Source organism: Diaphorina citri, unplaced genomic scaffold, assembly GCF_000475195.1.
Source record: "Diaphorina citri unplaced genomic scaffold, Diaci psyllid genome assembly version 1.1 scaffold399, whole genome shotgun sequence".
NCBI classification, from domain to species: domain Eukaryota; kingdom Metazoa; phylum Arthropoda; class Insecta; order Hemiptera; family Psyllidae; genus Diaphorina; species Diaphorina citri.
This window is the reverse complement of record NW_007377834.1, coordinates 91,084-163,172: the sequence shown is the minus strand read 5'-3', so window position 1 is coordinate 163,172 and position 72,089 is coordinate 91,084. Positions and strand designations below refer to the sequence as shown.

At 36.8% G+C, this 72,089-nt stretch overlaps 5 protein-coding genes and 2 long non-coding RNA genes across 10 annotated transcripts; 2 read left to right on the top strand and 5 right to left on the bottom strand.

Moving 5' to 3' along the window:
* Positions 1-649: 649 nt before the first annotated feature.
* Positions 650-1,821, bottom strand: LOC103508443 (transcription factor SOX-5-like; the record flags this gene model as incomplete). Its single annotated transcript, XM_026823042.1, has 2 exons — positions 650-1,227; positions 1,665-1,821. Coding segments are annotated over 2 exons (504 nt in total), but the record flags the coding sequence as incomplete, so codon positions are not given.
* Positions 1,822-2,271: 450 nt separating this feature from the next.
* Positions 2,272-4,781, top strand: LOC103508442. The gene is made up of 4 exons (XM_026823049.1): positions 2,272-2,581; positions 3,380-3,567; positions 3,978-4,135; positions 4,370-4,781. Exons 1-3 carry the CDS (start codon positions 2,556-2,558, stop codon positions 4,106-4,108), a joined length of 345 nt encoding a protein of 114 aa, XP_026678850.1. The 5' UTR covers positions 2,272-2,555; the 3' UTR covers positions 4,109-4,135; positions 4,370-4,781.
* A 1,386-nt stretch (positions 4,782-6,167) lies between these two features.
* LOC103508441 (NAD-dependent histone deacetylase sirtuin-1-like) lies at positions 6,168-11,162 on the bottom strand. The gene is made up of 4 exons (XM_008472983.3): positions 11,051-11,162; positions 8,910-9,239; positions 8,193-8,350; positions 6,168-6,176 (listed from the first exon to the last, which is right to left on the bottom strand). Exons 1-4 carry the CDS (start codon positions 11,145-11,147, stop codon positions 6,168-6,170), a joined length of 594 nt encoding a protein of 197 aa, XP_008471205.2. The 5' UTR covers positions 11,148-11,162.
* An 8,331-nt stretch (positions 11,163-19,493) lies between these two features.
* Positions 19,494-23,522, bottom strand: LOC103508440 (bromodomain-containing protein 8). Its single transcript, XM_026823041.1, has 7 exons — positions 23,277-23,522; positions 22,807-23,012; positions 22,367-22,520; positions 21,937-22,151; positions 21,278-21,571; positions 20,245-20,471; positions 19,494-19,808 (listed from the first exon to the last, which is right to left on the bottom strand). Exons 2-7 carry the CDS (start codon positions 22,988-22,990, stop codon positions 19,494-19,496), a joined length of 1,389 nt encoding a protein of 462 aa, XP_026678842.1. The 5' UTR covers positions 22,991-23,012; positions 23,277-23,522.
* A 2,296-nt stretch (positions 23,523-25,818) lies between these two features.
* Positions 25,819-26,904, bottom strand: LOC113467081. The gene is made up of 2 exons (XR_003391284.1): positions 26,609-26,904; positions 25,819-26,081 (listed from the first exon to the last, which is right to left on the bottom strand). It is a non-coding gene; the product is annotated as an uncharacterized LOC113467081 (long non-coding RNA).
* A 1,277-nt stretch (positions 26,905-28,181) lies between these two features.
* LOC103508439 (protein spitz-like) lies at positions 28,182-52,736 on the bottom strand. Of its 4 annotated transcripts, none has more exons than XM_026823045.1 (6): positions 52,301-52,736; positions 40,057-40,228; positions 34,696-34,757; positions 30,234-30,472; positions 29,324-29,587; positions 28,182-29,198 (listed from the first exon to the last, which is right to left on the bottom strand). In XM_026823045.1, the coding sequence occupies exons 1-5, from the start codon at positions 52,377-52,379 to the stop codon at positions 29,369-29,371; spliced, it is 771 nt and encodes a 256-aa protein (XP_026678846.1). In that variant the 5' UTR covers positions 52,380-52,736; the 3' UTR covers positions 28,182-29,198; positions 29,324-29,368. The 4 variants fall into 4 exon arrangements, with proteins under 4 accessions (XP_026678846.1, XP_026678845.1, XP_026678848.1 ...); XM_026823044.1 differs by lacking the exon at positions 34,696-34,757 and adding an exon at positions 31,158-31,219; XM_026823047.1 differs by lacking the exons at positions 34,696-34,757; positions 52,301-52,736 and adding exons at positions 31,158-31,219; positions 49,475-49,570.
* Positions 52,737-68,006: 15,270 nt separating this feature from the next.
* Positions 68,007-68,621, top strand: LOC113467080. Its single transcript, XR_003391282.1, has 2 exons — positions 68,007-68,051; positions 68,253-68,621. It is a non-coding gene; the product is annotated as an uncharacterized LOC113467080 (long non-coding RNA).
* The last annotated feature ends 3,468 nt before the right edge of the window (positions 68,622-72,089 follow it).

Here is a 72,089-nt window from a genome sequence, read left to right as displayed (position 1 = left end):
TGAATCATATCAGCACTTGGTTGCTCAAAATCGCTGTAAAATCTCGTTTGGTCCTTTTCTTTACGTTGGATTCCGGGCCAACTTGATAGGACAGTAATATCATTTCTATGTAATGATCATAATAATATTATTGTGCGTTTACCTACTTCTCCAATCTCCATGGTCTCTACTATCAGTAATAGGTGCTTAACGTGATTTTGAGACAGAATATTTACAAATAAAACAATAACTTTACAACAAAAAATAACAAAATGGCACATTACAATGTTTAGAAAATAAACCGCGGAAATATTTACAAATAAAACAATAACTTTACAACAAAAAATAACAAAATGGCACATTACAATGTTTAGAAAATAAACCGCGGAAAAAAAAAATATGCTTTTCCTTAAAAGTATTTCAATATTTTTTATTTTCGTTTTCCAGAGAATACCTTTCTTCATGATTCCTAAACCAGACAGCAAATATTCCCTGAGGGATTGAAGGACATTGAGCCTTTTCAAGCTGATGTATGAAGAAACAGATGACCGAAAGAAAAAGCGGAAAAGTAAAGAATGAGTCTGCAACTTCATTATATTTCTTGTAGGCACAGTTCTATAGTTTCTTCTGCTCGCAGGCTTTTTCCAACCAAAAGGATTTCCTGCACCTATGCCAATCAAAAATGGTCTTTAAAGTTGTATATACTTGGAAGGATTTATTCTTCCATTGGTCTTTAAAGGTGCATATACCTGGAAGGATTTGGTCTTCCATTGGTCTTTAAAGGTGCATAATGTGCATATACTTGGAAGGATTTGGTCTTCCATAATAACACCCACACCCCAGTTTGGGGGGTAGAAAATCCATCACAAATCGTTCAACTTTTGACGAGTCTCTATTCCCCTTAATCCTCATCATGGGAGTCCATGGATCCGGGGGACCCGGGGGAAAACGGCATCATATCTGACGGTGAGAGTGACCCATCTCCCGGGAAGGGGAAAGCTGGGCCTCCTGACCCACTTGGTCCTGCTTCCCCGCGACACCATAGCTGACGCATCTCATTACGTCTCTGCCGCATGAGAGTTTTGTACTCCGAGATTCGCATCTTCTTCCCGTCCACGATACATGTACGCTTGGGACGGGGTCGATACCGGTAGTCAGGGTGTTTCTCCATATGAAGTTTGCTCAGGCGGGATTGCTCCTCGTAGTAAGGTTGCTTCTCGGCGTTGGACATGGCTTTCCAGCGGGCACCTGAGGAACACGGAGAGAACGAGGATGTTAGTTATAATAGTTGTTGTTTTCAAATGTCGGAAACTTGGCCATTAGGTCATTCTCCGACGTGCATTCCAATACTTTACATTTACCTACATGATATGTACTTTCTTGCAGATCAGTTAGCAATTTTAGTATTGGGGGCCTCAACCCAAACCGTTGGGCTGTATGTTACTTGAATACAGTCATAGCGAACATTCATTATTATAATTTCAGATTATTAACCTTCACCCATCATTGCTTTCAACTGTGTTGAATTCAAACCTTGTTTTATTTGGTAAGCAATCAAAATCAATCAAATAATGTACTCTTTGTGAGAAAGCTTTTTTACAACTTTTGTGGGTGTCAGTCAGGTTGCCCACATATTTGGTAAGCATTTTGACCTATCTATTTCACAGAGCTTGCAGCGGACTCACCTAGAATTTTGCTAATGTTGGAGTTGTGCATATCGGGACATGCTTTCAGGATTTTCCTCCGTTCGTCTTTGGCCCACACCATGAAAGCATTCATGGGTCTCTTGATATGAGGCTTGTTATCTCCGTCTCTTTTCTGAGATCGCACTAGTTTGGCTGAAAATTAAACAAAAATTGGGGATTATGTTTTCGTTTTATCACTCTTGGCTATATTGAATAAATATTTTTATCAACATTCTGGTATCTCTTTTTTTTGTCAATAAAATTGTTGTTGTTGTTGTTGTAGTAGCCAAAGTCCCATCAGGTTCTTCCATCCCCATCTGTTACTGGTAGGCCCAGGTGTATGCTGCTGTATACTTCAACCAAGGATCATCAACCTCCAAAACCCACCCACTCTTCCCACCCCCACCTGTCTCCTGGTTTGAAGAGGATATGTCAATTGTTCAAAGCATTCGGTGTTACTGTCCTATTTTCATTATGTCTATTATTGCTTTTATACTTTTAGATTGTTATATTTAATAGGTTCCTGGTTTATATTCTCTACTTTTCCACTTTTAGAGACCTAGGTGATTTGTTCTATTTTGGGCTGGATTAAATCATTACACCATCTCTTCCTTTGCAGGCTGTGAAGAGCGACCAGCCGAGAGTGCCAGTGTTGCCGAGTGTTGCTCCGCACTTCACACGACCAGCACTCCTTCCACCTCGAATACCAGGAGTGAGTCTGCTGGCAACCCTGCATCTAGCAATATCCCTCTCCCCTCTACCAGCAATTGTAGTGCTCCCCCTACGTGCACGGTTCACAACACTCCCTCGGCATCCTCCAGTAGTCATAATCATCATCATCATGCTCACAGCGTGGAGAGGATCAGCTTCGATTCCGGTTGTGAAACCACCATGCCAAGCCCTTGTCATGAGTCACGGTAAGATGCTTGGATCACTTAAATTGCCAGCCTAGTTAGCTTGGTTGGTAGCTTAATTCCATACACAAAAAGCCCAATCTGAGGCTTAGGTGTAGGGGCAAAACAGCCCTAAAAGATGGGCTAGTTAGCTTGGTTGGTAGCTTAATTCCATACACAAAAAGCCCAATCTGAGGCTTAGGTGTAGGGGCAAAACAGCCCTAAAAGATGGTTTAAGCTTCTAACTTGGTTGGTAGCGCGTGTGCCTTGTAAGCACTAGGCTGGGTTTTCGGTTCCCGCCCGAGGCGGATTTTATCCTGAACACATAATGTTCGTTCTCAGATTGGCTGGCTTTATCCTATCCTGTCTTCCTTTTTTCTTAGATATCGGGAGGATAAGACCTTAGCAGATCTGCTTGGAAGGCTGGACAGGAATTTAGGTGTGCTTGGTTCATGAGAGAGTTGAGGGAATATAAAGGACAGTTAGGAGAGTTTTTGATACCTATTCTATGGAGATGTTCGGATAGATGCTTTATCCTATCCTGTCTTCCTTTTTTCTTAGATATCGGGAGGATAAGACCTTAGCAGATCTGCTTGGAAGGCTGGACAGGAATTTAAGTGTGCTTGGTTCATGAGAGAGTTGAGGGAATATAAAGGACAGTTAGGAGAGTTTTTGATACCTATTCTACGGAGATGTTCGGATAGATAGAAGAACATTTATTAACACAGTAGAACATTTATTAACACAGTAACAAGAAGAAGAACACAGTAAAAAAAAAAAAAAAAAGTTAAAAATAATAACTTCCTTTTTCCTCCTCTTCAGGCTGGACTGTGAGAACTCAGTGAACAACATCGTTGTGGAGGAGGGGAGATGTAATCGACACATGTCTATTGATTCGACACGGGACAGCGGCATTGGCGAAGGTAGCAACAGTTCCAACGAGCGCCATATGAGCGTGGATTCGAACAGTCCGACTGTACATAGAATGAGTCTGGCTACCAGACTACCAGGTGAGTCCGTTTTGGACACGTTTCCCCCGGCTGAAAGTTGTTCTGAAGATGTCTTCAGGAGATGACGAAACATGTCATTATTATCTTCTTCTTTGCCTTTTTCCGAAGTGTGGTTGACATAAATTCTGTCAATTTTATAAATGAACGTTTTACCAAAGACCTTGGTTGATTATAAAAGAAAGCTTGCCCAGCTTAGTTAGCTTGTTTGGTAGCGTGTCTGCCTTGTAAGCGCTAGGCCGCGGGTTCGATTCCTGACCGGATAATATTCGTTCTCAGAACGGCTGGCTTTCTCCTATCCTGTCTTCCTGCTCTCTTCGATTTCGGGACGGTGAGACCTTAGCAGTTACAGTTTCCTCTATCAAACTTTTTTCTCCTTCTCTTCTAACATATTATTGGTTTGTCTTCCACAGAGAACAGCTACTACATGGTATCGCGAGGTTGTTACATATTCCCCGGCGCCGAGGTGTACTCTTCTCCCGACGAGGACTCACTGGGTTCTGACTCGGAAGATGAGGAACCTCTGCCCCCGCCCCTGGTATGATTCGGTCCCTCATCCATCTGACCTTATGTGAGTACAAAAGTGTATTTTATTTATTTAGTTATTTGATTATTATTTTGCTTTACAAATTGTTAATTTTTACAGACTGATAAAGTACACACAAAAATAATTACTCAAAAATAAATACTCATCCAAGTCGAAAATAATGTGTATTTTTTTATATATATATATTCCAAGAGTGTTCAGTTTTCTCTGAACCATTATTACTTAAACTAACGTACGATTTACTTTTATTTCTTTCAGAGATTAAATCGCGTGTAATAAACAAAGGATGAGATGCGAAATAGTGGGGAGGTTGGCGTAAATGTTCTCTTAAAGGGATATCTTAATGCTGGAATTTGAATTCAAGATGCTCCCTGCTCCTGATTACTCTTGTAGAAATCGGGATACACATAGGTACGTCGGATCAGAGATTTTATCACCAAATAGAAAAGAAAACTGCAATAGTGTATTTTCCATTTTTACTTTCTGTTTCAAAGGATACTTTAGATTCTAAAGATTATGGGATGAATTAGGCGCGTTTCGCACTGAGGTAACACGTCGCAAGTAGCAAGTCGCTACTGCTTACGTCCGGAATCTTGTTCAAAGAAACATGAACTTTTACATTGGAGTAACAACAGCACAAGAAATTGATTCATAAAATAATTTTTCCCACAAACAATCACAAGTAGCAACTAACAAAACTCCAGACTGTTGGTGTTGAAGTAACACTGTTACTTGTTTCCAGGGTTCAAGTAGCAACATGTATCCTCAGTGAGGAAGGTTTCATTTGAAATAATGGTCTGGTCTTTGAAGATGCATGCTACGTAGCATCTTGCGACTTGCTACGTGTTACCTCAGTTCTCGAGACCGGGTCAACACAAACACGTAAAAACAAGAAGCACGTATACTCGGAAACAAAACAGAAAAAGGAATATTTCAATGCACAAAATAAAGACGACAAACAGTCTACCAGTTTAACACACAAAACAAAAACGACCTCCCCAGGAGATAATTTGCTTTCTCGATAAAAACAGCGATAGGTACGAAGGGGAGCACTGTTTGTGCGATACGCACTTCGCGAAACTCGAAAATAAACGAAAACCGAAAAACGAAACACTAGACGCTAATCTCACTTCTCGACACCAAATTGTTACGTATTCGTGGGCGTGACCGGGTTCGTAAAAGATTAGGGCTAGTAAAAACACTCGCGAATTCGTTTATTTAAATCTAGAGTACAACTAGTTTATTTATTTCACAAAAAGGAGTACACAGTCACTAGGAATAATCGCTATACAAAGTACAATCTCTTATCACAAAGTTCGATCGCTTATCTATCACGGTTAACACTAACTTTCACTTAGGTACTTTACTGACTTATCGCGGTACTAAACACTTAGATATCGCACTGGAAAAACTCACTGACTATCACTGTACTAATCGCTTACTATATCGCTCAACTGAATCTTTTCTTTTTATTTAGCATAGATTGTTTTTTTGTGACATTCCTAGTTATCCTCTCTTTTTTTCCCCCCATGTAAATTGAGTAATACTCTGGAGTGTTAAAGCTGTTCTACACTTTTCCTATATTCCAACTTAGCATCCTAGATTCCGAAATCAGCTTTAAAGAGTTGGTGGATCATAAATTCAACTCCTTTTCTGTGTTGTTTGATGTGGTGTGCTGTGTATAATCATTGAATTTGGTTTGGCATAGGTACCTATGTAAAAGCAATATTTTTGTACATTTTCTATTTATAGCACATTGCTTTGAATTGATTATTTCTTTTTAAAGCGACGCCCCTGGTCTGTGAAAAAATCGCACTTGTGAAGAGTTATGACATGATATTACAGAACAAAAACCTTCAAGAACATTACACAACCATTGTAGTAGTCGTTGGAACTACAAAATATTGCGAAATGCCTTGAAATATTACAGAACAAAAACCTTCAAGAACATTACACAACCATTGTAGTAGTCGTTGGAACTACAAAATATTGCGAAATGCCTTGAATGTTCTGAATTGTACCAGGGAAAAGAACGAACATATTTTCATACAGGGCTTTAAATACACTGGAGAGCAATAAATTCGGGGCACCCTTATTTTTTGGTTTTTCTCTTACTGCTGCTCAGTGTTCAATTTTTTCCGGTAAAACCATTATTAATGTTTTTTGCTGTAATGTTTAAAACTTATTCCACAAGACCGCATACCTACATACCCTGTGAGTAGAAAGAACATTAATTTACTACTGGAAAAAAATAAAAAAAGTTCTGGACCCTAGCCGGAACCTTTTTTTAAACTCCATTTTTGCCCTATAAAACTACTTGTAAAAAAGGAACGATCTTTAAAAAGTTCCAGCTAGGGTCCAGAAATTTTTTCTATTTTTTACCAATAGTAAATTAATGTTCTGTGTTCTTTTCTAAAGCACCTGGTTCAAAAATGGTGTAAAAATATTGAGGAGAAAAAAAAGTTACACCAACATTCATCTCCAAAAACATGCATTTTCAGCATAAAACTGATCCTTGTTTTTCATTTTTCTTTTTTTACTCACAGGGTATGTAGGTATGCGGTCTTATGGAATAAGTTTTAAACATTACAGCAAAAAACATTAATAATGGTTTTACCGAAAAAAATTGAACACTGAGCAGCAGTTTGAGAAAAATCAAAAATAGGGGTGCCCCGAATTTATTGCTCTCCAGTGTATTTAAAACAATAACACAGTGGTACAGTGTGAATGAGAAGCCTGTGAAGCTGTTCCTAATATTTAAAGAATCCACCAAACAAGAGGAAATGAAATGCCTGATTGAGAAGAAAATTGAAAGATTCTCATTTGCCAACACTGTAACCTGATACTATTAATGGAAAAATCTTTTTAATAAATAATTCTTAACTTTTTGCAAGATTTTATTACAATTTTATATTAAACTTTGAAAGATACACTGATATTTTTCTTCTTCTTTTACTGCTATCTTATTTCACTTTTAAATTTTCTTGATGATCATTATCTTGATTTTTCCTCACTCAAGTTTCTTTCCCATTGATTATACCTTTCGTACATTATTTTAAACTCAAAGCATTTATCTATTATTTATTTTTTGTAATTTATTTTTATTTTTTTGTGTAAATATTAATGTCTGTTGTAAATACGAGGAGAAACCTTTGTATATAATAAAGAAAATTTATATATATATAAAAAATAAACATAAATTATGTATCATATTTTTCTAGGATATCAATTTTTCTTTGTAAATTAAATAAATGGAAAAATGTTGTTATTTTTTATTATTATAAAGTTATTTATATATTTTTCGTTTTTCATTTTTTTTTCTTCCTAATTTTACCCTGTTTTTGAATAGTTTATGTTTTTTGTTCCATGAAATGAATCATGTTTGTGGGTACTGAAACTAATCAATTTGTGAGCACTCAGCTTGTTTGCATTTTTTTCTATTGAAAATAGTACAATATGGAAATGAATTTTCCCACAGTTACAAGATTGTTTCACTGTTCTTCACACTTTAAAACTCAAATCTTTTGGAGCTTTGGACCTCGAGGTACCCAAACTTCTATTTACAGTAATAGACTCCAATATTATTTTTTAAATAATTAGGTTATAATATTTTAAAATAATAAAAAAGGAAATCATCTGTTTAATTTAAATAAATGAAAATAAAATACTATGTTGTAATACAGAAACAATGTATATTTTATTTTATTAATATTATTATCTGTGTTCTTATTTCACGTACCTCGGACTACTAAACTTCTCACAGTCCAAGTTTTACACTTGGGTGAATAATCTAATAATGTATGTAGGTAGTCTTTAATTGTAAATACTAGATACTAGTATACCTAGGTATCACTGCATTAATTGCCATTATCTGTGTTCTTATTTCACGTACCTCGGACTACTAAACTTCTCACAGTCCAAGTTTTACACTTGGGTGAATAATCTAATAATGTAGGTAGTCTTTAATTGTAAATACTAGATACTAGTATACCTAGGTATCACTGCATTAATTGCGGACTGATGTCACCTGTAGTATCTAATAATAATTTCCTACTTTTAGATGTTCGCGAGGAGAGGATACCTTTTCTATTTTTAGCCGGACGGTCCAGCTCTCCCCCAGGGCGCGACATAGGGTGTCTATAATGACGTCACCGTCGCCCAACAGCTCCACGTCGAAGTTCAAATGAGACAGACGCTCCCGATTGATGAGAATTTGGGGAACAGAGGGAGGCAGGGAGTCTGGAAATTAAGAAATAACACTATAGAGTTCCAATAAAGTTCCGGTCCAGCTCTCCCCCAGGGCGCGACATAGGGTGTCTATAATGACGTCACCGTCGCCCAACAGCTCCACGTCGAAGTTCAAATGAGAGAGACGCTCCCGATTGATGAGAATTTGGGGAACAGAGGGGGGCAGGGAGTCTGGAAATTAAAAAATAACACTATAGAGTTCCAATAAAGTTTAAATATGTTTTACTTCTATTCAAACCAAAGCTGAAGAAATAGAATGGAATAGACGATAGAACATACCTTGTTTATCCTGCTAGGATAGGACTGAAAAATCCCATAACTCCCACAGCCTAACCAGGGTCTCGTATATTTTGACATATTATGGGGAACACATATTACATCAATTAGATTAAAAGGACACCCTGATTAATTTTTAAAGAAGAAGAAAAAAGATTTTAAATGAAGCATTACTTATTCAACACATATTACATCAATTAGATTAAAAGGACACCCTGATTAATTTTTAAAGAAGAAGAAAAAAGATTTTAAATGAAGCATTACTTATACTTACTTGGGATCAAAGCGACCGGGCGTACTTTGAGCGACGAGCCAATCACAATGAGGAGATCACACCGGTTCTTGTCTAGCGTCATTGCCGAGTGGAAACTATCTGGCAGACCCTCGCCGAAGAAAACAATATCCGGCTTCATGACGCCTCGCGATGGAGTTGGCGGGAGAGAAGAGCTCTCGCCGGCCGGAACAGAGATATCCGAGGAAGTGGGGGAAGAAAGACAGGCGGGCGAGGGGCAGAGGGGGATGCGCTGCTGGAACACGTCCGCCTTGATAGCCTCGGCCGAGACACGGTGCCCGCAACGCGTGCACGAGGCCGTGGCGAATGAACCTGTGGCAAAGTAGAAATAATAGTGCTTATTCGAATGGCTAAGAGGCAGAGCAGACCAAGTCCAAAAAAAAGCGTTTTGAGATAAGTGGAGTCAAAGTTTAAATAGCTATTTTTTTTTCTCTCATTTCAATACAACACTAAAGGTAAGCTCGCAACCAATATTTAAAGTAGATCTTTTCGCGCTCTTTCCAATGATAAAGTAACTCAGAAACTTAGTCCGTTCTGCCTTTTACCCATTCATTTATAGGTACTGCTCGATTAGGACTTGATTCCCTCTACCCGAGCAGTTGGAGACTCAAGTAGAACTTAATATTATCTATACCTCAGCACTAGGGATAAAGAGCATTTTCCGGCTTTGTTGAAGAAACTGTTGCTACATGTGGAACCAAACCAACGTGAAAATTTAAAATCTGGGTTTCGTAATTGCAGTACATTTCCAATAGATACTCAATCTGAGAGTGAGGATAATAAGAAACTATATGCATCAGTTACCGATGCTAAGAATATGGCTATCAAACGCGACACAATTAGATGGGATTCCAGCTATAGAGCTAACCGCCATGAAGAGGTGGTTTTAACTTGCATGAGAATAGGCCACACCCTCATCACCCATAGCCACCTATTCAAAAAAGAGCCGCCCCCTATATGTCTGAAATGCTCACCCCGGTACTACAGTGCATTTCTTCAGGTCCTATATGTCAATGCGGAGAAAGAGTGACTGTCACTCACATCCTAGAATGCCCAATACTCGCACCAACCCGGTCCTCCCTCCCCACCCCTTTCTCTCTACAAGATGAACAGGAGGGTGTAGACTCCCTTTTTCTATGTCTAAATTGTATAGATGTCTACACCAAAATTTAATCCCTGAACCGGACTCGGTGCGAAGGAGCACCTAAATTTGATTCCCTCTACCCGAGCAGTTGGAGACTCAAGTAGAACTTAATATTATCTATACCTCAGCACTAGGGTAGTCTGGCTGAGGGACTATAAACAGAGAGTAGATCAGCGTCTAGCTAGGGGACTATAAACAGGGAGTAGACTAGTCCAAATTTCCTCACGCTATACCAATAGCGAAGGTTTGCCCAAACATGAGTCCAAATAATGGTACTTTTGAATCGGCAATAACTGTGTATTGCTGTCAATCAAAGCCTGAAACTTATCTCTAAAAGCAAACCATTCGGTTATATTTCCATTGAACTTTGGTAAACTGATTGTTGGCAATGTAGTTCCCGTGGCGAAGCACGGGCACAACAGCTAGTATATATATATAATTTAGGTGCTTTAACATTTTAATGTCCTTCGCACCGAGTCCGGTTCAGGGATTAAATTTTGGTGTAGACATCTATACGTTTTAGATATAGGAAAAGGGAGTCAAAAACACACTTTTGTTTAGCCAAAACCAGTTGGCCTCAAAGCAATCACTCTAAAGCTGATTGAGAGGCCGACGACAAACGCCGACCCAATCTGAACATGGGAAAAGGCAAAGAAGATGAAGATACCTCAGCACTAGGATGCTCAAAGCGATCACTCTAAAGCTGATTGAGAGGCCGACGACAAACGCCGACCCCATCTGAACATGGGAAAAGGCAAAGAAGAAGAAGATGAAGATACCTCAGCACTAGGATGCTGCTGCTACTACTGATGTAGCTTTGATCAAAATCTCAATCAATGTTGAGGATACAATTCCACACCTCAGCTGATATTCAACTCATACCCTTCTTATAACCAGGTGAGTGGAGAGAGACTTAACCATTACCTACATGACTGAGCGAGGGAAATACTTTCCCAGTTTGTTGAACCATTGAACTTACCATGACATTCAATGACATTTTCGATTCCCGCCACTTGTTCTAGTGTGTCAATGTTTTGAGAATAATTCCTCAGCAGTTTGCCGTGTCGTTCAAGCATTTTAATGAATCTGAAACCAATGAAATTGAATTAGTTAGATGGCTCTGCTTATTATGTGTTTTTTTTTGAGGAAAAACCCTACATTCCTACATAATTAACCTACTTACGCGTCAAATGCGTACATTTTAATAAGAATGCATATTCATGTTGAATATTTACCTATTTAGACACGCATTTTAGTATGCCCTTATGATTGAATATTGGGTACCTCATTAATCATTAATCATGAGTAGAGTACACAAATGAGTCATTGAATGCACTTCTAATAACAGTGTGAATGGAATCTTTTTACTTTCTTTATAAAGAACATTGTTTTACAGTCTACGCCTACAGGGTACTTAAATGCATTCAGCATAATTTATAAACGAACTAATTTTGGCGTAAAAACAACAGAAAACAAAATACGGTACCTATTTAACTAAAAGTAAAAAACTATAACGGTATTTTGATGTCTACGTTATTTAAATTTAAATTCATATTCTTTTATGAATTGTGACGAGGCGTAAATTAATAGGTACTTTTTTTAAAAAAAATCTAGGTGCTTTAACATTTTTATGTCCTTCGCACTGAGTCCGGTTCAGGGATTAAATTTTGGTGTAGACGTCTATATGTTGTAATTTAGATATAGAAAGAGGGAGTCGGGAGTCTACACCCTCCTCATCTTGTAGAGAGAAAGGGGTGGGGAGGGAGGACCGGGCTGGTGCGAGTGTTGGGCACTCTAAGATGTGGATGACAGTCACCCTTTCTCCAAATTGACATATAGGAGGCGGTTCTTTTTTGAATAGGTGGCTATGGGTGATGAGGGCATGGCCTATTCTCATGCGGTACTTAATTTGAAGGTATAATTTAATAGAATGTAATGAAAATGGGGCGTTCTTAAATGTAGTTAGGTATTTGTTACTCAAATAAAATAACATAAAATGGTAAAATAAAATAAAAATCAGTAAAAAAAAAAAAAAAAAAAAAAAAAAAAACGGTATCTTGGCTCCTACCCTTCTCTCCTCAATTTTACTCGTAAGGTGTGTCCATACATATTATTATTATTATGTTAAGGGGGTCTCTTTTTGATCCCTTGTGTGCCGCTTCCATTTTAGTTTAGGACTATTGTGTCCAAACATAGTTGACCGTCCGTCGATCCACGAGGTAAATCTACTAACAAGTCGCTTCTCTAGCCAATAGAAGCCGGACATTTTCTTCTGCCTCTTCAACTCATTGCCCACGGTGTCCGCTATTCGTTGATTGTACGCGTTGAGGTATCGGATCTGAAAAATTAACAAATGAGAAAGTATATAAGAGAAATAGTATATATATATTTAGGTGCTTTAACATTTTAATGTCCTTCGCACCGAGTCCGGTTCAGGGATTAAATTTTGGTGTAGACATCTATACGTTTCAAGTATAGAAAAAGGGAGTCTACACCCTCCTCCTCATCTTGTAGAGAGAAAGGGGTGGGGAGGGAGGACCGGGCTGGTGCGAGTGTTGGGCACTCTAGGATGTGGATGACAGTCACCCTTTCTCCGCATTGACATAATGGGGTGCTTCTTTTTTGAATAGGTGGCTATGGGTGATGAAAACTTTCTTGTTGAATTTCCTAACGAATTTATTTTAAAATTATGTTTTATGGGCCTTTTTTCTATCAACTTACTCCTAATTTTGAGCTTCTTTTTTAACTCCTCTCCTCTTATTCTCATTTATCCTTCTCAAGATACCTACAAACTCACCCTTTCTCCGCATTGACATATAGGGGGCGGTTCTTTTTTGAATAGGTGGCTATGGGTGATGAGGGTATGGCCTATTCTCATGCGGTACTTAATTTGAAGGTATAATTTAATAGAATGTAATGAAACTGGGACGTTCTTAAATGTAGTTAGATATTTGTTACTCAAATAAAATAACATACAATGGTAAAATAAAATATTTTCCTGACTTGTGTGTTAATTTTATTTAATAGGTTAACATAAAACACGCTACGACACACAAATTACTTCAGATACCCATGTACATACTTCACTACTTCAAGTATGTACATATGTACCTATCTACCTATCTATGTAGGAAAGGTATGTACCTGACCTTTTTCTCTAATGTGGCAAGAAGAAGAGAAAATGGATTTCATAAGGTTAATATTCGATGCTAGACTATTCCCGAAACAACTGAGAGGAAACTAAGCTCAAGCATATAGGATTTTCAGATTTTCACCAATGAAATTTTCCCGGGGTTGAGAACGTTTTTAGCTTTCTACGGAATAGGTGCTTCGATGGAAAAAAGTGGTGAAACAAGTTTAATAACTTAACATATACATAAATAAATAATGAAAGACATAAATTAAAAATCATACAAAAATTCAAATAATAACGGACAACTAAGAAGAAGAGAAAATGGATTTCATAAGGTTAATATTCGATGCTAGACTATTCCCGAAACAACTGAGAGGAAACTAAGCTCAAGCATAGGATTTTTTACCAATGAAATTTTACCGGGGGTTGAGAACGTTTTTAGCTTTCTACGGAATAGGTGCTTCCATGGAAAAAAGGGGTGAAACAAGTTTAATAACTTAACATATACATAAATAAATAATGAAAGACATAAATTAAAAATCATACAAAAATTCAAATAATAACGGACAACTTAAAACTAAGTAATTGAAAAAAATATACATAAATAAAATTATAGGTATTATACAAAAGAGCTTCTTACGTAATTCATCCATGCTTGTCCGCCCGTAAGGACTAGCGCTTGCTAGTTCTCGTAACTTCGAGGTTTTCTGGGCATACAATAATGGGATGTTTTTTGGCTCAAACGTAGATGAATATACATATATGTAGGAGAGAGATGATTTCAAGAAATGAAGAGGAGATTTTGTATCGGATACCCTAATAGATTTAGTCAGAAGTCTCTTAGAAGTTACCAACGTAAACGGACAACTTAAAACTAAGTAATTGAAAAAAATATACATAAATAAAATTATAGGTATTATACAAAAGAGCTTCTTACGTAATTCATCTATGCTTGTCCGCCCGTAAGGACTAGCGCTTGCTAGTTCTCGTAACTTCGAGGTTTTCAGGGCATACAATAATGGGATGTTTTTGGCTCAAACGTAAATGAATATATGTATATTATGTAGGAGAGAGATGATTTCAAGAAATGAACAAGAGGAGATTTTGTATCGGATTCCCTATCCCTAATAGATTTAGTCATAAGTCTCTTAGAAGTTACCAACGTAACTTTGGAGAGCGTTATGTATTGTAATCATTTATTAAAAATAAACTAAAATTTTTGCATTGCATTATTCTGAAAAAAAAAAGGCTAGCTATCGCTTCAACCCAGTGGACCCCATACAATAATACACACACTAGGCAATCGGGCATACAATAATGGGATATTTTTCGCTCAAACGTTGACACTGGGCGTACAATAATGGGATGTTTTTGGCTCAAACGTACAGACTGGACATATAATAATGGGATGCTTTTGGCTCAAACGTCCACACTGGGCATATAATAATGGGAGTTTTTGGCTCAAACGTACAGACTGGGCATACAATAATGGGATGTTTTTTGCTCAAACGCACAGACTGGGCATACAATAACGGGAGTTTTGGCTCAAACGTACACTGGGCGTACAATTAATGGGATGTTTTTGGCTCAAACGTTGACACTGAGCATACAATAATGGTATGTTTTTGGCTCAAACGTACACAAGGAGGGAACACAGAATGGCTATCAGCATGAGAAATCGCTGAGGTGTGACTCTCAAACTCTTTTTTTCCCCAGGAACGTGCTGACGGGGGGTGACTGTTCGGAGGGCGAAATGTCGATAGATTCCACCCGAGACTCTGGTCTGGGTGGTAGTGTGGTGGGTGGCGTAGACCGGCATGATCGTCACCCATCCATTGACTCACGGATGGAGGAGGATGATAACGAGGATGATCTCAGAACGTCTGGCCCGTGTGAGGGAGTGCCTGTACCACCAACTTCCGGTAAGAGAATTTGAATATACCTGCTCAGTAGGGACTGAAAAATCTCTTTACCCAAGCAGTTTAACAAGGTTTCGTCTGTTGTAGTTTTTTACAAATGCGAAAATTGACAATTACCTAGTCATTTTTCGGGTTTCGTATGGTGAGGTCATTCTTTTTCTTAGTACTGGATCTTATATCTTGTTAAAAGCCATCAGATACATAGATATCGTCCAGAATTCAGGAACTCAACATGATAGAGTAAAGAGAAACCCCTTCATGTAAGTAACTGTTACAGACAAAACCTCAAAAAGTGGTATTTTTCAGCTGCTTAGGTATAAAAAAAAGTAAAAGAATTTTAAATCATTCTGGATCTTATATCTTGTTAAAAGCCATCAGATACATAGATATCGTCCAGAATTCAGGAACTCAACATGATAGAGTAAAGAGAAACCCTTTCATGTAAGTAACTGTTACAGACAAATCCTCAAAAAGTGGTATTTTTCAGCTGCTTAGGTATAAAAAAAAAGTAAAAGAATTTTGAATCATGGATAGATTTTGTGTGGGTAATATGGAACAGTGCTGGTATTATGGAACCCACATGTTTGTAATATGGAACCCTTTATAGGCTAGAATTTAGAAGAATAAAAAATTTCTGCACAACTACTGCAAAAAAAAGTAAGAAATAAATCCAAAATAAATAAATATCTACAATGTAGGTAGGCATTTTTTATTTTGAAAGAAAAAAAAATTACTTCAGAAAAAAAAAAACAAAGATAATTTATTCACAAAAGTCGCACACATAAAGCGATTTTTTATCTACACCTGCACATTCAGCGTGCGACCAAAAGTTGCAAAATAAACATTGCACCCAAGATTCACCAGGCTTGGAATTTTCATACCTCTCTTGGCACACAATACACTCACAGTCTTTTTCTACAACTTCGCCCAACGCGCTGTCTTCATCTGGGTTTGGGACATCTTCACCAGAATTGCCAGCTTTGAACTTTGATGTGCCTGGCTCGACTCTGACCTTTGCTTGTGTCTGCTTTGATGTGCCTGGCTTGACTCTGACCTTTGCTTGTGTCTGCTTTGATGTGCCTGGTTCGACTTTGACCTCTACCACTTTTTTCTTTGATTTGCCTGATTGCTTGACTTTGCTTCTGATTGGTTTTCATTTTCTTTTTCCTGGATTTTGTGTTTAGCTGTTTTATTTTTCAATTTCTGTTTTTCAATGAATTCTGCTAGGCTGTTTTTATATGGAGAAGCTGTCACAAGTGTTGCCACATTAGCTTTCCTGCCTCTATTGGATTGTCTTACCTTCTTTGGTGGTATAGGAGAAATGTCTTCCGGATTTATAGTGACGTTGGCTTTTACTTCAGATGGAAAAGAAATTAGAAAAGAAAGTAATTGGGGTTACATTGCTCCAACGTAAATAAAACCTTATGTAAAAATATGACTCACTGAGGGGAAACATTGCTCCATGGTGCATACTAACCCCAAAAGTGGTGCATTGTTAATTCCTGACAATTTGGTACCAAAATGACAACAATTGGATACTTTTGATACTTCCTACTGCCAGGTTTTCTTTTATACGTCCTCATAGCTGAAAAAAGACAGACAGACAAATTGATGAGATTTAGATAGGATTCTCTCAACAATACTATTTCCTATTAACTTTGGACGTGTCCAAACATGAAAAACTTTGGACGTGTCCTAAGTCACACCGTGAAGTCACTTTTTTTTTGGAAAGTCTCAAATAACTTTCACCCAATAATTAGCACTGTTTTATTTTTTATTGATCTAAACTCGTCATAAAATTCCCGATTCAATGATGTATAATATGTGCATGTAGAGTAATTGGTAACTTATTTTTTTTCTTTCAAAATAAAAAATGCCTACATTGTAGATATTTATTTATTTTGGATTTATTTCTTACTTTTTTTGCAGTTGTTGTGCAGAATAGCTAACTTTTTTATTCTTCAAAATTCTAGCCTATAAAGGGTTCCATATTACAAACATGTGGGTTCCATAATACCAGCACTGTTCCATATTACCCACACAAAATCTATCTTCGGAAAAAATGACCTGAGGTCATTACTGTTTTAAACAGCGACCTGAGCTCTTATCAAATGTTGTAAAACAATATTTCTGACCAATTAGCTGAAATTTCAGCTTTCCATACCAAACGAGTTGGTAGTTATAGCCAAAAAACAAAAGGGGGTTCCATATTACCCACACTTCCTCTATTATTTGATATTTTTTCATGTTTCAGAGATGCCACGACATTACAAAAGGAAACCAGGATCTAGGAGTTATCGAGATTACACGGAAGAGAAAGTGCAAGAATGTGTCCGAAGAATACGTCGAAACGAAATCACTCAAAGGCAAGCTGAAAAGGAGTACAACATTCCCAGACGAACCCTGATTAACAAACTAAACATTGCAAAGAAGAAAGTTATAAAAACATTCACTTACAACTTCAAAAAAACCAATTGGACAGCTTTACAGGAAGAATGGAATAAAAAGAATTGGGATCAAATGTATGAAATAGAAAAGATGAAGAGGATACCTTTGTGAGATGTACAATACAGCTGAGCGATTACGGATTCCCTCTGACAGATCTTGATTTGAGATTTATAGTTTCAGGATATCAGGATAGAATAGGCAGAATCGTACTCCAATTCAAAATGGGAAATATGCCTGGTAAAGAGTGGGTTAAAAGTTTCATGAAGAGACATGCTGAACTTACAAAGAGGTTTGTAGCCAACATCAAGAGAGCTCGTGCAGCTGTGGATGAGGAAATGCTGCGAAAATATGTTGATAATCTTTCAAAGTCACTGGAAAATGTTCCACCTGAGAATATATTTAACTACGACGAAACCAACCTCACGGATGACGCAGGTTCCAAAAAATGTATTGTAAAACGAGGAGCTAAGTACCCTGTTTTGATTCAAAATTCTTCTAAGACCAGCATTTCGATCATGATGGCTGGCAATGCCGTCGGAGATCTATTGCCTAGTTTCGTTGTTTACAAATCAACTCGTTTATAGAGTACATGGGTATCAGGAGGACCCAAGGACACTAGATACAGCAATACACCAAGTGGATGGTTCGATGCTAAGGCTTTTGAGGAATGGTTTACATCAACAATGCTTCCAGTCCTGAAGAAGAAAGAAGGGATTAAGGTCATGATAGGAGATAATTTGTCTTCTCATATCTCACCAAGAGTCCTGGAACTATGCAATGAAAACAATATTCGATTTGTATGCCTTCCACCCAACAGTACTCACCTTACCCAGCCGTTGGATGTTGCTTTTTTCCATCCGCTGAAGGAAGCTTGGAGGAAAATAATGTCAGAATACAAGCAATCTAAGTCTGTAACAACCTTGGATAAAGAGCATTTTCCGGCTTTGTTGAAGAAACTGTTGCTACATGTGGAACCAAACCAACGTGAAAATTTAAAATCTGGGTTTCGTAAGTGCAGTACATTTCCAATAGATACTCAATCTGAGAGTGAGGATAATAAGAAACTATATGCATCAGGGTAACTAAAGTAAAACAATGTGTTCGTTATTCCACTAGTAGCTACCTCTATAAGACCCCACAGCATCGAGATTACACCCATCATTACGATTAACCATTCCACCCACCACTGCCAATATAGAGCGGTCTAGTACACTCCGCAGGGTGAAAACGTGGCTGAGGAGTACCAATGATCGAGAGCAGATTGTCAGGTAATAATATTGTAATTTTGCTTCTATACCAATATACAACGAATAGACGACGAAATGAGACAGAATTAAAAAAAATCGCGCTAGCCTACCACAACAGATCTATGAGCCCGATATTCTAACAAATACTCAATCTGAGAGTGAGGATAATGAGAAACTATATACATCAGTTACCGATGCTAAGAATATGGCACTTGCTACACTAGTGAAATTAAAACCAGTTGAATTCCCAAAGATTTGCAACACTAGTGAAATTAAAACTAGTTGAATTCCCAAAGACTTGCTACATCATCATATTCTTCAATCCTAGGATTGGTTGGCAGCTCTCCATTCCGTTCTGTTTGACGTCTTCTCCTTAATTTCTTCCTAATTTCTGCTTTCGGAAGCCCTCACTACTTGCTCTAGACTTGTTACACTAGTGAAATTAAAACCAGTTGAATTCCCAAAGACTGAGGTCATCAAATCACGGGGAACTACATCGCCAACAATCAGTTTACCAAAGTTCGATGGAAATATTACCAAATGGTTTGATGATCACTGGTTCACTATTCGTAACTTCCTGTTCTACTTCAGCATTCCCAGTGTCTTGTTCTGGTTGGCATTCTACTTTGAGTTCCTTATTTGTATCGAGAGGTTCCTCTTTGATGATGCTACTATCTAGCATTTGGTTTGCGGTGGGTTCAGTCTTGATAGCCTTTCCACCTCTCTGGGTGTGATCACTGGTTCACTATTCGTAACTTCCTGTTCTACTTCAGCATTCCCAGTGTCTTGTTCTGGTTGGCACTCTACTTTGAGTTCCTTATTTGTATCGAGAGGTTCTTCTTTGATGATGCTACTATCTAGCATTTGGTTTGCGGTGGGTTCGGTCTTGATAGCTGTGTCCATGGCTTCCTCTACGGATTGAATGATGTGATCTTCTAGGACTACTTCTTCTACAATGGGATCGTCTTCTAAATCCAGAGTGATTACTTCCTGTGAAACAGAGAATTACCAAGTTTTAAGTTGATTGAAAAGGGGGGCAAGGTTAGCCCATAGGTAAAGCACTTGCTTGCAAATGCAGAAGGTCCTGGGTTTGAATCCCGGAGCCGACAAAAAAATTGCATTCGTATTTCGATAGATTACTTTCTTGTGTCCTCGTCTTGACCCAGCATCTAAATAGGAAGTACATAGTTCTATATTGTGTCTCCCATCTCTCATCTGATGAGGGACATACTACAGGATGGACATGTTATGACACAGACCATACAGGTCGAATGTAGCAGTTGTTAAAAAAAAAAAAAAAATCCCACTGAGACGGATTTTATACTAAAAAACAGGTAGGGTTTGTTCCTGTTTAGGATAAAACTTGTTTAGATAAAGAGACTTTTCAGTCCTATCCCAGCAGGATAAACAAGGTATTATTTCTTACCTCTTGAATCAGATCACTTTCCACACTATCATTTCGTCCCGGTATCCCCACCTCTTCACTTCCACCTAGCACCTCCAGTAGTGCCTTTGCATTCAGAGTTCCCTCTAGCTCTTCTTTATTCATATTGAGGAAATCCGGGTCAAACCATTTCTCGTCAAAGTCCTCTGTTTCTTCAACGACAGATTTGTCCACACCTGGCAAGTCGGGGAGAGATGCTTTGATGTCCTCTGAAAAAGCAAAGTTTTATTTCTATTATGATTATTATTATTTTAGGGAGGGGTCTAACATCACTGTATGTATATCTGCCAAGGATTTTGGTGTTTTTAACTTCACTAAATCTGAGTGAGCCTGGTAAAAGATAGCAGGAAAAAATGATTACTCAGATGGTCCCATGTGGATACCAATCATGTGCAACATTGCCTAACTTCAGTGATAAATAGGGACCTGGCTTGATTGATGTGTTATTTAGATCTTTCTCGATCCTTCTCTATCCAACTAGCTCAGTTTTCTTGAAAAAGATTTATCTGAATAACCTCCTCATAACCATACATACCGAACCTGGCAAGTCGGGGAGAGATGCTTTGATGTCCTCTGAAAAAGCAAAGTTTTATTTCTATTATGATTATTATTATTTTAGGGAGGGGGGATCTAAAATCACAGTATATCTGCTAACTTCACTAAATCTGAGTGAGCAGCAAATGATTACTCAGATGGTCCCATGTGGATACCAATTATGTGCAACATTGCCTAACACTGCCTCTGCACTCAACAGGCTGTCATGAATGCAGACATGCCCAGAACTCACGGATCAAGACAACATCATCGCAAAATATTGGGACGCGAGGAGGAAAATGACCTGATAGTCAATTCCCAGCATTTGATACCAACCAACATTGCCTAACTTCAGTGATAAATAGGGACCTGGCTAGGTTGATGTGTAAAAGATTTAGATCTTTCTTGATCCTTCTCTATCAAACTAGCTCAGTTTTCTTGAAAAAGATATCTGAATAACCTCCTCATAACCTATACATACCAAGAACAGCCATAGAGTTGGGTGAAGGCATAGGTACTGGCACAGTAGTGGGTACTGGAGTCACTTGTTTGGACAGCTCCTTCTGCAGCAGACTGGGTGTTTCAAGTAGTTTAGACAGGGTGGGAGTTGTGAGAAGGTTGGACATAATCGGGGTGGATGACCGAGAGGGACTTTGAAGGAGAGATGTCAGGAGAGGAGATGTAGGGGACGATGATTTCTCATCGTTGTTGTCCAAGGCTGTCTTGTACAGGCTGGTGTTCACGTTGCTCACCAATGGAGTTTTAGCTTCAATTACTGGAAGAACAGAAGACAAAAATCAAATAATGTAAATGATGCATTAAGTTACTAGCCCCTAAACCCAAAGGCCCAATATTAATTAGCAAATTTCCGTTATGTTTGTGTTAATTAAATATGTCTATCTGTTTGATCAGTTTTAGCTTCAATTACTGGAAGAACAGAAGACAAAAATCAAATAATGTAAATGATGCATTAAGTTACTAGCCCCTAAACCCAAAGGGCCAATATTAATTAGCAAATTTCCGTCATGTTTGTGTTAATTAAATATGTCTCTCTGTTTGATCAAAACTGGAATTACAGCTTAGAAGTTCTGGTGAAACAAATAGACAAACTAAGTACCTATAAGTTTGTAGTGAACTTACATTTTCGTTTTTCCTCTCTCTGTCTCATCATTTCTTCATACTCTATAATGGCTTCTTTCTCCTCGTTGATAAGTTTATTTTCAAGACGTTCATAATGTTGATCAATATCTTGCTGATTCAACTTTCCATGGTGAATATCTCGGATTAGCTTTTCCAAATCTTCATTTTCCTTGAACACTTTCTGTGAGAATTTTTCAATTTCTTCCATTCTCAAGATCCACAACTGTTTGACTATGAACTCTACAGGAGTTTCGGTTGTCTCAGCTGAGTTTTTATCTCGCTTTTTCCGTCTTGGTAAATCCTTTGCATAGGTTTCAATCAACATCTGGTATTGTGTATTACAGGCTTTCGGTGTGAACCAGTCATTTGGACGTCTCTTTTTTCCTTGAACACTTTCTGTGAGAATTTTTCAATTTCTTCCATTCTCAAGATCCACAACTGTTTGACTATGAACTCTACAGGAGTTTCAGTTGTCTCAGCTGAGTTTTTATCTCGCTTTTTTCGTCTTGGTAAATCCTTTGCATAGGTTTCAATCAACATCTGGTATTGTGTATTACAGGCTTTTGGTGTGAACCAGTCATTTGGACGTCTCTTCTACTAAGTAAACATGTTTGCCAAATTTAATCCAAATTGGATAAATCGTTTGGGAGTTATTGTGAAACAAACAGATTTACATACAAACTGCAAAATCGTTGAGAACTTGTGAACTGGTTTTAGAGCATTATTCAGAAAGACTTGTCTGGGAACGGCTGGCTTTCTCCTATCCTGTCTTCCTATCTTCGATTTTCGGAAAGTCAAGACCTCCGTTGTTACAGTCCCCTCTATCAAAACTCTTGAAAAGTCTTCTCGAGCCGAAGTTCTAGTAACGTAGACGTCTCTTCTCAATGAACTTTTCAGATTTGAGTAAATTCAAAATCATTTTAGAAACAGATCCCCAGTTTTGGTCACCACTTTTCAAAACAGCTGAAGCCAGGAGTAGCTTCTCGTAAACTGACCAGTCATCTACAAACAAGCGGTTCTGACGAATCCGCTCAGTGATGGAGTTGGTAGTCATATTGGTGGTGTTATGAAGTTACCTGTCAACAAAATGACGATATATCAATCCACGTGTCTACAGTCTCAAAAGCATTTTCCCTTCAATAGTGATTTTTTCTGGTGTTGTTAATACCTACTTACTATAGCTTTTGTTTTGGTACAGCTTGTAGCACACATAAGTTCCAATTCCCTATACTAGAACCCTTTTCCCTTCCTCTGTTAAACAGAAACTTTAGGTGGCAAGCAGCAGCCAAATACCCATAATTAGCAGGTAGGAAGATTGTTAAATAAGAGTAGGTACTTACTTTTAATTATTTTGAAATAATTATTCTTGGCAGACTTTAGGGATAGAATGAGCTGTTGTATGGTAAAGTATCTGATTCAGGATTCATTGCATTATTTCAACAGAAAATGTGAAGTAGGTATGAGCAAGGTATATGATAGTCTTTTAATTGTCTTATGAATGGGGAAAAAGCCCGATTTTTCTTAAACCTAGTGTGGTTTATGGTTTAAATAATTAAATCAAACTTTAAATAAAGGTTTAAAATTTAATTTTTTTGAAAATACAAAAAATTAAAAATAAATAAACCAGTGTTGCCAGATGACCAAAAACGCGTGTTGCCGGCTTACCAGTGTTGCCAGATTTCGAGTGTAGTAAGAAGCTAGATTTTGATGCAAAGCGGTGCGATGCCAGATTTTTTGTCAGGCCATGTGGGCCAAGGACCGAATAATGTGCTTAAAATAACTATTACCTACATTTTATTCCTTTATTTTTAGAGAGGTGACTAGGTGTAGGTACCGCTGGAAAAAGTAGGAGAGCTAATAAACTTTTTCCACCTTACTCTGAATCCATGGTAGGTACAATCGAGTCCACAAATTTCGACGTTTCTTGCGAGGCAAGCGATTTCACCAATGAAATATTGTCTACGATGGAAAGTCCAATGAAGCAGCCGGTTTTCGCCACGAAATATATTATGCGTTTTTTTTTTTTAAATCTTCTCTTTTACTACCCCTCCCTTCTAATTGTTGGTACCTTTGTATGTTTTTCGTAGGTGCTACCAATACAGGACTGGAAAGTCCGTACCGTGCTAACCGTATGTCCAATATTTCGGACTTACGGTTAGTCCACTACTTAAGGTTTTATAGCTTCCCCTTAAGAAAATCTCATGACACGCCATGGTGGCACAGAGAGGCGCCTCTGTATTATTCCCAAATGTCAAAATCGGTTAACTGGCAGTTTGATATCAGTTAACCTCCCACTAAGAATTAAGAACATATGAAATAAAAACACAATAAGAGGACATTTTTGTTTTTAGTTATATAGGTTTTTTTTCTAATTAATTCAATAGTCAATTATAATACAAAATAATAATAAATAATGCAACTTAATACACAAATTTCTCAGCTTTACGAGAGAGAAGGTAGAGGGGTTACATCTATGCATAACAAAACGGCTATGTATAATTATCTTTGACTTTCGCCTCTTCCTTCTCCTTGATTTGTTTCGAGCTTCGAGTTTCTTTCATTGGGCTCTCGAGTTCCTTAGAATTCCGCGGGCTGCGTGGTGGAATAGACACTTCACCAATCTTATTTCCACGTGTTTCCTTCACAGGACTAGCGTCTTCTGTTTTTCATTAAAAAATACTGCATGTGGAGTGGAAATGTAAGTTCATGATAGTCTACGAAAAAGGTGTTAATAAAAAAAGGATCTAATGTTTGGGGACCATATTTTAAGTAGATGACGTTCGAAAAATTTCGCCTGCGTCGCAAATGTCTCAGTAAGGTAAATTATTGAACTTGCATTTACAAAAAACTCTAAGTCGGCAGTATTCCAAAATCTCATTTCTGACCATATTGAAACCTTTCTTAAAATAAAAAAAAAAATGACTACTGTACAAAAAATTAATTAAAGTAGTATAGGAACCAAAAGTTAATGTATTAAATAAATAACGTAAATTAATAAATAAAATTATATTTAAAGTTAAATCGAAATGCAGTTTGCACGGATTTTAGATTTAGTGTTAGTTGATTGTTAATCAGAATTATCTTCTTCAAATCAGACTACACTGCTAAGAAAACCTTTGCAAAGAGATAGGAACCAAAAGTTAATGTATTAAATAAATAACGTAAATTAATAAATAAAATTATATTTAAAGTTAAATCGAAATGCAGTTTGCACAGATTTTAGATTTAGTGTTAGTTGATTGTTAATCAGAATTATCTTCTTCAAATCAGACTACACTGCTAAAGAAAACCTTTGCAAAGAGAATGAACTTATTGTGAGGCCTATCATAAGCAACTTAAATCTAATGCGCTTTGCATTAAGTCCAAAATAAATCAGGCTGATCTTTGATTTTAAATACCGGCGCTATGTACGATAATGTCTGATTTTAGATTTCAAAGTGCCGATGCTATTTATAAAGCCTGATTTTACATTTAGCCTACAACATATTAGGATGAGTAGATAGAATGATATCTACAGAAATAAAAGTGAAGCATCGAATTGATACTTGTATTACGAACAGGATGATGGGGACGTTATGTATTGCAGAACGAACAGGGCAACATAGATGGACGAAATCAGCGGAGATGTGAGAGATAAAATTAAAGATAAAGAAGAAGACATAAGGGGGTAGGAATAACAAATATAGGAAAGAATAGATGAAAGATCAAAGAGAAGATTATAAAAATTAATATGATAAGAGGCAAGATCGCAAGATAGAGAAAGAAATAAAATTTGCCCTGTTCGAACGTCACCCATCAGTTGCAGAACGAACAGGGCAACATAGATGGACGAAATCAGCGGAGATGTGAGAGATAAAATTAAAGATAAAGAAGAAGACATAAGGGGGAAGGAATAACAAATATAGGAAAGAATAGATGAAAGATTAAAGAGATTATAAAAATTAATATGATAAGAGGCACGATCGCAAGATAGAGAAAGCCATAAAATTTGCCCTGTTCGAACGTCACCCATCGATTTAGAATCGTACTACATACTAATAGTTAACAAAAACGAAGAAATAACAAACAGAAACTACTAGAAAAGACATCTTTTGCACACACTGTCAATGTGGTAATTTAGGAAAATGCTTTGCCAAACTGTCAACCTCAATATGTACGATAATGTCTGATTTTAGATTTCAAAGTGCCGATGCTATTTATAAAGCCTGATTTTACATTTAGCCTACAACATATTAGGAAGAGTAGATAGAATGATATCTACAGAAATAAAAGTGAAGCATCGAATTGATACTTGTATTACGAACAGGTTAATGGGGACGTTATGTATTGCAGAACGAACAGGGCAACATAGATGGACGAGATCAGCGGAGATGTGAGAGATAAAATTAAAAAGAAAAGATAAAGAAGAAGACATAAGGGGAAAGTAATAACAAATATAGGAAAGAAATAGATCAAAGATTGAAAAAAGAAGATTATAAAAATATGGTAAAGGCAAGATAGAGAAAGCCATAAAATTTGCCCTGTTCGAACGTCACCCATCGATTTAGAATCGTACTACATACTAATAGTTAACAAAAACGAAGAAATAACAAACAGAAACTACTAGAAAAGACATCTTTTGCACACACTGTCAATGTGGTAATTTAGGAAAATGCTTTGCCAAACTGTCAACCTCAAAGTGCTTGATGGAGCGACTTTTTTTTTTCTTTCTTCATGTGAAATCTTCAAGATTGTATCTAAAAGAAATAACGAAAACAAGAAATAACAGTAATCTGCTAAAGAGTAACAACACACAATGCTTTGGAATCTGTACGTTAGGTGTGCACCATTTCATAAAAGAAGCTATTTTAGTTTAAAGCACAATTAAATAAAATCTAAAGCTGAGCGGAATGTAAGTTTTAATATTTTTTTTTAATTCATTACTTAGCTATGATAAGCATGTTAGTAGATAAATTAGATTTCAAGAACCAATTTCGATTTTCTAATTGTTCAAATGTCAGGGTTTCAAGACCTTGTTCATTACAAAAGCGCTTTGTCCTTAGTGATTAGCCGATATTGAGCGGATGAGCGTGGTTGCTATCTAGACGGGTGGCCGTCTTAGAGGAAAAAAAAGGAAAGGACTATTTAGTTAGGATGATTTATTTTACCAACTTTTTCTTGATCTCAAATTCGTAATGGTTACCTACTAATTGTTGTTCTTAACTCTCAGTGAGTACATTTTCATCATCTACCTACTTACTATCAATACCATTTATGTATTTCTATACAGAAAGGTAGATATGTATGTCTATTCGTCTATTCAGATATCTCCTTTTGAAGTGTTCGCCTGATAATTAGGAGATCGCGGGTTCGAATTCCAGTCAAGGCATCAAATCCCACACAATATTACATAATGTTTGAAAGTTTGACTACTAGGTATAATGGTAGAGAGTAACATGAATGTAGGTACCTATGATCTGGTTCAAAACTAGGTAAAGCCCCACCGTGTATGGCGCATTGCATAATTAAATAAATCCCAAGAACCAATTCTAAAACTCTTTAAGTTAAAGCTAGAATTTTGAAGAAAGCCAAAATTCAAATATTTATAAAGAAGGTAATGAATGTCTATCATGAACTTGTTTTTAACTAGAATGAACTATACAAAATACATTGGGAGGTACATTACAAAACTATTTATTATGTAGGTCTTTGGTTTTAATATGTGGGGAAAAATCAGGTTTGAAGGGTCCAACTATGAAATCCGATTATTAGGACTAAAAAGATGAAAACGAGAGAAGTCGTATTGGAAAATGCATTTAGACATAATGTTATAACTGCTAGTCAACTTCATTGCAATCTGATTTCATAATTTGATCCTCAATATTTATCATTAAGTTAATAGTCATTAAAAAAGAAGCCATTAATTATTTATTGAGTTAGAGTAATTTTACTATTTATTTGAAGGAGAGATGTCAGGAGAGGAGATGTAGGGGACGATGATTTCTCATCGTTGTTGTCCAAGGCTGTCTTGTACAGGCTGGTGTTGACGTTGCTCACCAATGGAGTTTTAGCTTCAATTACTGGAAGAACAGAAGACAAAAATCAAATTACGTAAATGATGCACACATTAAGGACGACGTGCATCTCTAGAGATTCACAGTACCGCTTCCCAGGGGACGGCGTGCATCTCTTAGCAAATTTCCGTTATGTTTGTGTTAATTAAATATGTCTATCTGATTGATAAAAAAAAAAAAAAAAAAAAAAATGGCAACGTGAAGAAAAACAGCTTTAGAACAACGAACTCAAATCCAAGAAACTATTGAGATCTTATATTTTCAGTTCGTTGTAATAATTAACCATTTTCCACAATCAAATTAAAAAAGAAAGTTGAAAATTTTGATGGTAGCCTAACCAATATCAAAAGGGGCCAGTTTTCTAAATATGCGTTTAAAAGTGGGAATAGTTGCTGAACATAAATGAAAACCTAAAATAAACGTATGTATGATGAGTCAAAACATAAATTATGTGATCGGGTGTCAGAGAAAACCGGTGTTTTTTTTACGGAACAGAAAAATATTGACAAAATGACGAGTATGTCAAACAAAACTCGTTATTAGTGATGGAGAATCAAAAGAATTTGTCAAAAAAATGGGAGATTTTGCCTGCCCGGCAAAGCGAGCCCTTAATATAAATACTAGTGTGATAGTTATTAGGATGTGATATAATACTTCATTTCTTCCAAAATCGAAGCAAAACTCATTGAGTTTGTATTTTGATCGAGTATGTAGTTGATCGATTTCATCTGAAGTAGACACACTGTTCTATTCTTTCCAACATTATTTACTGCCAAGGTAGATCCTTGGTACAAAGGCTGCACCTGCCCGGCGGACAAGCCCATGTCAAAGTAAAAGCACAAACACACATGTTTCATTGTCCAAGTATTGATTGTGTGTTCAAGTTATTGATTTTTGTCAACGAAATCCGTTTTCTCTTAGATTTGTCTTCGTGTGGTGGTTTTATTGACTCAAGAATCGTGTGATTTATCAAAATGGCTAGTTACTTTGTTATAATATTAAAGTTATCATTAATTAATTTAAAGAACTATTTTTTTTTGTTTGTTTGTTCATTTATTATTTTTTAAAAAATAAATAAAACCATTACATAAAACATTTTTGTTTACTCATTTGTTAATCAAATTACTTAAATTAATAGAAATGTCCAGAATTAAAATAATAATCATAAAAAACACTATATATTTTTTGTATCACAATTATGTCAAATTATACATAAAACATTTTTGTTTACTCATTTGTTAATCAAATTACTTAAATTAATAGAAATGTCCAGAATTAAAATAATAATCATAAAAAAACACTATATATTTTTTGTATCACAATTATGTCAAATTAAAAAAAAGTAAGGAAACTAAAATGGTGTTGGCGCGAGATTCCCTCTACACGATAAGTGTGGCTGAAACTTGACTACTGCGCATGTCTGCCTTGATGTCATCCGGAGGTTGACTGGGTGCCGGCGGCAGAGGTGTGCAAGATGGCGGATGCGACATGTGAGGTAGAGGTGGCGAACTCTGGTGGTAAAGTTGAGAAGCAGAGACGGAATCGCCCTTGCCTGTGATTGTGATGGAGGTTCGCGTATCTGCCGCTCGAGGTGCCTCCTGTAAAATGAACAACAAACATGATATAAGCAATTAAGCATTGATGGAATATTCAGACTTCTTACATTCGCCCCTGGTCGCAAACTTTCAATTATGATTAGTCTTCGTTTGGGATCACAAAGGTCCAAGGTCCTACTAGGTCCAAAATAGAATGACCAATATTTTTCTTCCGATGTCAAACATCTTTACAACAGCGGACAAACCGTTCGATATGGTGAAACAAATAGACACACGGAAAATGGTCGAGTTAAAACTCACTCCGTTCATAGAAATAACTGTTACCCTTCACATGTAGGTATGTTCGCTCGGGGTGCCTCCTGTAAAATGAACAACAAACATGATATAAGCATTGATGGAATTCGCCCCTGGTCGCAAACTTTCAATTATGATTAGTCTTCGTTTGGGATCACAAAGGTCCAAGGTCCTACTTGGTCCAAAATAGAATGACCAATAATTTTCTTCAGATGTCAAACATCTTTACAACAGCGAACAAACCGTTCGATAGTCATGGTGAAACAAATAGACACACGGAAAATGGTCGAGTTAAAACTCACTCCGTTCATAGAAATAACTGTTACACTTCACATGTAGGTATGTTTAGAAATAGATTTTACTCCGTTCAATCAAAAAGTTCAATGGTACTCACCGTGGTTATCCTCGTGAGGACAAAGTCGGCCGGCGAAGGCCGTCGCTCAAACGGCATTCTCGGCCTCTGCAATGAGCTGCCCGGCCCGTCTGTACAACACACGCTAGCTGCCTGGGCCTGCTTCTTCCTTCGCTGACAGTGCACGTACAGGGAGAAACATAGGATAACGACTAGGAATACAGCTATGCTAGCACCTGACGCAATGCTAGCTGTCTCCAACATCACTTGCTTCCGAGAAGCTGTGGGGAAGACAGAGAAAATGCATGTTATTAGTACAGAATCAAGCGTGCCGGAAGGCGCGTGAACGTAAAGAGTTCGAAGTGCCGCGCCGCCTGGCCTATATTAACACGAAAGAGTTTCATGGTTTTTCGGTAGAATAATACTCGCGGAAAAAGACAATATAGTAAGAAATAAAATGTTCCTTGTATATTCTACTGAGATGAGACAGAAAAGTTCCTCGGCGTTTTAATCCCTCAAATCTAAGGCAGTCTCGGGCTTTGATTTGAGAGTTCGGGGACCTGTCGCTTAAAACCAAAGTATTTTCGGGAATTTCTGAAGAAAGAAATGCTTCCTAAAAATGTCCCACTAAAAGTGTGCCTTATTTTTCTGTACACTCGTTTTTTCATATGAAAAGTAAAAATTAAAAGGTTATGAAAATTCAGTGATACTTACGTAAATAGGAACCGTCTAAGTCTTTAAATTCACACCTCTGTCCCATATAACCGTCTATCTAATGCAGTCTCGGGCTTTGATTTGAGAGTTCGGGGACCTGTCGCTTAAAACCAAAGTATTTTCGGGAATTTCTGAAGAAAGAAAATGCTTCCTAAAAATGTCCCACTAAAAGTGTGCTTAATTTTTCTCTACACTCGTTTTTTCATACGAAAAGTAAAAATTAAAAGGCTATGAAAATTCAGTGATACTTACGTAAATAGGAACCGTCTAAGTCTTTGAATTCACACCTCTGTCCCATATAACCGTCGGCACACCTGAAAATAGAACAAGATAGAGAATTATTAGACTAACAAGCTCTCACACCACAAATAAAATTAAAGACTTAAATTACTTTGAGAAAAAAAAAAATCCCAAACTTTTTAAATACCGAGGTAAGTAATAATACGAGAAATAATGGAAATATTTTGCGATTCCTTATAATCACGTTTTAAATATTTAAATACCGAGGTAATAATATAATAGAAATATTTCGCGATTCCTTATAATCACTAACAAAACTGAAATAAATCATAGGATTGAAAAGGACTCAATTTGGACATTCTAATTTCTAATAGAGTCCGGTAGTCCTAGTTTTGATGTTATAAAAAAACCTTGGATAACAATAAAAAAGCAAAACCATTGTTTTCACTATTTATTTTGGGATAGAACAAGATAAGGAATTATTAGACTAACAAGCTCTCACACCACAAATAAAATTAAAGACTTAAATTACTTTGAGAAAAAAAAAAAATCCCAAACTTTTTAAATATTTAAATACCGAGGTAATAATATAATAGAAATATTTCGCGATTCCTTATAATCACTAACAAAACTGAAATAAATCATAGAATTGAAAAGGACTCAATTTGGACATTCTAATTTCTAATAGAGTCCGGTAGTCCTAGTTTTGGTGTTATAAAAAAAAACCTTGGATAACAATAAAAAAGCAAAACCATTGTTTTCACTATTTATTTTGGGTCCCACACCAGATAATAGGTGTTTATAGGCGTAAGGAAAAGAAAAGAAGAAGAATGCTTTGGTAAAAAATAACAAAATCTAGATCATGACCAAACATGCTACCAAAGGATTAGTAACCTTTCTGTGTTCGGTGTAGGTCAATTCTCAACACTACTCGGATCCCTATTAGCTTTCAACAATAGAAATGTTTAATGTGGCTTGACAATATTATAGGCTGATGATTGATACAGGTTTTTACCCAAGACTTTTTACTTTCTATTACCCTTACGTATAGGGAACCTATACAAGGTAATGAGAAAGTATTGCAATCGGTCCAAATTTTTTAATTATACATATCTCCGAACCGCTTTTGCAATAGTTTGTCAGCTCCTATGGCGTGCACGCGGGAGACCCGGGTTCGATTCCCGGCGGAGTAAAAATAATAAAGGAAGGACGGACTAAAAATTGTATCAGGCAAATGATTGATTCCTTTAACAATACTTTACATCCATGACTGACCGCGTGGACGCAAAAAAATGGTCGGAAAATCAGAAGCGACATTTGTGACAAGCATTGTTGTAGCTCGCCAATTATTACACTTGGCGAAATTTAATGATTTGACTTAGACTCGAACCACCAACCTCCAGATCGCTAACCCTACACCCTAAGGTTAATAAATGATCATTTCTTGTGAGTTGTATGCGTATGTTTCCGTTAGACCACACTGCTTTTACTCACTAGGGACTAGGGGATTTTACACCTATCCCTCCTTTCAGGCAAATTTGGCATTTGTAGGATTAACGAAAATTTTCGTGAAATTTGCTTGAGGTTATAGCTAGATATTCCTCGAATTTTCATTATTTGTTAGGTTTATATTAGACATCCTATGTATTAACATTATTCTTACCGTTTCTATTATTACTGGATACTAGGTATCAATTTTCATTCAGTGCGGCTAAAAATAAGAAAACTAGTGTTTCAAATAACTGCTAAGTGAGAACCGTGTGGTCTGTGCCGTAGCATGACTACCCCGAAGTATGTTATGGGCGAGAAGAAACACAACACTCTCCATTAAGGTGAACACAAGAACACCAGCAAGTAACCCGTTGAAATATTTGCAATCGACATACGAGGTTAAATTTATTGCAGATGGTGGGAATCGACCCGGGACCTTCTGCCTGACTAAACACTCTTCAAACTACTACACACGATGGATTTAGAATTTTAGATTTGGAATTTCAGACATAGATATTCCCCCTGATACTAAACACTCTTCAAACTACTACACACGATGGATTTAGAATTTTAGATTTGGAATTTCAGACATAGATATTCCCCCTGATATAATAATAAAGAATATAATAAGGGTATTCCCGGTGGGTACTTAACGAAAGGAAATCGCCAAACTCAAGAAGATGTTTTAAGTGAGGTAGTAGTTTAATGATTTTTAATACAAATCGGGGGTGGGAATAGCGTACGGCTTTCGATTATTTTTTAAGGACCATACATACAGCTTTTACGGATATGAAAAGTTGAAAAAAATATCGACATTTGCCAATATTACCTATCTAGGCATCACACATTTGAAATGTTTATGTAATACGTAGGTATCTAACTTCCTTCTGATATAAATCATACCTAATCCCTTTAAAAAGATAATCGCAGATATAATCCAAAGAAAAATCGTTTAAGTCTTGATTTTTACCCAAGTGAACCTCAAAACGGACATTTCCAGCCAAAAAGACTGATCCCAAAACTTTCTCATTTAGTATGTGCAAATATGGGCTTCCTATACCTACAGAGGGTGATGGAAAGTAAATAAAAAATTGAATAACTTCAGGGCGGTCACAGAGAATTCACGTGAAATCAGGGGAAGAGGTTGGAACATCCGAAATGTGTGTTAGTCAACACATGGAATAACAAACAAAACACTATTGTGACATGAAAAATGGGACTTTACTTTATTAGAGACCTCATTTGAGTTGAATAATACCGACAGTCCAGTAGTCCAGTGGATAACTTTATTGGACCAGACATTTCGGTCCTAAACTTCACTCAAGTTTGAATACCACTATCCGTTCAGATCACGCTCCAGCTCCACTCACAGTATGTTCAAGGAAAGGTCAAATATTTTAGAGGTGATTAGATGTTTAATAACTTTATAATCCAACGGCTAAAATTTTTGGTGACGGAGTTTTCACCCTCCATTCGGGGACAAATTAACCTCACCCAGTCTGAGAGGGGTCAGGAAAAACCAACAGCACGCGATCGCCCAGATGGTTGGCCATCCGAATATCAACCACGTGAAACGTTGCTAAACAAAACAAGATACTTTATAATCCAACGGCTAAAATTTTTGGTGACGGAGTTTTCACCCTCCATTCGGGGACAAATTAACCTCACCCAGTCTGAGAGGGGCCAGGAAAAACCAACAGCACGCGATCGCCCAGATGGTTGCCCATCCGAATACCAACCACGTGAAACGTTGCTGAACAAAACAAGATGATCGCGGAAAAAGACAATATAGTAAGAAATAAAATGTTCCTTGTATATTCTGCTGAGATGAGACAGAAAAGTTCCTCGGCGTTTTAATCCCTCAATCTAATGCAGTCTCGGGCTTTGATTTGAGAGTTCGGGGATCTGTCGCTTAAAACCAAAGTATTTTCGGGAATTTCTGAAGAAAGAAATGCTTCCTAAAAATGTCCCACTAAAAGTGTGCCTTATTTTTCTGTACACTCGTTTTTTCATATGAAAAGTAAAAATTAAAAGGTTATGAAAATTCAGTGATACTTACGTAAATAGGAACCGTCTAAGTCTTTAAATTCACACCTCTGTCCCATATAACCGTCTGCACACCTGAAAATAGAACAAGATAAGGAATTATTAGACTAACAAGCTCTCACACCACAAATAAAATTAAAGACTTAAATTACTTTGAGAAAAAAAAAAAATCCCAAACTTTTTAAATATTTAAATACCGAGGTAATAATATAATAGAAATATTTCGCGATTCCTTATAATCACTAACAAAACTGAAATAAATCATAGAATTGAAAAGGACTCAATTTGGACATTCTAATTTCTAATAGAGTCCGGTAGTCCTAGTTTTGGTGTTATAAAAAAAAACCTTGGATAACAATAAAAAAGCAAAACCATTGTTTTCACTATTTATTTTGGGTCCCACACCAGATAATAGGTGTTTATAGGCGTAAGGAAAAGAAAAGAAGAAGAATGCTTTGGTAAAAAATAACAAAATATAGATCATGACCAAACATGCTACCAAAGGATTAGTAACCTTTCTGTCTTCGGTGTAGGTCAATTCTCAACACTGATCGGATCCCTATTAGCTTTCAACAATAGACATGTTTAATGTGGCTTGACAATATTATAGGCTGATGATTGATACAGGTTTTTACCCAAGACTTTTTTTAAATGTACATAATATATCTCGGAACCGCTTTTGCAATAGTTTGTCAGCTCCTATGGCGTGCACGCGGGAGACCCGGGTTCGATTCCCGGCGGAGTAAAAATAATAAAAGAAGGACGGACTAAAAAATGTATCATGCAAATGATTGATTCCTTTACAATACTTTACATCCATGACTGACCGTGGACGCAAAAAAATGGTCGGAAAATCAGAAGCGACATTTGTGACAAGCATTGTTGTAGCTCGCCAATCATTACACTTGGCGAAATTTAATGACTTGACTTAGACTCGAACCATCAACCTCCAGATCGCTAACCCTACACCTTAAGGTTAATAAATGATCATTTCTTGTGAGTTGTATACGTATGTTTCCATTAGACCACACTGCTTTTACTCACTAGGGGATCTTACATCTATCCCTCCTTTCAGGAAAATTTGGCATTTGTAGGATTAACGAAAATTTTCGTGAAATTTGCTCGAGGTTATAGCTAGAGATTCCTCTGGATTTCAAACGAGTTCTCTTGTTCTCACAAGGCTGATGAGTGCACCCCGAAATAGCCAGCACGTAATATCCTACTTGGCCACCCATCCAGACACCAATCGCGCTCAACGTGGCTTAACCCTGGTACATTAAGTCCTTTGTTTTTATAAAACCCATGACCACAGGTGTACCACGATTGCCAATCAGATCTGTCAAGGTACATTACGAGGAGAAATAAGACTTGTTCTCACAAGGCTGATGAGTGCACCCCGAAATAGCCAGCACGTAATATCCTACTTGGCCACCCATCCAGATAGTCCAGATACCAATCGCGCTCAACGTGGCTTAACCCTGGTACATTAGGTCCTTTGTTTTTATAAAATCCATGACCACAGGTGTACCACGATTGCCAATCAGATCTGTCAAGGTACATTACAAGGAGAAATAAGGAGGCTTACTGGTTACCAATATACAGATCCAATATCTCACACATAGTTCAAAATACGCGAGGACAAAGGAGTTTAGGTTGTAAATGTTCATTATTATTTTGTTTTTATAGGTAAAAAAAAACATGCTACTCTTAGTGGAGGTATAAGGTAGATATCCACTACAAAGGTAAATTAATCTCCACTACAAGCAGAAAAGCACGTTCCACTAGATTTTTGTGTTTTAGTGTTTGGGATATTTTCTATTGGTGTAAGGATAGGATAGGTATTATTAATGGTTAGCGGAATGTGATTTCGATTTTCTAATTGTTCAAATGTCAGGGTTTCAAGACCTTGTTCATTTTACTCTCAGTGGAGGTATAAGGTAGGTATCCACTACAAAGGTAAATTAATCTCCACTACAAGCAGAAAAGCACGTTCCACTAGATTTTAGTGTTTAGGATTTTTTCTGTTGGTGTAAGGATAGGATAGGTATTATTAATGGTTAGTGGAATGTGATTTCGATTTTCTAATTGTTCAAATGTCAGGGTTTCAAGACCTTGTTCATTACAAAAGCGCTTTGTCCTTAGTGATTAGCCGATATTGAGCGCAACGATGAGCGTGGTTGCTATCTAGACGGGTGGCCGTCTTAGAGGAAAATAAAGGAAGGACGGGCTAAAAAAGGAAAGGTCCATTTAGTTAGGATGATTTATTTTACCAACTTTTTCTTGATCTTAACTCTCAGAGAGTACATTTTCATCATCTACTTACTATCAATACCATTTATGTATTTCTATACAGAGAGGTAGATATGTATGTCTATTCGTCTATTCAGATATCTCCTTTTCAAGTGTTCGCCTGATAATTAGGAGATCACGGGTTCGAATTCCAGTCAAGGCACAATATTACATAATATTTGAAAGTTTGACTACTAGATATAATGGTAGAGAGTAACATGAATATGTAGGTACCTATGATCTGGTTCAAAACTAGGGAAAGCGCCACCGGGTATGGCGCATTGCATAATTAAATAAATCCCAGTCAAATTCAAGAAACTATTGAGATCTTATATTTTCAGTTCGTTGTAATAATTAACCATTTTTCCACAATCAAATTAAAAAAGAAAGTTAATTTCATGTTGAAAATTTTGATGGTAGCCTAACCAATATCAAAAGGGGCCAGTTTTCTAAATATGCGTTTAAAAGTGGAAATAGTTGCTGAACATAAATGAAAACTTAAAATAAACGTATGTATGATGAGTCAAAACATAAATTATGTGATCGGGTGTCAGAGGAAATCGGTGTTTATTATACGGAACAGAAAAATATTGACAAAATGACGAGTAGGTATGTCAAACAAAACTCGTTATTGGTGATGGAGAATCAAAAGAATTTGTCAATAAAATGGGAGATTTTGCCTGCCCGGCAAAGCGAGCCCTTAATAAATACTAGTGTGATGGTTATTAGGATCTGATATAATTCATTTCTTCCAAAATCGAAGCAAAACTCATCGAGTTTGTATTTTGATCGAGTATGTAGTTGATCGATTTCATCTGAAGTAGACACACTGTTCTATTCTTTCCAATCCCAGGGCGAATTTTATCCTCAACGGATAATGTTCGTTTTCGGAACGGCTGGCTTTCTCCTATCCTGTCTTCTTTCTCTCTTCGATTTCGGGACGATGAGACCTTAGCAGTTACAGTTCTCTCTATCAAACCTCTTTTAAAGAACCCTACTTACATTACTTCACTATGAATCTTACCTCGTGCTCAAGAAAGGACTGGCCCGTCCCTCGCTGCTACCTTTCGAGTTTCTCTTCCTTCCGCCTGCGCCACTGCTCAGGGCCGGCGTTTTGAATCCTTCCTCACTGATATCACACGGTGGGGGAGATGCATTCAACTGTAATTGTAATATTCACTGGGCATTAGGATACAAATTGTACATGGTCCTAGTCATTTAGCTTTAGCTTTGCATAAAGAGGGCAAAGAAACGATACATGAAAATAGGAAAAATACATAAAAATAAAGAGTTACATAAAAGGTTTTCCTACAGGTAAGTAGGTATTACAATTGGTCTGGCTGAGGGACTATAAACAGAGAGTAGATCAGCGTCTAGCTAGGGGACTATAAACAGGGAGTAGACTAGTCCAAATTTCCTCACGCTATATCAATAGCGAAGGTTAAGTGCGAAGGGCATCCACTCGGAAAATTTTGTTTAGCCAAAACCAGTTGGCCTCAAAGCGATCACTCTAAAGCTGATGAGAGGCCGACGACAAACGCCGACCTCGTCTGAACATGGGAAAAGGTGAAGAAGAACGACAGTACATACCTGTTTACTCATCTCTATCTGCATCTCCTTCAACATCTCCGAAGAGTCTTCTGATTCATTCGAATCCTCAGATTCATTCAGCGGTTGATATTCTGACTCTGAACGAAGTTTCCTTCTCTCCCCTACCGTCACATCCTTCTTACTCAACGCTTCAGTTAAAGCGCTTTGTCCTTAGTGATTAGCCGATATTGAGCGCAACGATGAGCGTGGTTGCTATCTAGACGGGTGGCCGTCTTAGAGGAAAAAAAAAGGAAAGGACCATTTAGTTAGAATGATTTATTTTACCAACTTTTTCTTGATCTCAAATTCGTAATGGTTACCTACTTGTTGTTGTTAACTCTCAGTGAGTACATTTTCATCATCTACCTACTTACTACCAATACCATTTATGTATTTCTATACAGAAAGGTAGATATGTATGTCTATTCAGATATCTCCTTTTGAAGTGTTCGCCTGATAATTAGGAGATCGCGGGTTCGAATTCCAGTCAAGGCATCAATCAAATCCCACACAATATTACATAATATTTGAAAGTTTGACTACTAGGTATAATGGTAGAGAGTAACATGAATATGTAGGTACCTATGATCTGGTTCAAAACTAGGTAAAGCACCACCGTGTGTGGCACATTGCATAATTAAATAAATCCAGGGCACTCATAAGAGTAACCTCACAAGAGTATTGGAGTGGTTAGTGCGGTGGACTTCGGATCTAAAAGTTGGTGGTTCGAGGCCAAGTCTCGTCATAGGTATTGACCGATAAACGACGTTTGTGATGAGCATGCATGCTTAAAATATTCTACAATCCTACTGATATTAGCTTTCTTATTTGAGAAATATGATATAACTTTATTTTGAGTTAAAAATAATGCAATTTTAAAAATAGGGTTATCTATTATTTTATTCCTAGTACTTACTAATTTTAAAATTAAAAGTTCAAACTAATGGTATTAGTCCACATTTCCAAGTGGTAAGGGGAAAATTCCAATAAGTCTCGTCATATTGACCGATAAACGACGTTTGTGATGAGCATGCATGCTTAAAATATTCTACTATCCTACTGATATTAGCTTTCTTATTTGAGAAATATGATATAACTTTATTTTGAGTTAAAAATAATGCAATTTTTAAAATAAGGTTATCTGTTTTATTCCTAGTACTAATTTTAGAATTAAAAGTTCAAACTAATGGTATTAGTCCACATTTCCAAGTGGTAAGGGGAAAATTCCAATTAACAAAACTATACTCCAAGTGGTAAGGGGGTACTCACTCGCAATTATACGCTACTGATATTAGCTTTCTTATTTGAGAAATATGATATAACTTTATTTTGAGTTAAAAGTAATGTAATTTTTAAAATAAAGTTATCTATTTTATTCCTAGTACTAATTTAAGAATTAAAAGTTCAAACTTATGGTATTAGTCCACATTTCCAAGTGGTAAGGGGAAAATTCCAATTAACAAAACTACACTCCAGGTGGTAAGGGGGTACTTACTCGCAATTGTAGAGCAAGGATTCGCCGATCTTGACGGTGAAACAGGTGGCACCGTTCAGACAATACCAGGTGGCGTAGGTTGGCGGACAGGCGTACGTATGGAATGTGATGTTAGGACGGGGGGTGGGCGAAGGAGGGCGAGGTTTCGGCGTCGAACGACTCGAACATGCCTCTGAAAACAGAAGAAATTGAACCGGTAAGTAAAAATCAAGAGGTTTGATAGGCAACTGCTTTGTCTTGGTTAGAGACTAAACTTTTTATTTGGTCACAAATCACAGTCAAACTTCATCAGTAAATTCACTGATAAAATTTATATACCTATATTTAATTATTTTATTTATTGGACAAAAATTATTTTTTCGTTATTTTTAAATAAAATGAGCTTTCATTTATTAGCCGAAACGGAAGAAAAAAAAAGAAAACTTTTTTTAAGGCTTTATGGCAGGATTTTCACACTTCCATCCAACCAAGGCAATTTAATCTCATTTCTTAGACGATTTCTTCCAATTTTTTATCGGTTATAAAAGGTGGTAGTTTTTTCTATTGAAATGGATCACTAAAAAAAGACTCATTATTTTAAATCAGCTATTTCATCACTAAAATAAATGATTGGATATAGTTAATCCTCCTCACATGTAGGTAATTAGAGAAATTTCAATACAGGGTATACAACTCTGTATTTTAATAATTTTGCGTGCTAAAAGTTGGATAGAGGTAAAATAAAGCTCTGATTCTTAAATAAGCAAATTCAAAACGGTGAAAGAAGAAATCTTGTACAGGAATTAGTCATAATGTAATGAGTAATTATAGAGACAGGTAGCTCTGATGAATTTGTAATCAATCAATTATTATTAATTTATTATAAAAATTCCATATCCATAAGTAGATATAACGTACCAAAGTACCTACGTATTTACATATGAACAGTCATAAATTTCTATGGAAATTAGCGAGATGATTTTTTTCTAATTATTTTAGTAAAAAAAAAAAAAAAAAAAAAATGTATGGAAAGATAGCGTCAATTCTGGTCTAGTGATTCCGGTCTAGTTAGTAAATTTCTCATTATATTTATTCAGATATTTCATCACTAAAATAAATAAACAAATAAGTGATTGTATGTAGCTATGTAGTTAATCCTCACATGTAGGTAATGAGAGAAATTTTAATATCCGAACAAAATATGTAGGTAGATAATCTTAAAAAGCATAAATTTAGAAATATAACTGTGACATTTACCTATGACTGAAATTTGTACTATTATGATAACAATTGCCATCATTATTTTGAACGCCGTTTTGTCAACTTAAAACACAAGTTCTTGCAAATTTAAGATACATTTATGAAATTAAAAATGTTGCAAACACTTCACAGAAAAATACACAGTAAAAAATTTCAACTTGATTTTGAAATTTAGAAATACTTAATTTTAATTTATTTAGTTGGCTATTTATTTTTTCACATTTTTTTAAACCATGAAAAAGATTCTAATGTAGACAAAATTAGGAAACATGAAAAAATATCTGCCTTGTAAGCGCTAGGCCGCGGGTTCGATTCCCGCCCGGGGCGGATTTTATCCTGATGGCATAATGTTCGTTCTCGCAACGGCTTTCTCCTATCCTGTCCTCCTTCTCTCTTCGGTTGCCAGATGACCAAAAACGTGTGTTGCCGGCTTACCAGTGTTGCCAGATTTCGAGTGTAGTAAGAAGCTAGATTTTGGTGCAAAGCGGTGCGGTGCTAGATTTTTTGACAGGCCATGTGGGCCAAGGTCCGAATAATGTGCTTAAAATAACCATTACCTACGTTTTATTCCTTCATTTTTAGAGAGGTGACTAGGTGTAGGTACCGCTGGAAAAAGTAGGAGAGCTAATAAACTTTTTCCACCTTACTCTGAATCCATGGTACGCGTGTTAATCGAGTCCACAAATTTCGGCGTTTCTTGTTAACGACTAGGAATACAGCTATGCTAGCACCTGACGCAATGCTAGCTGTCTCCAACATCACTTGCTTCCGAGAAGCTGTGGGGAAGACGGAGAAAATGCATGTTATTAGTACAGAATCAAGCGTGCCGGAAGGCGCGTGAACGTAAGGAGTTCGAAGCGCCGCCTGGTCTATATTAACACGAAATGAGCGATTTCATCAATGAAATATTGTCTCCGATGGAAAGTCCAATGAAGCAGCCGGTTTTCGCCACGAAATATATTATGCGGTTTTTTTAATCTTCTCTTTTACTACCCCTCCCTTCTAATTGTTGGTACCTTTGTATGTTTTTCGTAGGTGCTACCAATGTAGGACTGGAAAGTCCGTACCGTGCTAACCGTACGTCCAATATTTCGGACTTACGGTTAGTCCACTACTTAAGGTAACGACTAGGAATACAGCTATGCTAGCACCTGACGCAATGCTAGCTGTCTCCAACATCACTTGCTTCCGAGAAGCTGTGGGGAAGACAGAGAAAATGCATGTTATTAGTACAGAATCAAGCGTGCCGGAAGGCGCGTGAACGTAAAGAGTTCGAAGCGCCGCCTGATCTATATTAACAAGAAGTAGTTTCATGGTTTTTCGGTAGAATAATACTCGCGGAAAAAGACAATATAGTAAGAAATAAAATGTTCCTTGTATATTCTGCTGAGATGAGACAGAAAAGTTCCTCGGCGTTTTAATCACTCAATCTAATGGAAACATGAAAAAAATATCCATTTTGTTAACTTTACTGATAGGAATTTTAGAAAATATTACAAAACACTGTCATTTCAAATATAATAAAATAAACATTTCACACAGAAATTCAGAATTAACACCAGTAAAACACACAGAATTAGTTCTAGTTATAATAAAAAATAAAATGCAAAATTTCAATTTATAATAAATACACACAATTTATTAAATTTAACACACGATTTTTATTAAAAATAAAATTACAATTATTTTTTTAAAAATATATTTCGATCTGAACTAGCACTAGAACCGGACTCAAGGCACGAGATAATCCACTAAGATCCAACATGAGTGGAGATGAATCACGAACTAAACTAAACACTATACATTTATGAAATTAAAAATGTTGCAAACACTTCACAGAAAAATACACAGTAAAAAATTTCAACTTGATTTTGAAATTTAGAAATATTTAATTTTAAATTTATTTAGTTGGCTATTTATTTTTTCACATTTTTTTAAACCATGAAAAAGTATTAGATTCTAATTTAGACAAAATTAGGAAACATGAAAAAAATATCCATTTTGTTAACTTTACTGATAGGAATTTTAGAAAATATTACAAAACACTGTCATTTCAAATATAATAAAATAAACATTTCACACAGAAATTCAGAATTAACACCAGTAAAACACACAGAATTAGTTCTAGTTATAATAAAAAATAAAATGCAAAATTTCAATTTATAATAAATACACACAATTTATTAAATTTAACACACGATTTTTATTAAAAATAAAATTACAATTTTTTTTTTTTAATATATTTCGATCTGAACTAGCACTAGAACCGACTCAAGGCACGAGATAATCCACTAAGATCCAACATGAGTGGAGATGAATCACGAACTAAACTAAACACTCTTCAAACTACTACACACGATGGATTTAGAATTTTAGATTTGGAATTTCAGACATAGATATTCCCCCTGATATAATAAAGAATATAATAAGGGTATTCCCGGTGGGTACTTAACGAAAGGAAATCGCCAAACTCAAGAAGATGTTTTAAGTGAGGTAGTAGTTTAATGATTTTTAATACAAATCGGGGGTGGGAATAGCGCACGGCTTTCGATTACTTTTTTAAGGACCATACAGCTTTTATGGATATGAAAAGTTGAAAAAAATATCGACATTTGCCAAAATTACCTATATCTAGGCATCACACATTTGAAATGTTTATGTAATACGTAGGTATGTAACTTTCTTCTGATATAATCATACCTAATCCCTTTAAAAAGATAATCGCAGATATAATAAAAAAAAAAATTGTTCAAGCCTTGATTTTTACCCAAGGGGACCTCAAAACGGACATTTCCAGCCAAAAAGACTGATCCCAAAACTTTCTCATTTAGCATGTGCAAATATGGGCTTCCTATACCTACAGAGGGTGATGGAAAGTAAATAAAAAATTGAATAACTTCAGGGCGGTCACAGAGAATTCACGTGAAATCAGGGGAAGAGGTTGGAACATCCGAAATGTGTGTTAGTCAACACATGGAATAACAAACAAAACACTATTGTGACATGAAAAATGGGACTTTACTTTATTAGGGACCTCATTTGAGTTGAATAATACCGACAGTCCAGTAGTCCAGTGGATAACTTTATTCGACCAGACAATCAGGGGAAGAGGTTGGAACATCCGAAATGTGTGTTAGTCAACACATGGAATAACAAACAAAACACTATTGTGACATGAAAAATGGGACTTTACTTTATTACCTCATTTGAGTTGAATAATACCGACAGTCCAGTGGATAACTTTATTGGATCAGATATTTCGGTCCTAAACTTCACTCAAGTTTGAATACCACTATCCGTTCAGATCACGCTCCACTCACAGTATGTTCAAGGAAAGGTCAAATGTTTTAGAGGTGATTAGATGTTTAATAACTTATAATCCAACGGCTAAAATTTTTGGTGACGGAGTTTTCACCCTCCATTCGGGGACAAATGAACCTCACCCAGTCTGAGAGGGGTCAGGAAAAACCAACGGCACGCGATCGCCCAGATGGTTGCCCATCCGAATACCAACCACGTGAAAAGTTGCCAAACAAAACAAGATGATTAGATGACAGAGGACTGAAGAGAAGTCCAAATTTAATTCTGATTTAAATAATCGTCGGCACAGGACACAACATCTAAAATAGACGTGTCACCTATTCTGAAAAGGCACACAAAACAGAAAGGAAAAGAAGGAACACAAATAGAAATACCAGAACTCACAACTGGAAATATTTTCAAACATATTTATAGCGCAAAAGTGTTGTTCAGCAGGACAAGAAGGAACACAAATAGAAATACCAGAACTCACAACTGGAAATATTTTCAAACATATTTATAGCGCAAAAGTGTTGTTCAGCAGGACTACCTCCCAATCACCAAATACAAACAAAAGACCAACATTTTATTCAGAAAATGTGTACGAGACCGGAAGCCAAATTTTGAAAAATTGAAATAAACAAATAGAGAGGTACCTCAAATAAAATTTTTATAAAACTATTTGATCAAATAAAATTGTATAAAAGTGAGAATTTTAGAATGGTACTCTTTGATGTGAAAGCCGATCTATATATTGACCGAACCTAGCTAGGATTTAGATCACACATTGAGCTCAAGCTTGGTTGGTCTAAATTCTCTCTGAACGGCATTATTGATAAAATTTGGGCTCCTAATTTTTGGGACTGGATTTCTACAATTTGATTATTTTTCCCTTTAGATGGGTAGGTGCCTTTGGTACATATGAAAAGAGAAAATCAGTCTATACTAATCTATTCTAGTATGACAGTGTACCTAAACCAAAAGTTCACCTTAGTGGTCACCTCAATATCGTGCTCAATTGTTCATAATTACTGGAGATTTTTTTTTTTTATATATACATATATTCAAAACACCTACCTCCCAATCACCAAATACAAACAAAAGACCAACATTTTATTCAGAAAATGTGTACGAGACCGGAAGCCAAATTTTGAAAAATGGAAATAAACAAATAGAGAGGTACCTCAAATAAAATTTTTATAAAACTGTTTGATCAAATAAAATTGTATAAAAGTGAGAATTTTAGAATGGTACTCTTTGATGTGAAAGCCGATCTATATATTGACCGAACCTAACTGGATTTAGATCACACATTGAGCTCAAGCTTGGTAGGTCTAAGTTCTCTCTGAACGGCATTATTGATAAAATTTGGGCTCCTAATTTTTGGGACTGGATTTCTACCATTTGACTATTTTTCCCTTTAGATGGGTAGGTAGGTGCCTTTGGTACATATGAAAAGAGGAAATCAGCCTATACTAACCTATGCTATTATGGCAGGCAATGTAAACCAAAAGTTCACCTTAGTGTGGTCACCTCAATATCGTGCTCAATTGCTCATAATTACTGGAGTTTTTTTTGTTACCTTATTTAATTTTAGGGTAGACCCCTTCATTCCCTCAATAGTGGCCGTATTCCCGCGGGAGTAAACCTTAGGATATTCTTTGGAAGGGGAAGAAAACTGGCCTTCTCTTTCTCTCGTGTTCTTACCATAAATAATTCAAAGGCCACAACCTCGCAAGTTCAATTCCCAAGTTGACTTCACGTTACGTTATACAGAGTGTGCAAGAAAATTTACCTAGTAGCTACCCCCTTTAACTTTTCACCACTACTACATAACTAAATATTATATATATATTCAAAAAGACTAGCAAAGAGGAAAAAAAAGCTAGGCCAAATATACCTACCTATTTTCTTTTGATATACAGGGTTTCTCAAACTTTTTTTTTACCTTCTATTACTACAGTTATAGCGAAACTATACTAGTTCATTAGGTGCTTCAACACTGAGTATCATTTAAGAGGGGTAAAAAAAAAGAATAGAACATGTCTCGTTTGCTCTTTTCTAATGCTAGCATAAAAAATAGATAGAAAATGAATTGAAAAACAAACAGATAGAGTTTGGGTGCAAGAATTAATACAACACACGCACCCTGTAAGAAAAGTTATGTATCGCGTGTATTTGATTGAAACATATTTTCGATACATAAGAAAATAACGAGGCACATTGTAGTTTTGTAGAATACGACTAGCCGACCACAATACCCCACATTCAAGCTTTAGAATCTTACAGGGTGTAACAGAAGAGGAAAATAGCCCCGAAAAAAGGGGAGAGGGTTACGAACCTTTAAGCGTGGAAAAATCAATTAAAAACATCAATTTTCATTCAGTGCGGCTAAAAAGAGTTTTGTAGAATACGACTAGCCGACCACAATACCCCACATTCAAGCTTTAGAATCTTACAGGGTGTAACAGAAGAGGAAAATAGCCCTGAAAAAAGGGGAGAGGGTTACGAACCTTTAAGCGCGGAAAAATCAATTAAAAACATCAATTTTCATTCAGTGCGGCTAAAAAGAAGAAAACTAGTGTTTCAAAAAACTGCTAAGTGAGAACCGTATGGTCTGTGCCGTAGCATGACTACCCCGAAGTATGTTCATCATCAGATGGGCGAGAAGAAATACAACACTCTTCATTTAGGTGAACACGAGAACACCAGCAAGTAACCCGTTGCAATATTTACAATCGACATAAACAAGGTCAAATTTATTGTAAATGGCGGACATCGAACCCGGGACCTTCTGTCTGGCAAGCAAGCGCGTTACCACTGGGTTAACCGTGCTTCTATCTTCAAGCAGCCTTTCGACTGCCGAAATACATAGTACAAATTTATTGTTAACGGTGGAAATCGAACCCCGGACCAAGCAAGCGCGTTATCACTCGACTACCCAAGGGACCCTGTATATTTGGGTTAACTAGCCTAGCACCCCAGTCTGGGCGCGTGTGTGGCAAACATCACGTTAGTATCGTTCTTAAATCAGTCTCAAGTCAAAATTGACCAATCAAATGCCTTGAGACTATGCTTAGCACGAACTTCAGAGCCAGCATTTTGTTCATAAATATGGGTGTAAATCAGGGGAAGTAACCCAATAATAGAGTTCTCCCAGCTTAAACTTGTGGCATCCTGTCACATTTTTTTTTTCTCAGTGCACTCGACTAACCAAGGGACCCTGTATATTTGGGTTAACTAGCCTAGCACCCCAGTCTGGGCGCGTGTGTGGCAAACATCACGATAGTCTCGAACCCAGGACCTCAAACCTGAGAGTCTCTCTACGTAGCCGCGGGACACTAAAGGCTAATGAATATGATTAAGACGAATTTATTAGGAACAAAATACCACAGGTTGTGTACCTTCGAGGCCTTGGAGAGAATACAAATTAACATGTGTAATAAAATATTAAAATTATTGTATTGAAAATACACATAGCTCCGTATACCTTGGTTGTAGTCTTAAGGTTTGGAATGAAGATTGTGAGGTTGACTTGAATGAAGCAGACGTCAAATTTTGAAATGCTAAACCCAACCGATTTGAAGGCGGGAAATTTATTTGAATCTTCACATCTTTTTTTTATGTCCAATCTTAACACAGAGTTTTCAGTTAATCCAGAGTTGAAATAGGTACTGACTTGTCTGTGTAAATTTAATGGGTGACGTCAAAGAAAACCCTTGACACTGCGGAAACTCTTAGTAGTAAGATCCGTCACTTATGGCCGAGACCACAATCTGAGTGGGGGTTAAAACAATGGATAAAGCAATCTATATTCTATATTAAAGTTGAAAATAAATCCAATAACTGAAACCAACTTACTCAACTAATATCAGCTTTCGAGTACCTGGGAGGTACTTACCTATAGGGAGACATCATTTCATTGTAGGTATACAACGTACTATTTATGAGGTAAATAACAACCGCATCTTCCTAGCTCATCTAGAAGTGGGTTAGAATTTGTATACGTGAGTCAGTCAGTTACACAAGGGGCCGTATATATTTTAGATTTTCGAACCGTTTTTCTACCCCTTCCGGTAAAGCTAGAACTTCGGAATTTCGCAGGTATGATAAGGAAGTATAGGTTAACATATGGTCCAAATTTCGTGAGATTACATTGAAAATCGACGGAGTTATGATAGGGGTAAAAATGCGTCGAAATGTTTCGTGTAATATACACACTGGCGTGCTCAGGCCGGAACTTGGCCTGGCGCACTGCCGTGCGCCTAGATTCTTACCAATGTAGTCTTTATCGAGCTTAGACATAGCTGTAAACCTCTTTATTGAGCTTCGTTATAGCTTTATAAATCTCTTTATTTAGCTGTTACAGGTTTATCTCTTTATTGAGCTTATAGGCAGCTAGTTGAAGATCTTAAATATCAGATCATTTGTACAAACAAGACAGAGAGAGAGGGCCTTACATCTTGTTGGGTAAAAAGGGCCGCACTGGACTGCCCTTAATACTTAATAGAGAGATAATGTATAAACTATATATAGAGGCATTATATACTGTACTGCACCTCTATGGACCCTGGACGGAGAGAAAACCTGTACCTTTCCTTATTCTTGTTTATGCTTAACCCTTTAAGCCCGATTCCCACAGTAAGATTTGATTATGATGACACTGCAATGAAACACTATAATACCATGAACCAGAAACCTGACCTGTTCATATAAACTACTATGAGTGTGTGTGATGTGTGTGTCTGTGTGTGCGTACAACACATCAGTTATTGCTTGATCTTCTTTTGATTCATTCAAATAGATCAAGTGATGCAAAAAAAAAAAAAAAACACTGTATCGGACACGGAAGTCAGTAGGTACAGTCAAAATATCTTACCAGTGACGGCAAATGGGAACATTTACACCTGCTGTTAACGTCCACTTTTTGTCTCCCTTGACCCTTGGAATATACGGATTGGAACCTTATGGAGATAAGGATATAACACAAGGATTAAACACTGCTGGGCTGACCCCAAGGCAGCATACAGGTTAACACTTTGAAATCACAATGTTTACTATCCGATCATTAATTTATAGTACAGGTTTTCTATGGGAGCTCTATATTTCATTAATTGTCCCCTAAACATATGAGGGTGTCCTAGACTCCTAGAGAAATACCTCTGAATTAATCAAAATACGATGCGGTTCCTTCAGATCTCTTTAGTCTCTACTGTGAACAAAATTCCATCGTTCAGGATGATAAAATACAAAACAAGTCACACATTGTAAAGGTAGGTAGGTATCTATTTTTTCTTTCCTCAAAAAAATTGTATTGAAAGATGACGTAATCTGGTCTAATGACAGGGGGAACTGTAACAGCGGAGGTCTTATCGTTCCAAAATCAAAGAGAAAAGGAGGAGGACAGGATAGGAACAAGCCAGGCGTTCCGAGAACGAATCTCATCTGTTTAGCATAAAGTTCGCCCCCAAAGTTTAACATTTGACAAACATGTGTTGACAGGAATTTCCTCAATATTGGTTCAGATTGGGCCAAACAAAGGGACTTTTGCTCAATATTTCACCCACAGATCGGGCCTTGGGGGGCTCTGTTAATCGTTACAATGGCCATGAAAGGTTTTCAAAAGTTTTTCTTCAGTAATAATACGTCCCAACTTTTGGCGAAATGGGAAGTTTTTCATAGAGCGTGATCTTAGCCTGCAAATTATCAAGAAAGGGGTTGGTTTTGGCCTGTGCGGGTGGGCCACACTATCCTACCAACGTGATCCTATTCATGTCTAAAGGGGTGAACCAGCACGTGCTAATTGCTCATGATCCCAAGATAAGAATCGTACACCCGCCACCCGGCAAAACTAGTTCTGGCTCGAAGTAGCTGAACATGACTTGTGCTCTTCTTCTGAACAATATGGAACTGATATCCGGTTACGCAGGATTCAGGAACTTTATACAAGGTCTCCTCTTTCTTAAAATTGTATGTCACCATTAGGACTACGAACCCTAGATCTGCAGATTACGAATCCAACGTTCTTATACTCTTATCTGTGCATCTGTTTTCCTGCTAAATTACCTCTCTCTCTAGAGAATTTTACTGGAGGAAATTTGAGGCAAAGTTGGATCCGCCCCTTTGATGGAGTATCTTTTGTTTATCAGCTCTTTAAAGCAGGGGCTTAGTAGACCCGAATTATTCCGGAATTAAGAACTTTCCTGGACCGAGGTGGACGGGTATAAATCCTCGATTAATATCAACCCTAAAAGGGGGACCATTGCCTATTCCCGAGTTCCCCTCTACTCCAGTCTCACCATCATCATCAATTGGCGCTACAGCCCTGTGTGGGCTCTGGCCTCCGTTAGAATTCGTCTCTACAACCCTCTATCGGCCATTAGGCTGGTTGCTTCTTCAGTGTTCATTTTTCGCAGATCTCCATTGACGTTCTCACCCTGTATACGAACTTGATATCCTTCTGTTGCTCCTCATCCCGAAGATAAGCTGTTATCTCTCTCACGAGGAAGCTATATAGAATCTATATATCTATATAGATGGAAACGAGATAATGGCAGTCCGCATCCCCCAAGACACAGGAAACCGGTGAAAACTGATACAAGAGGACAAACAGTTTTCAAGCACCCACTTCTTCGTATCCGCCTGAGTTATGACTAATCGACACTATCGACATGACCAAGGGATGGGTTACATGACATTTGAGTTGGACCAGGATGACAAGGGGCACGGGCTTACTAGAGGGGTGGCATCAGTGGAGAAAAAGTCTTGGTGGGCAATGTCATACACTCGAGTGAAGATTACTTAGATGAAACGGAGTTGGTTTACATTAGGAGTGAAATGCATCAGTGGAGAAAAAGTCTTGGTGGGCAATGTCATACACTCGAGTGAAGATTACTTGGATGTTCAGTGAGAAAATATTGAAAGTAGGGAAACGGAGTGTGCCCCCTAAGTGTGGGTCTACTCATACTCCTAGAAAACTGTTTTCCTGATGTAGCGAAGTTTTTAAAGAAATATATGGGAGATATGTAAGTGTTGCAAATAATTCATTTTACGCGAGGTTGCAAATAGTTCATTTTACGTCAATTTAATTTCCACCTGAATTTTAGGTGGATTTTGTTCTCCTGATGTAGCAAAGTATTTTAATGAAATATATGGAAGATGTCTAAAATCTTAGATCTCAGAACTATCAAATATATGTATCTGATTTTCAGGACTTTGGTGTGGAAACACATTCGCAGCACAAATGCTGTGATGTAGGAAAGCTTGTCACAAAATAGTTATTTCTAGATCTAGATTAATTGTCTGTGCTCAGTTTCATTTTTTGTACTACGAGTTTTTTCATAATTTGAACTCGAACCACCAACTCTCAGATCCAAAATCCACCGCACTCATTCTCTGAGGTTGGTCATTTGGTTAGCAAAAATGACAACATTTCAAATTCGGGTTTTGGTCGCACCACAATAGAATGTTTATTTAATGTTTGGAGTTTTTGCGACCAAGTGCCAACGTGTTTTGGCACTAAAATCTGACCATCGAAAATTTGACCCGATTACATTACTTTCCTTCCTATAGGATAAGGAAAGTAAAAAACAGCAAGTTAGCGCCTAAAGGGGGAACAGCAACTTAACGTTTACAATGCAGGAGCGCTTTTTTTCGCTAACTAGGCTGACTTCAACCTTTAATTCCTTACACCATTGAAACTTACCACAGGTGTCATTTTGCGATAACCTGGTCGTATTGGAAAATCTCTTCTTTTCTGGATCGAAAAATAGCGACATGCACATGACTTGGGTACCACTTTCTTACGACCTTTCCAAGAAAAAATGTTAGAGCACGAAGAAATTACAAAATTTTGAAGAAAAATCGGCCCTAAAACAGTTGATAGTTTTCTACGCTATACTTCACATGCTCTTGAGATAAGTAAGGGAACTAAAAATGGAAAAATTAAACAAAAAAACAATCTAAGTTAGTGGTTGGGTGGAAGAGCTCCTTTAGAAAAATCCTTTTACTTCAAGTAAAGTGGAAAAATTGACTTTTTTTTAATATAAAAAGTAAAAAGAAGCAGACGAAAATTTAAGGCCTATATTTTTTTGTTCACTACAAAAAAATAAGTGGGACACAAATCAGATGAGACTAACGTACAAAGTCATTCCAATCAAGTCGCGCTAATTTTTCCGGCCCCGCATATTGGGGGGAGATAACAGTATTTACTTAAGAGATGGCTTATCTCAAGTGATTAGGTCACAGCAAGACAATCATTTCAGTTCACTTCACGCACAAAGTCAGGCCTATAGGCTTTAAAAATTATATAAATCTTACTTTAAAACTTGACGATTTAGAATTTTGTTTGTTTCGCGATAATGCCTAAAAGGTTTGTCCTATTTTGATAAAATTTTGGCATAAGGAATTTTCTGATTTAATTTTGGCATAAGGAATTTTCTGATTTAATTTTGGCATAAAGAATTTTTATTGTGTTAAGCACGACTAATGTTTGTCACAAATACAAATGTTGCTCCCCGACTAGTACACCTCGATAAATTTTCTAAGTTTAAAGTTACTCCCTCAGTCCGTAGTTACCTTATTTAATTTTAGGGTAGACCCCTTCATTCCCTCAATAGTGGCCGCAATCCCGCGGGACTATACCTAGGGATATTCTTTGGAAGGGGAAAACAAACTGGGCCTTCCCTATCTCTCGTGTTCTTACCATAAATAATTCAAAAGCCACAACCTCGCAAGTTCAATTCCCAAGTTGATTTCACGTTACGTTATACAGAGTGTGCAAGAAAATTTACCTAGTAGTTACCCCCTTTAACTTTTCATCACTACTACATAACTACATGGGCAAATCTGCATTAGGTAGGTACCTGCTTAAAATTTAAACTTGATTTTTCTCAAGATAAGAAAGGGCCTAATGACCTGTGGCCCACAGGCTGCGGCCAATCGTTTGGTCGTGCCAGAATCTAAGTCTGACCCTTGAAAGTGGCACTTTTTTTTTTCATAAAAATGACCATTTCAATTGCGGACTTTGACAAATTCCCAACCGTTCAAAAAATAATAGGGTAGATGGTGGTACTGGTACCTATACCTTCCAAGTGTTAAGTCTAGGAGTTTTGGGACATAGGCGCATATGACATTATAACAAGAAGCTCATTCACAATCCTGATGACTGTAAAGAGTAGAGTACTGCAGACACTGTGCTGACAGAACTGTTCCCAAAAACTTCAAAACAAACCATAAATAATACGAAAATGAGTCCGAAACCATTCGGAAACAAAAGACCAAGAGAAAAATGGTTTCTCATTTCACACAAAAAAAGGAACCCATGATCAGTGGTCCGCGAATACAAAAAAAAGATCGGAAAAAAAAAAAAAAAAAACGAAAGGTGGCAAAATTAAAGGACTTCAGAAATTAAATAATAGAATAAGAACATAGAAGTGGAATAAACCATTGAAGTTAAGTAACTTCGTACGTGGTTAGTATTAAGATGGGTGACCGTCACGTCAAAAACATTCTGTTTTTAGTGAGTTCTACAGTCTACATAGAAGCACCAGTAATTTATTTTTGCGTAAGCAAATACAAGGAGTTTATGGCTACTTTAATTTTCTGTACTGGACAAGATCTCACATAAAACCACCAACATAACATAATAATATAGGAAACTGGACCAAGAAACAAACCAATAGATTATAAGTTTAGTATGTGCAATTACTTGGTCGTAACCACAAGTGCATTTTGATTATGGCCCTCTCGGAAAAGAAAACAATGATCTAATTTTCTCCTGATCTGTTTTTAGCATCGGATGATCAAGTTGGAATCAATAATTTGACGACCTTGAGGTTGATATGTAGTTAAATATGTAATAATTGTAGCTAAGTTCATGAGGTTCGTGTGAACCTGTGGTTTCAGAAAACTATCAGTATTGAAAGTAGTAACATTTTTGCACATTCATTGGACCCTAATGTTTAATAGAATTTTTTTCATTGCATAAATCCATACTTAGAAGATGATCACGAATATTATAAGAAGCAGAATTGATGTCTTCGAACTAGCTTGAATTCGGAAAATTAACATTTTCTTTGGCTTGCTTGGAACACCCTGTATCTATGTATCTCTGATTTAGAACTACACTGTATGGATAGTGCAAAGATAAATTGAGGACTACATACCAAATTTCAAGTCTCTAGCTTTTACCGTTCTCGAGATATTTTGTTTACAGACAGACAGACAGACACACAGACACACACACACACACACACACACACACACACACACACACACACACACACACACACACACACACACACACACACACACACGGATTATTAGCTGAAACTCTGTATTTAGGCTCAAGGGACCTCAAAACGTGTTCTGGCACTAAAAATTGACCACCGAAAATTTGACCCGATTACATTACTCTTATAGGATCTTCTTTTTCTTGTAATTTTGTAATTTGTAATTTATTTGTACAATTTATTTGACATAAAATACATAATATGAGTACAATGTATAGGTAAAGATAACAGTATTATTTATGTATTTAAAAAGATAAGGAAAATTACAAACTGACCACCGAAAATTTCTTCTTCGCCTTTTCCCGCGTACAGACGGGGTCGGCGTTTTTCGTCAACCTCTCAATCAGCCCGAACTAGGGCTCCTTCCCCCACAGGATAAGGAAAGTAAAAAAAAAAAAAAGATATCTTTCAAGGGGCCCAAAGCAGTCCAAAACAGCACAATGGTTCAGGTACCCATAGGTTGGGCAGGTGTGCGTATTGTTTGTAGTGGACTCTGTAATGAGAGGTCGCACCAGGTCTATCATATTACTAGGCGCACGCGTACCATAAGGTGATGCTTTAGGTCCTTGTTAGCATGCATTATCTACTGTGTATTATGTAGGTATCTGTGGATATTATAGTGTTATGTAGGTATCTGTGGATATCATAGTATATTAACTGTGGATATTGTATGTTATATGTGGAGAAAATAGTAGTATAAAGCCTCTTCCCAACCCCCCGGGCGCGGCTCGTGTACATGTTATGTACTTTGATAATTACATAATTATCTACATACTCGTACTTTGGAATGTAAATACTAGTTTAACATTTGACAAACATGTGTTGACAGGAATTTCCTCAATATTGGTTCAGATTGGGCCAAACAAAGGGACTTTTGCTCAATATTTGACCCACAGATCGGGCCTTGGGGGGCTCTGTTAACCGTTACAATGGCCATGAAAGGTTTTCAGTTTTTCTTCAGTAATAATACGTCCCAACTTTTGGCGAAATGCGAAGTTTTTGATAGAGCGTGATCTTAGCCTGCAAAATATCAAGAAAGGGGTTGGTTTTGGCCTGTGCGGGTGGGCCACACTATCCTACCAACGTGACGCATTTTACGAGTTGGCAATTTCCAATTCATTCATAAAAATAATAATAGACGTTAGGTACATGTACTCGTAGTACATAAAATACCATATAATAGAATAAGAACATAGAAGTGGAATAAACCATTGAAGTTAAGTAACTTCGTACGTGGTTAGTATTAAGATGGGTGACCGTCACGTCAAAAACATTCTGTTTTTAGTGAGTTCTACAGTCTACATAGAAGCACCAGTAATTTATTTTTGCGTAAGCAAATACAAGGAGTTTACGGCTACTTTATTTTTTGTACTGGACAAGATCTCACATAAAACCACCAGTATAACATAATAATATAGGAAATTGGACCAAGAAACAAACCAATAGATTATAAGTTTAGTATGTGCAATTACTTGGTCGTAACCACAAGTGCATTTTGATTATGACCATCTCGGAGAACAATGATCTAATTTTCTCCTGATCTGTTTTTAGCATCGGATGATCAAGTTGGAATCAATAATTTGACGACCTTGAGGTTGATATGTAGTTAAACATGTAATAATTGTAGCGAAGTTCATGAGGTTCGTGTGAACCTGTGGTTTCAGAAAACTATCTGTATTGAAAGTAACATTTTTGCACATTCATTAAACCCTAATGTTCAATAGAATTTTTTTCATTGCATAAATCCATACTTACAAGATGATCGCGAATATTACAAGAAGCAGAATTGATGTCTTCAAACTAGCTTGAATTCGGAAAATTAGATGGACAATCAAACTTGTACCAACGCAACGTAATGTCAAGTCTTTTAAGAGGGTTGTAATTTAATTTTAAAGTAGGGTTTTTAAAGCTCTTTTGGTTGGAATTCCAAAGTTAGAACTCACCGTAGATCAACTGAGCTTCGGATACATGCAAAATGTACATTTTCTTTGGCTTGCTTGAAACACCCTGTATCTATGTATCTCTGATTTAGAACTACACTGTATGGATAGTGCAAAGATAAATGTACGCTGAAATTCTGTTTCGTGTTAATATAGGCCGGGCGGTGCTGCGAACTCTTGACGTTCGCGCGCCTCCCGGCGCGCTTGATTTATGATGAGTGGGTATGTGGTGAGTTGGATATATCTTGTATAATATTCACGCAGTTACGTTTTATTTATTGTTACAAGTACATTAGAGTGAGTTGGATATATCTTGTATAATATTCACGCAGTTACGTTTTATTTATTGTTACAAGTACATTAGAATTGATATGTGCAAGTGTAGAGTTTACACTATTGATATGTGCAAGTGTAGTTTACCATATTTACACTACAACGTACGCAAGATATCCCCAAATTATGAATAAAGAAAACACAAGTACATCAGTCCACACCAATACTTCATTTGTTGAGTGATGAGATTGGTAAAATGTGATTTTATTATTAGATGTAGGTACCACCTAATATTATGAGATGTGTTCTAAACTTGTTCTTCTTTATTTAGCTAAATTATCTATTATTATTAATCGTACAGAAAATTGCATGAAAAAAGAATAGAAACAAGCAAGTATAAGAATAGCAAGTAGAGACATTATAAATCAGCATAAAGTATTTAGCAAAAATGACAACATTTCAAATTCGGGTTTTGGTCGCACCACAATAGAATGTTTATTTAATGTTTGGAGTTTTTGCGACCAAGTGGTGAATTCACCATATGTGACATTAGTATATTATAATATGACAGGTAGGTTTGAGTTGCCAATACAATGGACCTACGGGGAGGTCTGTCTTGATAATTTCCAATTGTTGACGAGATGTAAAAAGGGTTTACAAAAGTTTTGGTCAGGACAAAACAACAGGGTGGACTGTGTTTGCGACCTAGTGGTGAATTCACCATATGTGACATTAGTATTATAATATGACAGGTAGGTTTGAGTTGCCAATACAATGGACCTACGGGGAGGTCTGTCTTGAAGAATAATTTCCAATTGTTGACGAGACGTAAAAAGGGTTTACAAAAGTTTTGGTCAGGACAAAACAACAGGGTGGACTGTTCACAGAATATTAGGTGCATTAGATACTAGTGGTTTTATGAACTGTGAAATATTGCCAATAAATTTCATCAAGACAATTATTACGGTTTAGTCAAGATTAACGATGATTGGTGAGTTTTAGATACTACTCGTCAGACACAGATAAGAACAATGTTCACTCTATCGTACTAAAATAATGACAATGAAGCATATATTTTCCAAGACATCAAAATAATCATCATTTCTTGTCACACCTGACGTCAGGACATCCTGTATACTCGTGCTTTTTGTCTCCAAAATGATGACCGAGAGAAACATCACAATCGCTTCAATATTCCCCGATCATTTTTGTGACAAGTCTTTAAAAATAATATTTATTTTACATGTTAACACATTTTCTTCCCGATTTCTGTTCAAACTGTTTAGGTAGTGCATCTTGGAGATCTATTGTGCCTATACAATTCGTGTGAGTCTACAACTTCGCCGCTTCTTGGTATCCGAGAGAACCCAAGTTTCAGTAGAATGTGTGTCCTATGGTACGTGAGAATATTTGAATTCTTGTTTATTTTGTAAATACCTAATTTGTTTGACTATACAAAAAGTAGAAATCACTTTACGAGCAGATCTCACCGTTCTATTGAGGTGTACAATTTTCAACCATGACCCAACTGCCTACCTGTTCACAAATGATGCCTACCCGAAAGCGAAACTGATTTATGATGCAGCAAAGGTAGCTTTAACATGGATAAGGTTCCAACGATCACGTTCTTCGGATTTTTATTGGGAAAGAAAGTGCAAAATTTATAACCAATATTATCCACGAAAACACGCACAACACAGTCGTATAGAGTTCCAACGATCACGTTCTTCGGATTTTTATTGGGAAAGAAAGTGCAAAATTTATAACCAATATTATCCACGAAAACACGCACAACACACACAGTCGTATAGACTATTATTCAAAGGGAAACTGATAAAATGGCATCATCAGGACCAAAGACACAAGAGAGAAAGCGTTCAATAGGTAGACACTAGGAAATAAGGAATTTTATTTGAAGATGTTCGAAGAATTTCACACGCTCAGACAGGTATGTCAGATTGTCTGAGAGACCTCGGTCTGCAGCTTCTCCCGCCACACAAGTTCCCACGGTCTGAGCGTGAGTGGTTGGCATGTGAATCTGGGCCAGATTGGGCCTTTGTGGGCCCTGGTCAACCTTTTTCTGACTTCTACAGGCATTGAACCCCCAGTGAAAACCGTTTTATAACTGACGTTGGCGTATAACTGACGTTCCACGCAATGTGTTAGAGAAAAAATATTATTGTCTGAGAGACCTCGGTCTGCAGCTTCTCCCGTCACACAAGTTCCCACGGTCTGAGCGTGAGTGGTTGGCATTAGAATCTGGGCCAGATCGGTCCTTTGTGGGGCCCTGTCAACCTTTTTCTGACTTCTACAGGCATTGAACCCCCAGTGGAAACCGTTTTATAACTGACGTTCCACGCAATGTGTTAGAGAAAAAATATTGTGTTAACAAAGCCAAGACGAACAATTCCATTCATCTCAGTACCTCACTAGTAGTCGGTCAAAAATTTACACTTACTCATTCGCAAAACACTTATTTTAAGTACATACTTATCTATAGAACATAAAAAAAATAAATATAGGTATTTACAGAAACAACTCACAATGATATTTTCGGCTGTCTGACGGCTAAATCTGTGAAATATTCATGATGCTTCGAGATGAAAATAGATTCTCGGCATTTTACGAGTTGGCAATTTCCAATTCATTCATAAAAATAATAATAGACGTTAGGTACATGTACTCGTAGTACATAAAATACCATAATAGAATAAGAACATAGAAGTGGAATAAACCATTGAAGTTAAGTAACTTCGTACGTGGTTAGTATTAAGATGGGTGACCGTCACGTCAAAAACATTCTGTTTTTAGTGAGTTCTACAGTCTACATAGAAGCACCAGTAATTTATTTTTGCGTAAGCAAATACAAGGAGTTTATGGCTACTTTAATTTTCTGTACTGGACAAGATCTCACATAAAACCACCAACATAACATAATAATATAGGAAACTGGACCAAGAAACAAACCAATAGATTATAAGTTTAGTATGTGCAATTACTTGGTCGTAACCACAAGTGCATTTTGATTATGGCCCTCTCGGAAAAGAAAACAATGATCTAATTTTCTCCTGATCTGTTTTTAGCATCGGATGATCAAGTTGGAATCAATAATTTGACGACCTTGAGGTTGATATGTAGTTAAATATGTAATAATTGTAGCTAAGTTCATGAGGTTCGTGTGAACCTGTGGTTTCAGAAAACTATCAGTATTGAAAGTAGTAACATTTTTGCACATTCATTGGACCCTAATGTTTAATAGAATTTTTTTCATTGCATAAATCCATACTTAGAAGATGATCACGAATATTATAAGAAGCAGAATTGATGTCTTCGAACTAGCTTGAATTCGGAAAATTAACATTTTCTTTGGCTTGCTTGGAACACCCTGTATTTTGGCTTGCTTGAAACACCCTGTATCTATGTATCTCTGATTTAGAACTACACTGTATGGATAGTGCAAAGATAAATGTATTTATGATGAGTGGGTATGTGGTGAGTTGGATATATCTTGTATAATATTCACGCAGTTACGTTTTATTTATTGTTACAAGTACATTAGAATTGATATGTGCAAGTGTAGTTTACCATATTTACACTACAACGTACGCAAGATATCCCCAAATTATGAATAAAGAAAACACAAGTACATCAGTCCACACCAATACTTCATTTGTTGAGTGATGAGATTGGTAAAATGTGATTTTATTATTAGATGTAGGTATACCACCTAATATTATGAGATGTGTTCTAAACTTATTCTTCTTTATTTGGCTAAATTATTTATTATTATTAATCGTACAGAAATTTGCATGAAAAAAGAATAGAAACAAGCAAGTATAAGAATAGCAAGTAGAGACATTATAAATCAGTATAAAGTATAGGTAACAAATTAATAAAACAAAATAGAAATGCTAAACGGAGGATACCTATAAGGAAGGAATAAAGGATATTCAGCCAAAATATCCTTTTAAAAGAAAAGAGTACCGCTCTTGTTATAGGGAACAGCAGAAAAGCAATACGTCAAAAACAATCATCAATAACAAACAAAACACAAACAATAATTGAAAAAGCTAAATACTCTACTAGAAGTTTCATCATCCATAAACACAAAACAAACATACCTATTGGATAGATTAGTGGACTATTGACAGAAAACCATCATTACAGAAAAATAACTCCCAAGAACCAACAACACCACTTACTGAAGATCTACTCTCAGGGGGAACTACCTCCCACGTATATAAAAAACCTCGAAGAAAAATAAAACATATAAATAAATATATTTAATAAACAATTCAAGAATAAAAGGTAAAACCGACGACGACGCAATAATAACAAGTTAAAAAGGAGAGAACCTTTTTGATAGAGAAAATGAAATAAAAATTACCGACTATTTCTCACAGTTTAATTATCCGGACCGAACAAGATAGAGCGCAACGACACAGTCCGTAATCATTTGTCATGCCGCTTTAGACCAACATCTCAACATCACACACAACAACAACAACACCACCAAACATCTTAAAATGTGACGTACAGGGTCTCCGAACATCAAAAAGCAGTACCTATATATCAACTAAGATTTCAGAGTCTTGAATAGGTTGATAATAAATATAATTCTTGAAGCGGTCAAACTTTCTTGACTTGGCGCGGCGGAGCGCTACCGCGCTCCTTAATAGGTAGTTAATACATGATATGTATATCAAAGTTTTGACTCACTTGAGAATTGAACCAGGATATTCCTCTTTCAAAGGCGATTTCAATTGAGAAAATCTCCAGAGAAAATAGGTGAGAGATTAAGGTAGAGGTTATACACAGGGCTAAGCTTTAGGTTAGGCTAAGCTTGAAAAATGGAAAGAAAAACTTCGAAAGATATACCTACCTATTTTTTTTTTCTTCTTCTAGTTTTCAAGCTTAGACGATAAACACAATACATCCCATTTATGGGTTCTATTAACCCAGGCAATTGGGCATGCTACGGCACTATTGTAGCAGTTGTTAGGGTAAAAAGGGCCGCACTGGACTGCCCTTAATACTTAATAGAGAGATAATGTATAAACTATATATAGAGGCTGTGATATAAATATATAACTATACATTGTATACTGTACTGTATCTCTATGGACCCTGGACGTATTAGAGAAAACCTGTACCTTTCCTTATTCTTGTTTATGCTTAACCCTTTAAGGCCGATTCCCACAGTAGAGGGAAAGTTAGGTTGTAATCACAGTAGGAAGAATAAGATTTGATTATGATGACACTGCAATGAAACACTATAATACCATGAACCAGAAACCTGACCTGTTCCTTTCCTATAGAGTGTATAGAGTATAGACTAGAATGAGTGTGTGACTGTGTGGTGTGTGTGTCTGTGTGTGCGTACAATACATCAGATATTGCTTGATCTTATTTTGATTCATTCAAATAGATCAAGTGATGTAAAAAAAAAAAACACTGTATCGGACACGGAAGTCAGTAGGTACAGTCAAAATATCTTACTAGTGACGGCAAATGGGAACATTTACACCTGCTGTTAACGTCCACTTTTTGTCTCCCTTGGCCCTTGGAATATACGAATTGGAACCTTATGGAGAGATAAGGATATTACCCAAGGTTTAACACTGCTGGGCTGACCCCAAGGCAGCATAGAGGTTAACACTTTGAAATCACAATGTTTACTATCCGATCATTAATTTATAGTACAGGTTGTCTATGGGAGCTCTATATTTCATTAATTGTCCCCTAAGCTCCTAAGCATGAGGGTGTCCTAGATCCTAGAGAAATACCTCTGAATTAATCAAAATACGATGCGGTTCCTTCAGATCTCTTTAGTGTCTACTGTGAATAAAATTCCATCGTTCAGGATGATAAAATACAAAACAAGTCACACATTGTAAACGTAGGTCTCTATTTTTTCTTTCCTCGAAAAATTTGTATTGAAAGATGACGTATTCTGGTCTAACGTATACGTATTCTGGTCTAACGTATACGTATTCTGGTCTAACGTATACGTATTTTGGTCTAACGTATACGTATTCTGGTCTAATGATAGGGGGAACTGTAACAACGGAGGTCTTATCGTTCCAAAATCAAAGAGAAAAGGAGGAGGACAGGATAGGAACAAGCCAGGCGTTCCGAGAACGAATCTCATCTGTTTAGGATAAAGTTCGCCCCCGGGGCAGATCTCCATTGACGTTCTCACCCTGTATACGAACTTGATATCCTTCTGTTGCTCCTCATCCCGAAGATAAGCTGTTATCTCTCTCTCGAGGAAGCTATATAGAATCTATATATCTATATTATATTATATCTATATAGATGGAAACGAGATAATGGCACTCCGCATCCCCCAAGACACAGGAAACGGGTGAAAACTGATACAAGAGGACTAACAGTTTTCAAGCACCCACTTCTTCGTATCCGCCTGAGTTATGACTAATCGACACTATCGACATGACCAAGGGATGGGTTACATGACATTTGAGTTGGACCAGGATGACAAGGAGCACGGGCTTGCTAGAGGGGTGGCATCAGTGGAGAAAAAGTCTTGGTGGGCAATGTCATACACTCGAGTGAAGATTACTTACATTAAACGGAGTTTACCCCTAACCCCAGTGTGTTAAGTCTACTCATACTCCTTAAAAACTGTTCTCCTGATGTAGCAAAGTATTTTAATGAAATATATGGAAGATGTCTAAAATCTTAGATCTCAGAACTATCAAATATATGTATCTAATTTTCAGGACTTTGGTGTGGAAACACATTCGCAGCACAAATGCTGTGATGTAGGAAAGCTCGTCACAAAATAGTTATTTCTAGATCTAGATTAATTGACTGCTAAGTTTCATTTCACAAGATAGAGCGCAACGACACAGTCCGTAATCATTTGTCATGCCGCTTTAGACCAACATCTCAACATCACACACAACAACACCACCACCAAACATCTTAAAATGTGACGTACAGGGTCTCCGAACATCAAAAAGCAGACCAGAGAACATACTAATATGCATTTTACAACAAACACTCATAATATTAACATTTTGAGATGATAACACACTTGCCTTTGACAAACATATTACACAGAAGTACAAGATAGAGCGCAACGACACAGTCCGTAATCATTTGTCATGCCGCTTTAGACCAACATCTCAACATCACACACAACAACACCACCAAACATCTTAAAATGTGACGTACAGGGTCTCCGAACATCAAAAAGCAGACCAGAGAACATACTAATATGCATTTTACAACAAACACTCATAATACATATTAACATTTTCAGATGATAACACACTTGCCTTTGACAAACATATTACACAGAAGAACTAATATGCATTTTACAACAAACACTCATAATATTAACATTTTGAGATGATAACACACTTGCCTTTGACAAACATATTACACAGAAGAATATTTTGAGAGCGGATAGTTGGTGCAATAGGCCAAAGAAAGGATGGACTTGAGATCAATGAAACGATATAACAGAACAGTTGGTAGTTGATACCGTAGAAAGACCAAACAAAGGACGAAGACTTCCAAAAAATAAGATGAACGAATAAACACCCTGTACATAATAAAGGAGACTTGAAATTTCTACCCAAAGACTTGAGAACGGTAATAGAGAGATGGTTTGGAAATGGAAAATCATTAGTAAAGTAGATTTTAAATAACCTGCACAAGGATGTCAGGATCGGGGATTCTCTGATTAAACTTTCATTAATTATTACCAAAGTTATAAAGATTTCACAAGGGACCCGATAACGATTATCCTGACGTGAAAACCTATTTGTAAAACACAATCACGTTTTACGTGGTAGCAAAATAGCTGATGGTGGTCTCGATAAGAAAGGGTCAAAAACGATCAATAACAGAGTTTCAATTTTCTTTATGAATTTCTTCATTACACGTACCTTTGCCTTTTTTTCAAAATTCTCTTCTAAACTTCCCCGTTCAGAACTATCAATCGTGAATCGTTTCTTACTTCAAACATCCAAATTTTAAGTTAAACCCTCGATAAGAAAGGGTCAAAAACGATCAATAACAGAGTTTCAATTTTCTTTATGAATTTCTTCATTACACGTACCTTTGCCTTTTTTTACAAAATTCTCTTCTAAACTTCCCCGTTCAGAACTGTCAATCGTGAATCGTTTCTTACTTCAAACATCCAAATTTTAAGTTAAACATACATCTCGACTATTATGTGTCCAGTCTCTTCACTGCCCAGTGACAAGCTGAGATTGAGATGAGAATAATCATGGATAGGAATGAATAATCATGGATATGCATGTCTTTGTGAATAGTTATCTCATCTCTGACTCAGTTTCGTCAAAATTAGTGTAATATTGAGAAAATTGTAGGAAATGAGGGGGTTTTGTTCAAAGAAATTTTACCAAAGAAATCTCGTATTCACGATTTTGCATAGTACATACTTGGAAAAATCGTCTTGTAATTTTATCAAGCGTATACAAATCTCTGACTCAATTTCGTCAAAATTAGTGAAATATTGAGAAAATTGTAGGAAATGAGGGGGTTTTGTTCAAAGAAATTTTACCAAAGTAATCTCGTATTCACGATTTTGCATAGTACATACTTGGAAAAATCGTCTTGTAATTTTATAAAGCGTATACAAAGCCTTTTTTACGGCAGATATTTATGTTTCGGTCTTCAAGTGCTGTCATTACGGGTTTTGTTATTTCTGACGCCAAGGTTTCTAGGTACTAAATGAGATTATTCATAGCATCATAGCAGACTAGACAAGGACCAACACACCAAAGAGGACTCCGTGTATAAATAAATAAAAAAAACTATCTGACACAATATTTATGTTTGAGTAATGGTTTCTCACGATCATCATCTCTTGGTTTTTAGTTTGGTCAGTCGCAGGTTTGGTTGGTTCTTTGCTCCGATGTATTGTTTCTAAATAAAGTATTTAGAAACGAGATGTCACTGTGAGATTTCGATTGAGCCATTAGACGAACTCGATAGAGCTTTCAAATCTCTGTTAGTCTGTTATTAGGACTATTAGAAGAGGTAAATTAAAACATGAAAGGTACGTGAGGGATGGAGGTCCTTTTCGAGTATGTCACAAACAAAATTCGGTGTTATTGAATCGGTTTCCATATAAGTCAAGCGTAAAAATGTACCTTCACAGAGTTACCAGGTCTTCAATCAAGTACACAAAACTGTAAATAATATTTCGTTTTTTTTACGATCATCATCTCTTGGTTTTTAGTTTGGTCAGTCGCAGGTTTGGTTCTTTGCTCCGATGTATTGTTTCTAAATAAAGTATTTAGAATCGAGATGTCACTGTGAGATTTCGATTGAGCCATTAGACGGACTCGATAGAGCTTTCAAATCTCTCTTAGTCTGTTATTAGGACTATTAGAAGAGGTAAATTAAAACATGAAAGGTATGTGAGGGATGGAGGTCCTTTTCGAGTATGTCACAAACAAAATTCGGTGTTATTGAATCGGTTTCCATATAGGTCAAGCGTAAAAATGTACCTTCACAGAGTTACCAGGTCTTCAATCAAGTAGGTACACAAAACTGTAAATAATATTTCGTTTAGTCCACATCTCTTGGTTTAGCCAACTTCTATGGCTGAGTGGTAGTCAACTGACTCCCAAACTAAACAGTCCCGACCCGGAGAAGCTGTTGTTGGGCTGGTCTGTATTTTCTGCAAAAACAAAACAGGACTAGTCAGCCACTTACGAAACGTTCGATTCAATTAGTGCTCCAGCCAACATCGGATTCATGAACCCCTCATTAGCAGAAAAACACTGAACGGCTGGCTTTCTCCTATCCTGTCTTCCTTCTCTCTTCGATCTCGGGACGATAAGACCATAGCAGTTACAGTTCCCTCTGTCAAATCTCTTTTTTTTTTTAAAAAAAAAAAGGAGAAACTTCTTACGCTGGGGTTTATCAACTTGGGATTGAGATGAAACAAGGATTTCCCTAAAATTGCCGCCCGGGCGGATTTTATCCTGATGGGATAATGTTCGTTCTCGGAACGGCTGGCTTTCTCATATCCTGTCTTCCTTCTCTCTTCGATCTCGGGACGATAAGACCATAGCAATTACAGTTCCCTCTGTCAAATCTCTTTAAAAAAAGGAGAAACTTCTTATGCTGGGGTTTACCAACTTGGGATTGAGATGAAACAAGGATTTTCCTAAAATTAATAGCCAGGTCAACCTCGGATTGAACTCACTCCTGAGACAATCCACGGTGGTAAAACTCGACCTTAAAGGGCTTCTACCTTCTATCTACATACGGTACATTCGCAGATCACACGCAAGTATACTCTACATGACTTGTAAATCGTAAGCCGTTTAAGGTTCAAGAATTGCTCTCCATAGATATCACAACATTGGCTTGATTTCAACTTCTGGTCAGACGACGCAAAGCAAAAAATTCCGTTTTTTCTATCTCTGGTGTTCGACCTTAAAGGGCTTCTACCTTCTATCTACATACCGTACAGTCGCAGATCACACGCAAGTACTCTACATGACAAGTAAATCGTAAGCCTTTTAAGGTTCAAGAATTGCTCTCCATAGATATCACAACATTGGCTTGATTTCAACTTCTGGTCAGACGCAAAGCAAAAAATTCCGTTTTTTCTATCTCTGGTGGGATTTGTCTAGTGAACCTGAACATGGTGAAAAAGATTGTATTATCAACTCGTAGAAGTTAATCAGAACCTTGAACAAGACGTTTCTTTGCTTTTATATAATTATAAGGCGGGCCCTCACCTGTAATACTACAAGCTGACTACGTAGCAGCTAAACATCTGAAGAAGCTATTAGACTCAAAAGGTAAAAACAGGGTACGCAGAAAATCCGTTGAGGTTCCTCATGCCATGAAAAATGTGGTGTATTCTATTTGCTAAGATTCCTTATCTACTACGTAGCAGCTAAACATCTGAAGAAGCTATTAGACTCAAAAGGTAAAAACAGGGTACGCAGAAAATCCGTTGAGGTTCCTCATGCTATGAAAAATGTGGTGTATTTTTTTTCTAAGATTCCTTATCCTATTTTACTTGTAAGAATAGCTTGTAAACAACGGAACCATAAGGGACCTTTCAGGGATGAGGGGCTGGTCGTATCCTTCCACAAATCGGTAAGCAAGTGAACAGGGAACTTTGAAGGTAAAAACAGGGTACGCAGAAAATCCGTTGAGGTTCCTCATGCCATGAAAAATGTGGTGTATTCTATTTGCTAAGATTCCTTATCCTATTTGACTTGTAAGAATAGCTTGTAAACAACGGAACCATAAGGGACCTTTCAGGGATGAGGGGCTGGTCGTATCCTTTCACAAATCGGTAAGCAAATGAACAGGGAACTTTACACAACAACACCCTGTATTACAAATTACAAACAAGACGATCTTTCAAGTGCCTGTTAAGTTATTAAAGAAGATATTTGAAATTCTATTCTTCCTCTTCATCTTTCAGGCTTGTGGTTTGCTACGTCTGTCCTTATCTCCCCGAAGAACTTGTTAAAGATTTGCCAAAAGATGATTATGTTTGATCGATAATCGGTGTGTTCCATCAGGTCCAAGCGAGTGTGTGTGGCAATCCTCGACCCTAATGTTTAATAGAATTTTTTCATTGCCTAAATCCATACTTGGAAGATGATCACGAATATTATAAGAAGCAGAATTGATGTCTTCGAACTAGCTTGAATTCGGAAAATTAGATGGACAATCAAACTTGTACCAACGCAACGTAATGTCAAGTCTTTTAAGTGGGTTGTAATTTAATTTTAAAGTAGGGGTTTTAAAGCTCTTTTGGTTGGAATTCCAAAGTTAGAACTCACCGTAGAAGCTCAGTTGCTTCGGATACATGCAAAATGTACATTTTAATATTATATTTCCAATCCTAATAGGAGCCTTGTTGTTTCTTGTGTCGGTCGTTTTTATCTTCAAATAAATATTTTGTTCTTTTTTTTTCCTTCATGGAGGCTACTTTATGTTTTTGCAAATACATGGTTTGTGTGTTTACCTTCTGTTCAGCGAGGACCTGAGCTTGGTGCTCATTAGTCTGCTACGTGATTCAGAGGGACCAGCAATATTATATTTCCAATCCTAATAGGAGCCTTGTTGTTTCTTGTGTCGGTCGTTTTTATCTTCAAATAAATATTTTGTTCTTTTTTTTCCTTCATGGAGGCTACTTTATATTTTTGCAAATACATGGTTTGTGTGTTTACCTTCTGTTCAGCGAGGACCTGAGCTTGGTGCTCATTAGTCTGCTACGTGATTCAGAGGGACCAGCAGCAGTGAGCAGATTTCCAACATGATCCATACAATTGATATCATGTTTAGTAGGTTATTAAGTTATTACGACTGCTTGCACTGCTTAAAATCATACGTTTGTAACGTTAACCAACAACGTACACACGTACATTTTTGTTTTTAACAGTAGGTTATTAAGTTATTACGACTGCTTGCACTGCTTAAAATCATACGTTTGTAACGTTAACCAACAACGTACACACGTACATTTTTGCCCAATCTGCCGATTACTTTCGCAGAAGTAATTACTACTGCAGTAGTGTTGGTTTTATAGTTAAAGCGAACACAGTGCAAAACTATGTATATCACAGCGGTTTCTTTTATAAGTACAATCTGCCGATTACTTTCGCAGAAGTAATTACTACTGCAGTAGTGTTGGTTTTATAGTTAAAGCGAACACAGTGCAAAACTATGTATGTATATCACAGCGGTTTCTTTTATAAGTTGTCAAATATCTTCTGAATAATATTCCACGTGAAATCTATCAAATCCTAATCGAAAGTCGAATTTCTTAAAGATTATTAATCCATAATTGATTTCTAAAGTATCGCAGATTAACTATTTTTTTTTTTTTGAGTCTTTTGAAATCTTGTCGCCTTTTGCGTTGTTGTGACGGTCGGGGAGACATCTCTAGAAGGCTTCGAGGTTTCCAATGACCGATCAGAAAATAACGAGGAGCTTGTCGAACGAAAGAAAAGGATCGACCGAGCGGCTCGGAAGCAAAGATGAGGAGGAGAGATTATTCCGATAATTGCGCCCAGAAATCAAGCGGTATAGCCACACTAGAATGATAATTACAAAGTAAAGCTAAACATACAGGAGTGGGATTGTTGATGATTTGCGAAAATAACAGAACCAAGGTAGGTAGTTCTTTCGTCCTAGAATGATAATTACAAAGTAAAGCTAAACATACAGGAGTGGGATTGTTGATGATTTGCGAAAATAACAACAGAACCAAGGTAGGTATGATTGAGGGGTAGAAACAAAGACCCAATCTAATCGGGGTTTATAGTACGTGTGTGTGTTTTTGTGTGTCGGCTTATCTTTCGGTATTGTTTGCTTTTCTTCTTCTTTCGTCATGATTGAGGGGTAGAAACAAAGACCCAATCTAATCGGGGTTTATAGTACGTGTGTGTGTTTTTGTGTGTCGGCTTATTTTTCGGTATTGTTTGCTTTTCTTTTTCGCTAAACGTGTAATTAATTTTCCCAAATTGGGGGATTTCGTTAGGAACAAAAATACTGAAGGTGGTCTTTTCAACAAGTTTTGAATTTACCCCTAGAATGATAATTACAAAGTAAAGCTAAACATACAGGAGTGGGATTGTTGATGATTTGCGAAAATAACAACAGAACCAAGGTAGGTAGTTCTTTCGTCATGATTGAGGGGTAGAAACAAAGACCCAATCTGATCGGGGTTTATAGTACGTGTGTGTGTTTTTGTGTGTCGGCTTATCTTTCGGTATTGTTTGCTTTTCTTCTTCGCTAAACGTGTAATTAATTTTCCAAATTGGGGGATTTCGTTAGGAACAAAAATATTGAAGGTGGTCTTTTCAACAAGTTTTGAATTTACCCGTTTGTGTGTTTTTGTACTAGCCCAAGACATGAGAACAGTTGTAAGTTGTATAATCTCTATTATTTGAGGATGAGTTGAAAACTTCAAATACACTGAAGTTTCCTCGTTTAGAGAAACACAAAGTTGTGATCAAAGGTATTAATAGAAAAAAAAATGTTGATTGATTCAAATATGTATATTTATTTGCAAGGAAAAGCCAAGGTTCCTCTTCTATTCGTTCTGAAGAATGCAAAGTATCGAAAAACAGTTGACATTATAACGGTAGAATTATTGCCCTGTTTGGTGGAAAAGCACTGCAAAGAAATGCCTTCCAGATAATTCACTATCATTGCATCACCAATGGCCCTCCTAAAAATCACCACCAAATAACAGCCAGCTTTTCTGATGGAAGACACACTACGGGAATGTTACGCTACGACACAAACCCTCAAAGTCCAATATAGCAGCTGTTCCACCGCTAGAAAAAAGGCGGTGAACCTAATGAAGCCTGACCCAAAGGAGGTAAAACACTCAGAACATAGTTTGTAATGTAGAATTAACAAACATTTCAAGTTTATAATAGACAGATAAAGACATTAGATGAAACAATAAGACTCATGAACCAATAATTATGTACCATCATAGTGTATTCATCATGCTATTCTTGGTGGATATTGTTTTGTGTGTAACGTGTAATGAAGGCTAATTATTTCCATTTATTATGCTGAGTGCTGAGGTTACCTGGTGTTGATGGAAGGAAATCTCATGTTTTCATCAAATACAGAAACACGTAGAGGATGGTCATTTCTAGTGTTTAAATATCCAAGTTTTCTTCGGTGTATTAAACATTTATACCGATTTGTGTGTTTGTACTAGCCCAAGACATGAGAACAGTGTTGTAAGTTGTATAATCTCTATTATTTGAGGATGAGTTGAAAACTTCAAATACACTGAAGTTTCCTCGTTTAGAGAAACACAAAGTTGTGATCAAAGGTATTAATAGAAAAAAAAATGTTGATTGATTCAAATATGTATATTTATTTGCAAGGAAAAGCCAAGGTTCCTCTTCTATTCGTTCTGAAGAATGCAAAGTATCGAAAAACAGTTGACATTATAACGGTAGAATTGCCCTGTTTGGTG

Coding starts and splice junctions, on each gene's coding strand:
- LOC103508442 (XM_026823049.1), top strand. CDS start 2,556: ATGCCAAGCCCTTGTCATGAGTCACG. Junction 2,582..3,379: donor AGCCCTTGTCATGAGTCACG/GTAAGATGCTTG, acceptor CCTCCTCTTCAG/GCTGGACTGTGAGAACTCAG. Junction 3,568..3,977: donor TCTGGCTACCAGACTACCAG/GTGAGTCCGTTT, acceptor TGTCTTCCACAG/AGAACAGCTACTACATGGTA.
- LOC103508441 (XM_008472983.3), bottom strand. CDS start 11,147: ATGCTTGAACGACACGGCAAACTGCTGAGGAATTATTCTCAAAACATT. Junction 9,240..11,050: donor AAATGTCATTGAATGTCATG/GTAAGTTCAATG, acceptor ACTTTGCCACAG/GTTCATTCGCCACGGCCTCG. Junction 8,351..8,909: donor CCCGGTCGCTTTGATCCCAA/GTAAGTATAAGT, acceptor CTTAATTTCCAG/ACTCCCTGCCTCCCTCTGTT.
- LOC103508440 (XM_026823041.1), bottom strand. CDS start 22,990: ATGACTACCAACTCCATCACTGAGCGGATTCGTCAGAACCGCTTGTTT. Junction 20,472..21,277: donor CAACTCTATGGCTGTTCTTG/GTATGTATAGGT, acceptor TTGCTTTTTCAG/AGGACATCAAAGCATCTCTC. Junction 19,809..20,244: donor AAAGTGATCTGATTCAAGAG/GTAAGAAATAAT, acceptor TCTGTTTCACAG/GAAGTAATCACTCTGGATTT.
- LOC103508439 (XM_026823045.1), bottom strand. CDS start 52,379: ATGTGCATGTCGCTATTTTTCGATCCAGAAAAGAAGAGATTTTCCAAT. Junction 40,229..52,300: donor ATCGCAAAATGACACCTGTG/GTAAGTTTCAAT, acceptor TTCTGTTTTCAG/AGGCATGTTCGAGTCGTTCG. Junction 34,758..40,056: donor TCCTTGCTCTACAATTGCGA/GTAAGTACCCCC, acceptor TTCTATTTTCAG/GTGTGCAGACGGTTATATGG.